A 72,089-nucleotide genomic window follows, 5' to 3' on the forward strand; every position below is an offset into this window, starting at 1 on the left:
TAAGAAAGAGGTTTTGACTAGGGAAGTGGATGGGTGGAGGGTGATGTGGGAAATGTGCAAGCAAGCTCAAATATCAAGGCCCACACACAAAATACATAAATTCCTCACTACATCTCTCAAAAATATAAAAACAGATAATTCCAAAAGTTAAACTTTAAGATTTAACACTCCCCCTTAAAGTGAACTTTTGGAAACAAGCCCAAGTTTGGCTCGAAGATTTTCAAACGGTCCTTTTGAGAGTGACTTTGTGAAGATATCAGCAACATTTTCTTTGCTCCGCACCTCCAATACATCAATGGACCCATCAAGCACCTTCTCGCAAATAAAATGATGCTCGATCTCAATATGTTTGGTTCTTGCGTGACACACTGGATTAGTAGCAAGTTTGATGGCTCTTTGATTGTCACCAAGAATAACAGTAGATTTGTGAATGGGTGCATAAACATCTTCGATGAGCCGACGAAGCCAAATACATTCTTGGGCAGCAAGTGTGGATGCCTTATACTCCGCTTCCGTAGTAGAAAGAGAAATTGAATCTTGCTTTTTGCTGCACCATGAAACACATCCTGAGCTGCAAGAGAACACATACCCAGAAGTAGATCTTCGATCATCTAATTCACCACCAAAATCAGCATCTATAAACCCAAGTAGAGAAAAAACAGTTCCTTTGTTATAAAGGATTCCCATGTCACAAGTGGTGTTCACATACTTCAAAATTCGCTTCGCCGCATCCAAATGTGGTTTCCATGGTTCTTGCATATAGCGACTAACCAACCCAACGGAAAAGGCAATATCCGGTCTTGTAATAGTCAAGTAGATGAGACTACCAACAAGAGCGCGATAATGATGGGGATCAGGAAGAAGCTTACCTTCCTTACGCCTAATCTTTATGTTGGCATCAAGAGGAGTAGAGCACAGCTTGCTTGAATTAATCCCAAATCTTTCAAAAAGCTTTTTGGCATATCCCTTTTGAGATCGAAAAATGCCATCATTCACCTTTTCTACTTCCAAGCCAAGGAAATGATTTAGTTCACCCAAATCTTTCATTTTAAACCGAATAGAGAGTTCAGCCCTAAGCTTTGCAACCTCCCCTTCATCATGGCCGGTAACAATCATATCATCCACATACAATAAGACAATCATGTGTAGTGATTCCTGCTTCTTAACAAAAAGACTAGAATCTGAGTTAGAAGCAAAATATCCACAAAAATGTAAGTACTCAGCAATCTTTCCACACCAAGCCCTTGGAGCCTGCTTTAACCCATAAAGAGCTTTTTTGAGTTTGCAGACATGATTAGGATGAGAAATGGAAACATACCCAGGTAGCTGGTCCATGTAAATGTCCTTTTCAATTTCACCATATAAGAAAGCATTTTTTACATCAAATTGCCATAGCTTCCATCCAAGAGATGCCGCCAAGGAGATCACAACTCGAACAGAAGTCATCTTTGCTACCGGACTGAAGGTTTCCTCATAATCTTCTCCATATCTTTGAGAAAAACCCCTTGCCACAAGTCTTGCTTTGAACCGATCAACACTTCCATCCAACTTCCTTTTTATTTTGAACACCCATTTACAAATAACGGGTTTCACGTCCTTGGGCTTTGGCACTAGGTCCCAAGTTTCATTTTTCATGAGAGCTTGCATTTCTTCATTCATTGCAACCACCCATTCTTGAACACCTTTTGCTTCATCAAAAGAAGAAGGTTCATTTTCATAAATAGGTCCAGCAAATAAACACTCAATAGTACTTACCAAGTTGCCATCCCGATATCTGATCGGCTTCACAACTTGCCTTCCAGACCTTGTGACTTTTGGAGCATTTGCTACCTCCATAGTAGCATCCTCCTCTTCTTGTGCAGCATGAAAATTATTTTCACTCCCCCTATCTTCATGCTCTCCTATAGCTGAAGAAGAAGAACTTCTAGTCATCACTGGTGATGATGATTGACTAGACACTGTAGGACCTGAGGATGTGATTGGCAAGCTAATTGCCATTTCTTGGTTGGTCTCCATTGTTACTGAAGCACCACAATTACCAAGGGCAGCACCACCTGGGCTATAATAAGAAGAGATTTCATCAAAGATTACATCACAAGAAACTTTAAATTTGTGAGTTTCTGGATCCATGCATTTCCACCCTTTTCTTCTTTCATCATAACCGATGAAGATACATTTTTTCGGCTTGGCATCCAATTTATACCTTTGTGAATCTGGAATGTGAATATAACAAATCGAACCAAAGACCTTAAAGTCTTTCACATTAGGCTTTTCCTTATACATCATCTCATATGGAGACTTCATCTTAATTGGGCTAAGAGGAACCCGATTGATAACATAAGTTGCACATGCCATACCTTCTGCCCATAAGGCTTTGGGTAAATTTTTGCCATATAGCCAGCTCTTGCATGTCTCCGAAATGTGCCGAATCTTCCTCTCGACCACGCCATTTTGCTGAGATGTGTTGGTACATGTGAATTGCCTTTGAATACCATGTTTACTACAAAAGAGCTCAAACTCATCAGAGGTAAACTCTCCCCCATTATCGGTCCTCAATCGATTGATTTTTCTATCAAGCTCACCTTCAACTTTTTCTTTAAACTCCTTGAACCTGGAGAAAATATCTGATTTTTCTTTAACAAAGTATACCCATGTGAACCGGGTCAAATCATCAACAAAAATTAACATATAGCGGAAGCCCGAAAAAGTAGGTGTGCGTGAAGGACCCATCAAATCACTATGAATAAGATCCAATGGTGATTTAAATCTAGTGAGAGACCTATCAAAAGGTAGGCGATGTGCCTTACCAAATTGACATCCCTCACAAACTACTCCATTACCGAAGGTGGTAAGGTGAGGTAACCCATCAACTAGATTTTTATTCACCATGACTTTTAATTTATCTATACTTAGATGCACCAATCTAGCATGCCAAAGTGAAGTATTATCATTTGTGCTCATCTTATCAACATAAGAAGTAAAGGCTGATAATACAAATAAATCTTTTACTCTCTTACCGGTATGAACAACGTCCGCCTCAAGTTGGGAGATATTTTGAAGAAACTTGACGTCTTTAGGCCCGAACAAGACATAGTAGCCGGAATCCACTGCATTAGTCACTGAGAACAAATTCTTTTTCATCCTTGGTACATGGTACACACTTTTCAGTGTGATTGGATCATGATCAACACCTTTGAAGTTGATAGTGCCTTCTTTCTTCACCGGATGAATGGTGTTGTCCTCAGTGACAACAGCATCATTACCTTCATAGTGTTGAAGGCTAGAGAAGTTGGAGTCGTCGCCGGTTAGATGATGACCACAACCGGAGTCCACGATCCAATCAGTCTTGTAATTGATAGTGGCACAAGCATCAATTGAGGTAGTTTCTGCTACAAAGCAACTACCCCAATCTTCTTCAGATTTGTCTTTCTTTTCAGCTACATGGCCACCCTTTAATTTCACTCTCCAGTTCTTCTTTATATGTCCAAGCTTACCACACTGGTAACATTTGAAAATTTTTTTGTTTGAATTCCCTTTGCTTGAGGATTCTCCATCATCTCCTTCTTTTTTCTTCTCTTTTTCATTCTTGCAATTTTTCTTACTTCCCGAGAATAATACATCACCTTCTTGACTAGAAATTGAACAACCCACCATTTGTTGAGCTAGAGACTCTTGAGAAGAAAGAAGATTCTCTAACTCTACCAAGGATGGCTCTTGAGCCCACCCTTGAATAGATGTAATGAACGGGATACATTCCTTCTTTAAACCACGAATGATAAATTGGTTCTTCCGGATCGAGAGAGAAAATTTCAGAACAAAGGTTCTTAATCTTTAAGAAAAATTGAGAGATGGAAAGATTACCTTGAGAACTATTGGCCAACTCATTCCCCAATAATTGTAACCGAGCAACATTCTTTTTATTGAACAACCCATTGAGGGTGTTCCATATATCAGATGCCGTCCTACACCCAATGATATAATCAAACAAATCATGAGCAATAGACCTCTTCAAAATGAACTCGGCCTTTGCATTAGAAATCTTCCATTTCTTCAATGCATCGGCATTTTCTTCCGTGGCTTCTGGTGCCACTCTAGTATCACCACCAACAACCTCCCACAAGTCTTCACCAAGAAGGTAAGACTCCATGCATGACCGCCATACCTTGTAATTGGATTGATTGAGAGCCTCAATACCAAGCCCGACAACCCTTCCACTTGAATCCATTTTGGAGCAGCAATTGAGCTTCTTCACCAAGAGAATCTTGAAGACACCAAGCTACCACTCTTGTAGCTCTGATACCATGTGAAGAAAGACGAATTCCAATTACCGAAACCCGCTTCTACAAATAGTGAAAATAAAATTTCCACTAGCCCAAGACTCACAACCAAAAAATTGAAGAAGAACAATAATATTACTCCAATAGGATAAGAGAAGATAAACTTTTTCAGATACAGAGATGTTGGGCAATGAGGACAAGCTTGCACACAAGGTAATATGGTTGATTGATTGATTCGATTGAATGGAGAAATGGGGTTCTTTATAGGTAAGTGAAAGGAGAAGATCAAGGCAATTGACCAACTTCCAAGATTGAAGTTATGTGAACCGAGAGATATGAATGGAGAAGGTGGAACTTGGAAATGATGATAGGATGGGAAAGGGTCACTCAATGGAATGGATGCTCACATGGGAAAGGAAGGCATACGTTGGGAAATAGGGACATAAGAAAGAGGTTTTGACTAGGGAAGTGGATGGGTGGAGGGTGATGTGGGAAATGTGCAAGCAAGCTCAAATATCAAGGCCCACACACAAAATACATAAATTCCTCACTACATCTCTCAAAAATAAAAAAACAGATAATTCCAAAGGTTAAACTTTAAGATTTAACAAATACATCTACCCAAAAGCTCTTCAAAGAATCAACCTCTCCCTTCAACTCTGCAATTGTAGCTTACGTGGCTTCATGTTGCTGCCTTGCCTCTATATTCTTCTCTGTAAGGCCAAGTCTACTCGGCTTTATGCCTAGGCCTGCACTGCACACTCGGCCACATGAATCAGGGCCCAGAACTTCTACACATATGTTGTCTTGGACAGCTTTCTTATAATCCGGGGGCAAATCATCCAATTTCTTGTCCAACTTGTCCTACAAACCAATGTAAAACAGGTTAACGAACATCTATGAATAACAATAGCATAATTAACTCTATACAACATAGGGGACAAACACAATCTCTACATGGAGTTCTGTGAATGTGAATAACATATATATGTAGGCACTTCTGACACAAACACTTACTGTGGTTTGTCTTGAAGCCTGATCTATGATGCTGCCATCCCTCCTTCTGTGGGTTTCCTTAAATAGTTCCACCTTGGAAGGTTCTGCACAGTTAGGATTTTTCGGATGCTGAACAAGCAGATATGAGAGTTAGATCAAATAATTTCACACGCATTATTAATGACATTACCAATTGTTCGTAAATTGTGCATAAGAAACTTACCATCTCTTTTGCCACCTGTGCAAAGCTCTTTCGACCAGCTGTATGGAACATATTCTGTTGTTCCCTCCTACTTTTATTTTTATAGATTTAACCTATAATACATCAAACCCATCGTTAACAAAATTACTATCTTAGGGAATCAAGTAAAAGGAAACCTCGCAATTCATTGTTTCAAAAAAATTATATTACCTTCCATTCTTCAGATGTCCACCTCTAGGTACTCCCACTGACTTGCTGGAATGTCTATTGGATCTGTAGAGCGAGGGGAATCGTATATATTAGAATATCTCTTCTTTGTCTGTTCGACCTTGTAATCCCGCCACATGTGGCCCAATCTCATAAAAATACCACGTTGGGTCACATCACTAATATTAATTTTTTCTTGTTATACAGGTTGAATTAGTAGAAAATTCAACTCATCAATAAATCACATAAGCATGAAACTGTATCCTTTATATCTTGAAGAGTAGTTGGGACATCACCAACAACAACAACTCAGCCTTATCCCAACTAAATGAGGTCAGCTATAGATCCTTGCCCTCTAATCAAGCTCTGTTCAAGGTCATACTTGATACAAGGCCTAAGCTATGAATGTCTTTCCTCACTTCTCCTAAAGTCATTTTAGGTCTGCCCCTGGCTCTTTTAGTTCCTTCAATCTGAATCAAATCACTCCTCAATATTGGAGCATCCAAAGACCTCTATTGAACATGACCATGCCACCTCAAACGACATTCTGGTAGCTTATCATGTATCAGAGCTACTCCCAAACCAGCTCTGATATGATCGTTCCTTACTTTACCCTTCCTAGTTTTGCCACTCATCCATCTCAACATCCTCATCTCTGCAACACTGAGTTTATCTATATGATGCTTCTTAACTGCCCATACCCGCTACACCGAGTAGTTGGGATATCACCATACCTTAATATTATTCCAAGCATCTTGTTTATGATGGAGTGAAACCTTTTTCCAATCAGCATAGTCCAGTATGTGGCACACTCTCCAGCGTAGGGGCCAATAACCTGGTCGTACAGATTTAGCTACAGACCTCTCTTGTCTGTACTTGGCCTATTTCTCACTCAGAGGGCTCTTGTACACCATCTTTTACATGTGGGACCTATAACAAAAAATTGTCCAAGGTATTAGTCACTAGCATGGTGCCCATTTAATGTAATCAACCTATTAATTAAGGATTCAAAACTAAAGACTGAAGGTTATACCTGTAGCTAATGCTGATGTGCTAGGGTCCTCAGTATCCTAATGCCCATCCATCAGCTAAACCTACATTGGAACAAGATCACAGTCACAGGAAGTATATGTGTTTGCCAATTGTGAACTTAAAATAAAGAAAGAAAAGTTCTGCACAATAAACACCTTGCCATGAAAACATGTAATAGTATAAGAAGATCAACAATTCAAAAATTTGTAACCTTACTATAAGATCAGTTAGTTGCATCAACTGTTGTTCAATCTAAGTCTGTTCTTTCCCAAGTAAGATCAACATTAAAAGAGTACAATATCAAAACTATGTCCAATATTAGGTATATAAATAGATACTAAACAAACCTAATGGACATGTACAGTTTCTTCATCCAAATTAAAAAACCCTCAATCTATGTCATAACTACAAATTAAATAAACATTAAATTCCATACATAACAGTATACTTTACTCAATTGTTATATATATACAAGAAAAGCACTTATTGCAAGTACCATTTCCTATAATACTAATTCCAAAAATACGCGCAAGAACCAAAGGTAAACATTGGAAGGAGAAAAGAATAAGGAAGAAACTAAAATTTAAAGAAAAAGAAACACTAGTTGTTGTTCCTAGGTAAACACTAGAGGGGGCTGAATCAGTGTACTCAAAAACTTTTTCCCTCAACAAGTTCACCTTTCAATTCACCTATTGATGTCCCCAATACTAAACACAACCACTAAATTGTCCCTCAAATGCATAGACACACAACCACAATTACAACTCCTGCTGCCAAGAGCTGCTATGCCAATTTCTGGAAGTCCTTCACTCAAATACACAATCTCAATCACTACTGGAGGTCCTTACTGATAGCACATAAAATCACACACAGTCATGTACACACCCCAGTCTGACTGTCAAAGGCTCTACCAGGTGTGTACACCCATCCTGCAACAAAACACTCCAATATCCAAATGCATACACAAATAATAGGCATCTACAACACAAATATATACGTGCTTTGGCAAGTTGCCTACATGCATGGAGTAATCCCCAAACTTGGGCTCAACATCTAGTCACTACTGGTCTTCAGCTGCAATCAACAATCTAGGTCCTACACCTGCTTCAACCCTTGATAATCAAAGGCAAGGGCAAGCTACCCCAGTGGTGTTTCAATCACAACTGTGACTCAGGACACCTTGCCTGCTTAAGCCCTTAATGCAAAAAGGCAAGAGTGTTACCCCCAATAGCTTCCCAGCACCAACTGGTAACCCAAATACAGAATTGGGCCTATAACAATGCCCTACAATGAAACCACATCTAGCATAGATCTATGGTAGTAATTAAACCTATTTAGCATACAAAGTGAATACACAGAAGCCATGGTAAGTGAACAATCCCTTGCACACTGACGTCAATGGTAAAGATGCTAAGTTAATGATGTCTAGTATCCTAAGAAGCTCAGTGATGAAAATCTGGCTTCGGAGATGGTTCTATGGCAATGGTGAACCTTCAAAGGGATCTCCTGGTGTTTGTAACCAAACACCTTGAGTGCACACACACACATTTTCCCTTCTTTCTTCTTCTTCCTCCCTTGTCTTTTTCTTTCCTTCTTCCTCCTTTCTCATTTCCTTCTTCCTCCCCTTTCTTTTTCTTCTGTATTCTTGCATTATCCACTCAGAAAAATAGCTATAATGCAACCTATCTTGCTAAGATCATTAATGGAACTCCATGGATGCAAGCAATAGGGTAGGTGATGGATTGAATGCACATAACCAAGGGGAAAAGGGTTTTCTTCAATTTCTAAACAAATGGAGGCTACTACCCCTCTATTTTCTCACTTCCAGTATGTAGATCTCGGAGAGACGAGCATTCTACAACTTGGTTCGTCCCAAAAGGAACTGTAATGAAGTTATGGTTGTTTGAAGTTTGGCCAATCGAAGGCCTTGGCAATGGAATCTCAGGGCACTATTCATCGCATGCGCGCAATAGTGAAAACAGGGACCACAGGTTGCACACCATTGAATTATGTGTGGACCATTAGTTGGCAACCAAATGGCGTGGTAGAGTTAAAGCCCATCAGACACAAAAGGTGGGGACCAATAAAATAGGCTAAAGAGGAATCTCAAAGAGGGGAGCACCACACGCGCGCTACATAGGAGCAATGACCAAAAAATGATTCAAAAAGGAAAAATATACTTTTTGATCTATGCGTTCAACGTACAACTCAAAATGCACTCAATCCTTTATCTTGTCTCCGATGGCAGGAAGAGATGTGAACCTTTAGATCGGAATCTTGAATTTCTTCCTTTCATTTCAGCAAACCAAAGGTTGCCAACTCAACCAGAAGGTTGCCTGTACAGGGTCGAAGCCTTTACAATAGAGAGCCCTCTCTTTAGGATCATTCCATCTTCCCTTATCGAATACCCAAAAAAAAGGAGAGTTTGTCCCATTACTAGAGGACAAGGAAGGAGAAGAAAAAGAAGCAAAAAAGAAAAAGCTTCACTGTATTCTACCTTGCAACTGCAGTTCACAACTCAAAGATGAATACTGACGAGGGAGGGCTAAACAAGTTTTTGGGCAAAGAAAAATACCTTTCACTGATGCAACTGATTCAACTTCAAGTGCAACCTACACTTGCCCTCCTCATGGTACAAGATCTCGGCTAAAAACTCACTTTCGCCAGGTCTCGAGACGAGGCTACTGGAGATACATAAAAAGCACAAAATCTCGTGTGAGATCTCGGCAATAATCTCGGTCTTAGTTCGACTAGGTAGAACCAGACCATCTTTAACTCACTTGAACACATAGTTATGGCGAGATTTTGACCCAATCTCACAAATCTAGCCTGTTGTGAAGAGAAAACCCATCTTTGAAGCTTTGTTTTTGGCAAAAATCTCACCTCCAACTTGCTCCAAGTGAAGATTAAAGCTTCTAGATTCAACATTGAAGCTTCAACATCTCTCTTAGGTAACAATTCCTTCTCAAAAACAATATTTTTAATAGAAACATGATCTAGCCTTGTTTGTTGACTATGAAATTATTATACGTGATACAATATCCACAGACCTATGGATTAACAGAGGCGGAATTTTTTTCTATTCCTAAATTATTTATTAATTTTTCTGTAAAATAAAATGATTTTCTTGTATTTGTTTAACCTATGTCTCTTTCCAAGCTTCTAACAATTATTAACAAACCGTCCAACCATCACCATGTATGATTATGAAATATGAATATGATGGCTAGTGCTTAAATGGTTTATGGTTTGATGTATTTTAATTCCTAATGATTATTTAAGTTGTTTTACACCTCTACTTTATTTGTTTTAGGGGTCATAGATTGTCATCTCCATGTTCTCACACATACACATACAAAAAGAGAGAGAGTATAAAATTGAATTGAAAACCCATTAATTGCATAAGAAAAAAAAGGCAGATCTTTTAACATCTCTGGTAAATCAATGATCTGATTTGTGAACAAATCCTCTTTCAAAAATAGGTGTTTACAATGGACAGATCATGAGCAACTGCAAAATCCAAAACTGAGATACTAATCTAATCCTACTCTTTTGGAATAGCTTCTTAACCAGCACATGACTACAGTACTAGAGCCCTTGAATACTTGTCACCACATAAGGGCTCCAATGCGGTGTTGCTGACAGGGGATGCCTAACATAAGGACGCAAGGGCTCAAATGCAGTGCGCCACTCACAGGTGACACTCTAACATAAGGATGTAAAGTAGCTGACAAATCATCTAAATGGTAATAAAACATTCAAGAAAGGATCCATGCAAAAGATGATTGGTCAAGCGCAACCTACCCAAAATAAAATATAAAAGAGAGAGTGCAGACTGTATGAATTTCAAATTATTCATATCCATACTACTTTAAAATGTTGATTACACGTTTGAGTTAATCACAAGTGCCAAGTAATGTAGTCCTAGATTGATAGAAGATCAACTAGGAGCCAGTAAACCAGGATCTGATATGATCTGGTGGTCCTATTAGGTCAAAATTAGGGTTAGGGTTTGAGGTGTTGGTTATGCTAGGTTGGCCTAGGGGAGTCTATCAGTGAAGGCCCTAAGATGTTTTGATGCGGGGAAGTGTGTAAACTTGGATGGGCAGCAAGTTATGGTTAGGGTTTTGGGTTTTGGAAAGGAAGAAAAGATGGATTTCTAGGGTTTGGCAGGACAGAAGTTAACAAAACTTGAATGGTTTTCTTAGGAGGGTATGAGGGATAATTGGTCAGATTTGTAGACTGTTTTGACGGTTGGTTTGGGCTGGGCAGAAATTAGGGTTTTGGGTTTTGACTTGAGATGGGGGAAATTAGGGTTTCAGTGGTTGGTATGGGCAGCAAGGGAGATCGAGTTCTCCTTATAGGCCCGGTGTTGCTGGTTAGGTCTATGGGGAATTTAGGTTATGGGAAAACTGAAAATAACAAAGAGGAAAACAAGGGTTAGGATTGTAGAGGATTAGGAGGAGGATGGGGATAGGGATGTCTCAAACTTACTGTAGTAGCAGATTACTCTTGGCAACAGCTTGTTTGAGGATGAAACTTGAATAAAAATTGAAGCTTGGACAGAAAACTTGAATAAAAATCAGATCTTGAACTTGAACTTGAATAAAAAACAGATCTTGAACATGAACTTGAAAGTAGAACTTGAGAGGAACCACTCAAGCTTCACACTGTGGAGTGTCGATTGGATCAAACACCAATCCCACCAACGAACCACCCGGGCTTCACACCACAGGGTGTCGATTGGATCGCACACCAATCCCACCAGCTTTGATCACGCACACAAAGCAAATATTCAATAGAAGAAAGGTTGCAGTAGCTTGCAAGAACAGATTCCATTAAACAGTGAAGTAAAGAGGAGCCCCACGGTTGTTATTTATTTATATTGGCCAAAGGCCTAAAAACCCTATGCAGCCTAGGAATAGGAAATCCCAAGCTGAGTCTAAATACAAAACACTCCCTCTCTAACATTCATGCAGAGGTGTGGACCTTAAAATATAATTTAAGTTAAAAAGATTCTATTCTAAAATCACTTAAATTGGACCAGTGGTTCAACCGATTCAATTTAAAACACTAAAACATGAAAATAAACTAAGAATAGACCTAATCCCGTATGCAACCTAAGTACCCCTACTTTAGGTCCATAAAAGTGATCTATTACAGTGAAAATCCATGGGATCAAAGGCCCAACATGTATATAACCCAGTCCTAGACTTATTCCTAATAAAACAAGCTTATTTCAGTGATGAATCTGCATCACCATGGCAAGCTCCTCTCTGGTGTAAGTAGGTTGTAAACAATCCTAACCCCCATAAGATAATCCCCATTAGCAGATCCAAACAACCAGCAGAGAAACATCGATTAACAGCCCAACAAAATCATAATTAGAAGGTTAAGCGTAGGGCTTAAACCAGCAGCACAATGGACCTCTAACCTGGATCGAATGGAGCTTTCAAGAAGAAGAATAAACCCCTTGAATATGAGACTGATCAGAATTGAGTTTGCAGCAGAGAAAACCCTAGACCAGTGAGCAGATATGACTCCCAGGAGGAAATTCCAGATCTAAAAGATTTGTGTTCAATAGGTAAGTGCTGCTTGAATGGGGGCAGGAACAGCCTCCAAATCTCAGTCCTATTAGCAGTAAGATAGCTGAGATATGGATCTTTGAATTTTCAATAGAAAATACAAACAACTATGGCCAGCAGATCTGATTTGCTTCCGGCTATGGCTTCCTTTTAGATCAATAATTGAACCAGTGTTGTTGTTTGACTCTTGGATCTCAAAACCTTGTTACAGAACTGCAGAACACACTCTTGATTGCTTGATTTTAGGTTTAAAAATCAAAACAGAAAATAGAAGAAGAGAAGAGATCGAATAGGGAAGAAGAAGGGGGAAAAGGGAAGGCTATCTCAGCCAGGGTTGTAAGAAATTTTCAACTCATTGTGGGCTTAATTAATTATTTGGACCGGTCAATTGATGGGGATCCTACTACTGCAGCTGGTTTAAGCATGTCACCCGATTTTAATTGGGATGGGCCAGCCCTAGCCCATTGTGGAAGTGGGTTAGGGTTTTGGGACAGTATTTTTATAAATACTAATCAGGAGGGTCCCTGTAGTCACGTTACTTCACTTCCCTATTTCTCCCACAAGAGAAGGGTGTTCACAGTAAGAACGGGAGACTGCAAAAGGTCCCTTCAAGTTTATTGGTCTAAGGCTGCAGATTAAAGGAGGAGATTTCTATTGGGTATTCTATTATTATTCTTCGACAACATACGAAGGTGAAAGGTACAATTCCTCCCCTTCTATTTTCATCACTATTGTATTTTAAGGTTTCATATGGGCATGATAGTGATAGGATTTATCACTGTATATCTATGAAATAACAAGTGGCATCAGAGCCATCCCATATGTTTTAGAATCAACTATGGAATTTTATATCAACATACGTTTCCGCTACCCAATTGGGATTTGTTTATTTGATTGAAAATAAAGAAAGAATGGAAGCCAACACAAACCAGATTTGTCGTCTATTTTAATAATTAAAAGGATTAAAAGGTAAAGTCATTTTGATTTCTTTTGGCAAGTAATAGAAGGGTTTTTTGAAAAAATGGAAGAACAAATCGGGATCGGGTACGGTGGTTTTGGCCAGGAAAATCATCTTTGGTTATATCCTAGTCGTCGCCGCTGCAAAGGCTTGCAGATCTTAGAACCCATTATGATGGGTTCTAACGATTTCTGTTCAAAGTTAAAAAAAAAAAAAAAAACCAACAACTTGTTCTCCGTGTTCTCAACCAGTTGGAGATGTTTGCAAGACTATTGAATAGCCAGAGGTGGTCGCCGGAATACGGGGATACTTGCTTGAGTGGCTACACTAACTATGGCGGTAACCAAAAAATTTTGAGTAAAGCCAAGTTTATCGGCTGAATTCTGGGCACGTAATGTTTATGCCTTTTGATCAAAGGTTGAAGATAAGGATTGGGAGTTGGGACGTCTTTATCTATTTTGTATTGGACCAATAAGTCCATTAGGTTCGTAATGGGGTTTTGATTGAGGTTGTTACCTTTCCAATTAAAAAAAAAAAAAATTCAAAAGTTTGAAAACCGTTTTTAAGATTTGAAAAGGTAAAGCTGAAAAGATAAAAGTAACTTTTTTTTAGAAAAGTAACGTTTTGAATATTCCAATGGAATATTCCTAGTCCAAGCAATTTTGACCCGAACCGATTTAGCTTTGAACTGGATTGATTTGGTTAATCCGGTTCGATTTGGTTTGAACCAAAATTGAACCACAGTTTGACCAAAGAGAGTGCAATCACTCTCCAACTTTGACCGGCTCGTGTGAGCTCATGCCAACTCCGTTTTGGCTGTTTTTGGATTCTATGGCTTTGTTTTTGCAAGGCTTACGTCGTGGTGTCTGCTATTGATCAAAACAGTAACATTAAGGACACGGTTTTTTTTTGAGGTTTTGTGTCCCTCCCTTTGTGGGGATATATTTGAATTAAAGTTTTTGAATTTTGGCATTATGCTTGGCTAAACTTGTCAAAATTTCTATTTGTGCATGACAACATTATACATTTACACTAATTATGTTGTTAGAAAGATGTAAATGCACATTCTTCCACTTTTTGGCTGCATGTTTTTTCTTTATGGGAATTGTAGAGAAATAAGATGTTGACCACCAAAGTGGCACATCGAGTTTCTCTGCAATTCTGTAATGACAGCAAAGTTGGTAGTAAATGCCCAAAGGTGATGCTACCCAAGTTTAAAGAAAAACATATATGCACATAAACTCTTGGGAAGGAATGATAATTTAAGGGTTCTATATGCCCAAAGGTGATGGAATTCCTTAATTAACATTTCTTTCACGGTAAATGTGGTATTATGAGAGGACCAGTACATCTTATGCCCCAAAGGGAAAAGATGTAGGGCGGTTGTGACTCTCATTTGGATGATATTGCTAGTTTTTTATATTGTCTCTCATACTAGTTGATTTGATTATTTTGGTGTGTTTATAACATACCTTAGTTATGCTCCAAAGATTTAGTGTGTATATTTATCTGGCCTGTACTGTCTCCAGGGTAGTCTATTTTATACTGTTCCTATCTTATCTGAAGATAATTATAAGAAATGGAAAGAAGACCTGGATGTAGCACTGTGTCTGATGGAGTTGGACTTAGCTCTTAGAGAACCTAAGCCCATAGTTATAGCCACTAGCACGACTGAGGAGAAATAGAAATTAGAAAAATGGAAAACTGCTAACAGAAAGTGTGTCACCTTGATGAAAAGATCAATCCCTGAGAATATGAATGCTAGTGTAGAAAAGATGGACACTGCAACTGAATATTTGGCTGCCATCAAAGAAGTTTTTAAGGTTTCCCAAAGTGCTGAGAAAGCGAAATTGATGAATCAAATCCTCTCAGCCAAGTTTGATGGTAATGGAAGTGTCAAGGAGCATATTCTGGAGATATCTTCCATGGCACAAAAGTTAAAAGATCTAGATACCAACCTGGATGATGATTTTCTAGTCTCTCTTACACTGAAATCTCTCCCAGAGCAGTATGAGACTTTGAAGACCACCTATGCGACCTTAAGTGTAAAATGGGCCATGAAAGAATTGATCTCTATTTGCGTACAAGAAGAGCAGAACAAGAAAAATAAGAAGAAAATTGAGAGTGCAAATGTCACCACTTCTAAGGGTGGTGTTGGACCTTACAGGAACAAGAAGAGGTTTAGCAAGAAAGGCAGGTTTAGGCCATATGATAGGTCTAACAGGGACAGAGCACCTTAGTGCGATCAGTCTCAAGCAGGCAAGAAAGATATGGGCGGTCTGAAGTGTTTTTGGTGTCATAAGAAGGGGCATATGAAGAAGGACTGCAGGGCTAGGCAGTCCTGGTGGGCAAAGAAGAAGGATTCTGGTACTCACTTGTCCCTTGTTTGCTTTGAATCCTTTAATGTTAATGCCCCTATGGATTCATGGTGGATTGATTCTGGATCCTCTATTCATGTCACTCATTTCTTGCAGGGGTTCATCAAAAGGAGGACACCAAGCAAGGATGAAGTGGCGGTGTTTGTCGAAAATGGAGTAGAGGTTGCTGTTGAAGCCATTGGAGTAGTTAGAATTTTATTATCTGGTGGTTTATTTTTGAATTTAGAAGACATTGTGTATGTTCCCTCCATAAGGAGAAATTTGATTTCTGTTTCAAAACTTTCAAGAATGGGATATTTTTTCAATTTTAATAAAGATGGCTTCAATTTATTACATAACTCTATTGTGGTTGGCAATGGTAGTCTTGTTGATGGGCTTTACAAATTAAACTGTGATTCTCCAGTAGTTCTAAATGTTGGTTCCAAGCACTCTATGTTAGATGAGCGATCTTCCATGTTGTGGCATAGGCGTCTGGGTCATATATCTGTGCAGAGGATGGAGAGACTAGCCAGAGATAAGATTCTTAGACTTTTAGACTTCCATAATCTACATGATTGTGTGGATTGTATGAAGGGGAAGATGACTAAAACAAGGAGGATGAAGGCAGCTTATAGTAATAGTTTACTAGAGCTAATACATACAGATATTAGTGGCCCATTTCCTATTCCTTCACTGGGTGGTCAGCGATACTTCATTACCTTTATTGATGATTTCTCACGTTATGGGTACCTCTATCTCATTTCTAAGAAGTCAAATTCTTTGGATGCCTTCATGATCTACAAAGCTGAAGTGAAAAATTTCCATTCAAGGAGAATTAAGACAGTGAGGTCTGACAGAGGAGGAGAGTATTATGGCAGGCATGGAGATTCTACCCAACTACTTGGTCCCTTTGCCAAGTACTTACAGGAGCAAGGCATTATTGTCCAGTATTCTATGCCAGGCACACCACAGCAGAATGGAGTGGCAGAAAGAAGGAACCGTACACTGAAAGACATGATGAGAAGCATGCTTAGTAACACCAGTCTTCCAGAGTCCCTTTGGGGGGAAGCAATCAAGACAGCTGTATATATTCTAAACAGAGTGCCTAGTAAATCAGTTCCAAAGACGCCTTTTGAACTTTGGACTAGAAGAAAGCCTAGCCTCAATCACTTGCATGTCTGGGGTTGTAGAGCTGAAGCGAGGTTATTTAATCCACATAAAAGGGTATTGGACTCTAGGACGGTCAGCTGCTTCTTTGTGGGATATCCTGAGAGGTCCAAAGGTTACAGATTCTACTGGCCTAATTCAGTTAACAGGATTGTGGAAACCAGTCATGCCAAGTTCATTGAGGATGGTGGTGGATTTCCTATGCCAAGGAATCTTGTTTTTGATGAAGAGGACACTGTTTCTTTTGATGTTGTACCTAGTACTAGTCTCCAACTTCCTATTATTGTTGATCAGGCTGCACCTGAACCTGCTGGAGAGGTGATGGTTGAGCCAATGGCACCTGTTGAACCAGTGGTAGCAGCTGATCCCATTGATCCCATTCAGCCAGAGAGGTTTTGAGAAGGTCTGCTAGACCTCGTAGATCTACTATCGGATCCGATTACATGTTGTACCTGACAGAGGGTGATTTTGACATTGGACAAGAAGAGGATCTGACCAGTTATAAGCAAGCTGTCAGTAGTGCAAATTCTCAGAAGTGTTTACAGGCTATGCAGGATGAGTTATTGTTAATGGATAACAATAAGGTTTGGGAATTAGTTGATCTTCCAGAAGGTTGTGCACCTATAGGCTCCAAATGGGTGTACAAAACTAAGACTGATACTCGTGGTAGAGTTGAGCGCTACAAGGCCAGGTTGGTAGCAAAAGGATTCACACAGAAGGAAGGTGTAGACTTCCATGAGACCTTTTCCCCAGTGTCAACAAAAGATTCTTTCAGAATTATGATGGCACTTGTAGCTCATTATGACCTAGAGTTACACCAGATGGATGTTAAAACGGCATTCCTGAATGGAGATCTTGCAGAGGATGTTTACATGGTTCAGCCAGAAGGTTTTGAGATTGCAGGGAATGAGAGGAAAGTTTGCAAGCTGAAGAAGTCTCTATATGGTTTGAAATAAGCCTCAAGACAGTGGTACCTCAAATTTCATGAGGTGGTAGTCTCTTTTGGGTTTTCTGAAAACCCTGTAGATCATTGTATCTACCTAAAGGTCAGTGGGAGTAAGTTCATCATTCCGGTGCTGTATGTTGATGATATCTTACTGGCATATAGTGACATTACGTTGTTACTTGAGACAAAGAGTTTTCTGTCGGCAAGTTTTGAAATGAAGGACATGGGTGAGGCCAGTTTTGTCCTTGGTGTTGAGATCAAGCGTGACAGGAAGCGGGGTTTTTTAGGGCTGTCTCAAAAGGCTTATATTGAGAGGGTTCTCAAAAGGTTTAATATGTCTACTTGTTCAACTGGTGATGTGCCAATCAGCAAGGGAGACAGACTGAACAAGCAGCAGTGCTCTAGAAATGACATTGAGAGGAGTTCCATGGCTGACAAACCCTACGCTTCTGCAGTAGGGAGTCTAATGTATGCGCAGGTTTGTACGCGCCCGGATATAACCTTTGCAGTTAGTGTTTTAGGGCGATTCCTGTCTGGTCCTGGTTTAGCACATTGGACGGAAGCAAAGAAGGTCATGAGGTACTTGCAGAAGACCAAGGATCATATGCTAGTCTAGAGCAGGGGTGACACTCTAGAGGTTGTGGGGTTTTTTGATGCTGACTATGGAGGTTACACTGATGACTTGAAATCTACTTCTGGTTACATCTTCAAGATGGCAGGTGGTGCCATCTCTTGGAAGAGTGCCAAGCAGTCCATCTTGGCATCCTCTACTATGTAGGCAAAGTTCATTGCTCTTTTCGAAGCTACAAAGCAAGTTATCTGGCTCAGGGGCTTCATCTCAGAGTTGAGGGTCGTAGATTCCATAGCTAGACCCACGATATTGTATTGTGACAACACCTCAGCAGTTTGCTTCTCCAAGAACAACAAGAAGTCTACAGGTTCTAAGCACATTGAGATAAAATATCTCATGGTGAGAGAAAAAGTCAATGAGAGGCAGATTATTGTGGAGCACATTGTGACTGACAACATGTTGGCAGATCCTTTGACAGAGGCGTTGCCAGTGGGAGTGTTCAGGAAACATATTTCTTATATGGGTGTTGTTGAGTCTTTTGACATGGTTATCTAGTGGGAGTCCTGTATTGGTTTGTCCTTACTTTTGTCTTTTAGACGTCTATATGAGCATGGTTATTTATTTTATATATGTGTTATCTTGCTCATTTGCACATGTGTGACTTATTTTGATTCATTAATCTAATATATCAGTTATAGGCGGTTTGCCAAAGTTATAGGCGGTTTGCCAAAGTTACAGGCGGTTTGCCAAAGTTCGATATTAACCTAAGGTTATGGCGGTTTGCCCAAGTATTGGTTAATATCAAAGTATGTGCCTACAAGGTTGTTCAAGGCACTCTGATTTTGTAGTCAGATATAGGACCTAAATGAAGTTTCAGCTTCATGGTTACACATCTCAAAGCGGTTTATTTGACAAATATGCCATGTTCGTGATGACAAAAAGTTGTATACCGTATATTGAGGTATATCTTCTGCTGTTATTCAACATGGTATGTTGTTGAGTAAATCAACATTGTGACATATAAAGGTAGAGGGATTCCATGGCCACATCTATTGATATGGTCGCAGTAATTAATCTAGCCCAAGTGGGAGATTGTAAGAAATTTCCAACTCATTGTGTGCTTAATTAATTATTTGGACCGGTTAATTGATGGGGATCCTACTACTGCAGCTGGTTCAAGCATGTCACCCGGTTTTAATTGGGATGGGCTAGCCCTAGCCCATTGTGGAAGTGGGTTAGGGTTTTGGAATAGTATTTTTATAAATACTAATAAGGAGGGTCCCTGTAGTCACGTTACTTCACTTCTCTATTTCTCCCACAAGAGAAGGGTGTTCACAGTAAGAACGGGAGACTGCAGAAGAACCCTTCAAGTTTATTGGTCTAAGGTTGCAGATTAAAGGAGGAGATTTCTATTGGGTATTCTATTATTATTCTTCGACGACATACGAAGGTGAAAGGTACAATTCCTCCCCTTCTATTTCCATCACTGTTGTATTTTAAGGTTTCATATGGGCATGATAGTGATAGGATTTATCACTATATATCTATGAAATAACAAGGGTCTCTCACCCTACACCTACGGCTGGTTTTGTACAGCCGCTTTACATCATCTCTCTAGTAGTTTGAGTGTTTGCTTGCATTTCTGCTCACAAGCCAGTATAGAAAAGTATTACTTACGCACTACATAATCTATTGAGAAATCACACCTTGTGAGGTCCCAGCACTTGAATTTTCTGTAGTTGCTTTATTTTCGTTGTAGTCATATTTCTAAATTATCTTTTGCCAATTGCAAGTAATTAGAATAAGCCTTTATTGTTTATGTTTTTCTTTTTTTCATAAACTTTAAATATTCAAATAACCTAACTTAAATCTTAATCCAACAAAAACAGTCACACAAAAAAAAAAATACTACTATAGTAGAACATGGATTAATAAAAATAAATGATTTGGGGTAGACCCATACACTAAAACAAGAATCAGCCACTGAATGAATAAATATGATGTGACCATCATGATCCATTTTTGTTAGATTTTGATTTTACTTCTTGAGTTTGAGGCACCAAGTGGGGAGAAATCTTGTTTTACAAGGTGGAAAGGACTTCCAACTGTCTCCAAAAGATCCTCAAACGCATTGCTCAAAGCTTTCTTATTTCATCAAAGGAGAGTAAAAAGAGTATGAAGGGCCTACAACTCTGGATCAGACATGAATGGCAACTTGCTATCGTCCATCTATCTGAATGTGATGGAGATCCTTTTGGTGAGCACACCCAGAACACAATGTTTAGCTACTTCAGCACCATTCTCATTTAAGATTAGTACTAATCTGACAAGCATAGCTATGAAAATTTGATCAGAAAATACTACAAAACCCTCAATCAATAAGTTTGAACCGAACTATATGTTGCATTCAGTTAGGAAAGATCCAGTACAGAAAGGCCTGAAAAAATCATAGTGATCAATGTGAAGAGGGATGCCGTGCCCTTTGTCGTTCATATTAATGCTGCAACTATTCGGAACTCATGTCAGGGGCAAGACATGTCATCTGAGCTATCTCTTGACTATGGTCTCAATTTCATCTCAGAGAATTCCCTTTTTAGTCAACTGCATAATTATAACAACCAAATTAAATTGTCACTCACCTTTTACCACGCATCCACTTCTTCGTCTCTAAGTACGTAGTGCTTTAAGTTAACCCTAATGTACTAGACGTTATAACATATAAACATAGTCAATTATCTTCTTTTGTTCCAACTCATTAAAAGCCACTGTATGAAGCTCAAGCCCCCCCTCCTTACTATATTTATTGGCCTCTCATTAATGCTCTCTATATGTACAAAAATTTTCTTTCGACTAGCTTGTGAAATGTCATTGAATTCAATACCAACTAATGCTTCTTATTCATCAATGAATGTTACTGACTATTTATTGATGTTGGCGAAGAATCAGAATAACCACCAAGGAATAAGAATATCTCATCTGGTGCCTCACAGAAGATACGGGCTCTGGATATTTTAGATGTTTAGTGTCTCCATTTCGTAATTCTACAAGTTGTCTTGCTGAACACCATACTTTAACAATTAGAAACCATGCCACATTTAGAAGTAATAGTATAAAAAAAAAAATTCCAAATATATCTAAACAGTTTTGTATTGCCAGAAAAAGATATTGTCACCAAAACAATATATTTACATATATATATATATAAAGAATAAAATAAAGAAAAAAGTTTGGTGCAATAGCACAAACTGAAAACAATTACACTATCCACTCCATTTTTGTGCAATCCACTTTACCCAATACCCAAATATCCATCCTGGATTCCAACGACCAATGTCGCTTTTCCTCTCCCAGCCCCAGGTCCCATGTGCCAACAGAAAGAAAACTCTCAGAAAGAGGCCAAATACCCAAACACAGCATAGCAAAAAAAAACAAGCCTATTGAAGCCCCAATCCCCACTATGACTGTGGTCCAACAAGGGCAGATTACCAAGTCCCATTGTAACTTTGGTCAACCAGGGACATATCACTGAAGTCGGGGTTCAATGATCTTTGACAATGCCACACTTTGGTTCAAATCTTGCGTCATCGCAGGCTTGGCCGCATAACACGCCACTACTTTCCAGGCTTGCCAATGTCCTGATTCTTATCCTCCACCAAAAACTAGAATACATCATAACCAAAGTCTTAATTCGTCGAGCCTAACTAAACAAATATAGAAAAGAAAAACTACATATGATCGCCAGCTATGCACTAAGGCACATACTAATAAACTTCATTTCATGTTGATTTGTGATGCAATCAGCTATGCACAAAGACACATACCAGTGATTCAATGGGCACAGGGTACTCGATGAAAAGAGAATTCTCTTTCCAGGTTTCGAGCAGTGCCTGCCAATGTCCTGATTCTTATCCTCCACCAAAAACTAGAATACAACATAACCAAAGTCTTAATTCGTCGAGCCTAACTAAACAAATCTAGAAAAGAAAAACTACATATGACCCCCAGCTATGCACTAAGGCACATACTAATAAACTTGATTTCATTGTTGATTTATGATGCAATCAGATGTGCACAAAGACACATACCAGTGATTCAATGGGCACAGGGTACTCGATGACAAGAGAATTCTCTCGTTCAACCATCCACAATCAAGATTAGATTCAGATGCAATAAAGCATGTTAAAATTGTCCATCTAAACAGACAAAAGAACTCTGGTTTTGTGTACAAACATGTGCATGAATGTCCTAACGTTTAGCAAGGTATCATTCAAAACAGTACAATAACACATTCTTCAATATAATGTCTTCTATGGATAGATCATACAGCAACCCTTATGGCCATGGCTCAATTACAACGTTGAATTTAAAAAACATGGACATGATATTGTCAACATATGCAGTATCAATCCATCAAAAGAAACATGTATATGATCCATCCCTTTTCACAAGTCTAGTTATGCAAGTGGAGCCTAAAAACCCCTTTTTCAATGATCCACCCCCGAAAAGAAATATAGGTATAGTTGCACAATCATAACCATAGTTGTCACGGCATCTAGGCAACCCAAGGTGTTAAAGAGGGCCCAAAATCAAGGTGACCAAGGTGTCCAAAGCCGCATAGTTGACCAAGGTGCCTGGACGCCTTGGCGACACCATGACAACTATGATCATAATACCTTGATGCTGAGGAAATATTTTCCATGTACCCCTACAATCTCAGTAGACTTTAATAAAAAGGTTTAAAAAAAAGCCAGACTCAGATCTTACAATAACCTTGATAGAGTTTTTATGGAGAAGCATCCTGGAAAAGATCCCATGTTATCACAATTCCTCATTTGAAAAAAAAATAATAATAATAAAGGAAAAAGAAACCAGGATTGCTGAAGGAGATGCTAGGTGTTCTTGAACTCAAATGGTACTGTAGTAATGGAGGTAATAACTAATTGGGCAAGAGATCGCTGCCTAGTCACGCAGACCATGCACCAATGCGGGGGCACCAACATGGGTGGATTTTTTTTTCACTCGGGGTGAGGCGGTAATTTCTCGCACTCTTGTGTATGGGCACAGGGGTTGGTAGCGTTCTTTTTCCTCTAATTTTAAGATTCATAGTTTTTAAACATAGTAAAGTGAAGGGACCTGTATTCTGGCATGTTAAAGCCTATTTAGATTAATAAGAGAACTTTTAACATATCTAGATTGATATCATATGCATTCCTAAGGACTTAATATATATGTATTATAAATTTATAATAACCTCACAAAGGCTGGTCACCAATCTCTATAATTATTAACATAAAGGCTTGTCCAGCCAATATTGTTTCAAACATCCAACACACTCCTAAGACTGCTGACAGGTTCAATTCACTTTTTGTAGCATCCAAGAATACTTGGAAAAGAGATTTGATGCAGTAGATGATGCAGTTAATTTCAACAAAATTGACTAAGCTGGAGATATTAATAAACTATTAAAGGGCATATGAGGTTGTTACCGCTCGTCAATCCCATGCTGGTTCCTTTTAGTATGTGGAGAATGGCTTTGCGCTTATCTGTGCTGATGATGAATGAGCCAAGAGGTGAAGAGATAAACAGAGAGGGCAGGATAGTGAAAGACCACGAATGATCAGGGACAGGAAATATGATATTTAGACAGTATGATGATGTGGAAGGGAAATATACGAGTGATTGTGAGAGGGAGGGATGTCCCATTTAATAAAAGGGGGTCTTTTAGTGGAAAACAAATATGTGTCAGAGAGTAAAGGTGTCAAACAGATAACTACAAAAGTGCTTCTTTTCTGGAAATATAGAGAGAGGGTGAGAGAATCATTTGGCAGTGGGTCTCTGATGCGTATGTGACAATTCGAGTGAACTGGATCTGTCAATCCGATAGTGAAAGAGGAAGCAGAGGTATACATATATACATATATATAGAGAGAGAGGAATTGATCACGAGATGGAGTTGCAAGATATCCTTTGGGATCAAAACCCCTATCTAGCAGTTTAGGCCACCAACAGAAAACTATAGAAGATTCTCCGATGCATTTAGAAATCTGAGTTTGGCAAGTTCTTACTGCTTTTATAGACTACTGGGATATTTTGATAACAATGAACAAAAAAAATTACAGGCCATGTGAATTACTTTAAAGGAGGGTATTTTTTTCCACTTAAGAAGTTTCACAACTTTGATTACCTTCCACTATTACGTCCCACAATGAAATAGAATGAGATATGTCAAATGGGCCTAGTAATATCAGTAAAACCATATACTAGAAAACTAAACAAAACACTATGTTAACCAAAAAAAAACATGAAAAGTTCATGTAATACCTTCACATTGGAGTGATGTAGCATTACTTCAACAATCTTAAGACATGTTGCATCATCATCCACAGCCAAAACCCGCATACCAGCACTAAATAAATAAAATATTAGTTTTTTATTAGGTAATAAAATATTAGTTTTTTATTAGTTAATAAAATATTAGAATATATATTTAACAAGTAGAGAATATTAATTAATAAAATTTGATATTTTTTTATTTAGTAGATAATATTCATTAATGAAATATTAATATTTTATTTAATAAAATATTAAAAGAGAGAGGAAGTAATCGAAAGATGGAGTGGCAAGATATCCATTGGGATCAAAACCCCTATCTAGCAATTTACGCCGCCAACAGATAACTACAGACTCAAATGCATTTACAAATCTTTGAGTTTGGCAAGTTCTTAGTAATCTTAGAATACTGGGAAATTTTGATACCAATTTACAAAAATAATTACAAGCCATGTGAATCACTTCAAAGGAGAGTATTTTTATCCACTTAAGAAGTTTCACACCTTTAAGTACCTTCCACTATTATGTCCCACAATGAAGTAGAAAGAGATATGTCGAATGGGCCTAGTACTATCTGTAAAACCATATACCAAAAAAACTAAACAAAACACTATGTTAGCAAAAAAAAAAAAAAGCATGAAAACTGCATGGAATACCTTCATATTGGAGTACTTGTAGCATTACTTCAACCATCTTAAGACATGTTGCATCATCATCCACAGCCAAAACCCGCATACCAGCAATAAATAAATAAATTATTAGTTTTTTATTAGTTAATAAAATATTAGAATTCATATTTAATAAAGAGGCAATATTAATTAACAAAATTTAATATTGTTTACTAAGTAGACAATATTCATTAATAAAATATTAATATTTTATTTAATATTAAAAGAGAGGAAGTAATCCAAAGATGGAGTGGCAAGATATCAATTGGGATCAAAACCCCAATCCAGCAATTTAGGCCACCAACAAATAACTGCAGAAGATTCTCCGATGCATTTACAAACCTTTAAGTTTGGAAAGTTCTTAGGGCTCTTATAGACTACTGGGATATTTTGATAACAATGAACAAAAATAATTACAGGCCATGCTAGGAAAAAAAAAACATCAAAACTTCAATGAATACCTTCATATTGGAGTGCTTGTAGCATTAATTCAACAATCTTAAGACATGTTGCATCATCATCCATTGCCAAAACCAGTATACCAGCACTAAATAAATAAAATATTAGAATATAGATTTAATAAATAGATAATATTAATTAATAAAATTTAGTATTTTTTTACTAAGTAGACAATATTCATTAATTAAATATTAATATTTTATTTAATATTAAAAGAGAGGAAGTAATCGAAAGATCGAGTGGCAAGATATCAATTGGGATTAAAACCCTTATCTAGCAATTTAGGCCGCCAACAGATAACTACAGAAGATTCTCCGATGCATTTATAAATCTTTGAGTTCGGCAAGTTCTTAGAAATCTTATAGACGACTGGGATATTTTGAAAACAATGAACAAAAATAATTATAGGCCATGTGAATCAATTATAGGGAAGGTATTTTTATCCACTTAAGAAGTTTCACAGCTTTGATTACCTTCCACTACTATGTCCTACAATGAAATAGAAAGAGAGATGTCAAATAGGCCTAGTATTATCTGTATAACCATATACCAAAAAACTAAACAAAATACTATGTTAGCAAAAAAAAAATATATGAAAACTTCATAGAACACCTTTATATTGGAGTGCTTGTAGCATTACTTCAACAATCTTAAGACATGTTGTATCATCATCCACAGCCAAAACTCACGTAGCAACACTAAATAAATAAAATATTAGATTTTTATCAGTTCATAAAATATTAGAATATATATTTAATAAACAGACAATATTAATTAATAAAATTCAGTATTTTTTTACAAAGTAGATATTATTCATTAATAAATATTAATATTTTATTTGATATTAAAAGAGAGAGGAAGTAATCGAAAGATGGAGTTTCAAGATATCCATTGTGTTCAAAACCCCTATCTAGGAATTTAGGCCGCCAACAGATAACTACAGAAGATTCTCCGATGCATGTACAAATCTTTGAGATTGGCAAGTTCTTAGTGCTCTTATAGACTACTAGGATATTTTGATAACAATGAACAAAAATAATTATAAGCCATGTGAATCAATTAAAGAGACGGTATTTTTATCCATTTAAGAAGTTTCACTGCTTTGATTACCTTCCACTGTTATGTCCCACAATGAAATAGAAAGAGAAATGTCAAATGGGCCTAGTACTATCTGTATAACCATATACCAAAAAATTAAACAAAACACTATGTTAGCCAAAAAAAACATGAAAACTTCATAGAATACCTTCATATTGGAGTGCTTGTAGCATTACTTCAACAATCCTAAGACATGTTGTATCATCATCCACAGCCAAAACCTACGTACAGACACTAAATAAATAAAATGTTAGTTTTTTATTAGTTAATAAAATATTAGAATATATATTTAATAAACAGACAATATGAATTAATAAAATTCAGTATTTTTTTACTAAGTAGACATAATTCATTAATAAAATATTAATATTTTATTTAATATTAAAAGAGATGAAGTAATCGAAAGATGGAGTGGCAAGATATCCATTGGGATCAAAACCCCTATCTAGCAATTTAGGACGCCAATAGATAACTACAGAAGAGTCTCCGATGCATTTACAAATTTATGATCACTCTATTGTTCACACACATACGCCATGAACCGTCTTACTTGGGAGTAAATAAAGCTGATATAGCACATGGTAATATAGTCCTAGATAGATGATAAATCTACTAGGAGCCAATAACCAGGACTTTCCTACAACAGTTGGTCGATTGGGGCAGATTTACGGAAATTAGGTCAAAACTAGGGTTAGACATAGGGTAATGGGGTGGGATCTTATTTAGTAAAGCTAGGCAGATTTTTAGAAGCCTAGTGATGTAGGTTGGGTGAGGTTTGAGTGAAGATTTAAAAATCAAAAAATTAGGGTTAGGTTTTCGGGTTTTGGGAAATAAGAAAATAGATGAAATTAGGGTTTAGGATGGGAGTTCAGGGAGGAGCTTCTGGCCAAGTGTTCTATGCAGTAGAGGAATGGTCCTGCTGGAATATGAGCAGGTTCTGTTGGTTGGATATGATTAAATAGGATTTTAGGGTTTTGAGGTTTTGTAGAGATAAGGGGGATTAGCGTTTGAGTTAGGAAGGGGGGCCGAGCTTAGGATCGAGTGTAAGGGGTGAGGAGAGGGAGCTATGATCCAATTCTGGTGGAGTTCTAATGAGGGAATGGTGTTGGACAGATTTAAGATCAATTCAGGTTTATGGAACTCAAATAAAATAAAAGGGGGTGTTAGGGTTGGCTGTAGAGTGTTAGGAGAAGAAGGGGATGACTGAAACTATTAATCAACTTACTGGATTGAGCAAATCTTCAATGGCAGCTTGAAGAAGACACTTTGAAGAATGACCGACCTCCCAATCTACAAGATGCAAGGAATCGATCGGAGTCCACCAATCCCTTCCATCTTGATATGACTCACAAGGTCTCCTTGATCTTACCCACAAGGAACACTCTCAAAGAGCAAAGCAGCATCATGTATGGCAGTAAGCAGAGAAAATGATTTTTTTTTGAGTCTGAATAATGTAGGGGAGCCTTCCCACGATTCTATTAATATAATAGGCTTAAGGCCTGATTCCTAGATCTATTACAATTCTTCCATCTTCATAAATCGTGGAGGGGTACAACTTAAAACAATTTAAAATACTTAAAACAGCTGAAATTAAAGAGATTCCTAAATAACCAATAGGATATAAGAGCCTATCAGCCAATAGGATCATTTCACTTAAATTGAACCAAGTACGAACCGGTTCAATTTAAGTTTACAATTGAATTGAAAAAAAAACTAGGTATAGAATGCAGAAAATAAACTAAGGCTAAAATAACTAAGTGTGAAACTAGACTAAGGCTCCAACACTAAGGCCCATGATTTGGGGTGCTTGTTCAGCTGGTGGATGATTGGATCTGCATCACATGGGCTTAAGCACTCTACAATGAACCCCTTGTGTAATAGCTCATCAACTTATCGTTTGAGCTCAACGTGCTTTATAGGACTGAGGCTGTAAAAGTGAAGATTTTGGTGGTACAGAACCAGGTACCAAATCAATAGCATGCTAAATATCCCTCATGGGAGGTAACGCATCAAATAATTCTTCAGGTACTAGATCAGAAAAATTGGACAGCAACTCTATGATGGGCTGTGTGAAGTGTACTTCCTGTTGTGTGGTGACTTCTCTAGTAACCAAAGCTAATATCATACTTGACTCTTAGCTGGTGTGTTCAAACTCCTTCTGTGGAATAGCTAATACCTTCTTCTCAGAGTCTGTACCCTTTTTGTAAATTCGCAAGGACCTTCTTTGGCGCATTTCAACTGGTATGTTGACGGGATGAAAAAAAGTATGTTGTCCCTTGTGTTGGAATACACACTTATACTTCTCACCACCAACCATAACATCATTGTCATTCATCCAAGGCCTCCCGAGTAACACATCAGTGAGCTTCATAGGTATAACATCACTCCAAACATCTTCAAAGTAACGATGAAGCTATAAAGGAACTGAGCAATGCTGATTTACTTTTAAAGTATTACCTTTCAGCATTGATACCTTATACATAGGGATGTAAATGGATATTCATAAATCCGTATTCGATCCGCATTCGTATCCGTTTAGGAGAATCTGAATCCGTCCAAAACTAATCGGATACGAATATGATAATCCCCCTATCCGATCTATTATTATCTGATTCGTTTAACAGTCCGACGGTAATACAATATCTGAAATACAACTCTGTGTTTGTCTATCCTTTTAAGTTACCTCATTGGATTTTGTTATCTTATTTTTATAAATTTATAAGTTAAGATAATGTGATTCTTTTTCTAGATTTGCTATTGATTTATATATATTGTTTTATGCAATGTGATACATGGAATTACATATCTATTAAAAAATCAAAAGTAAAAAACGTAAGAGAATAAAAGACTAAGAAGAGTAGAAGAAAGGGTAATTACTGAACTCTTAAGTCTCAACCCTAACCCTCATCATAAAAACGGTAAATATGTCAATGGATAGTCAAAAAATCGTATTCAATCCGTATTCATATCCATTTAGGAGAACCTATATTCAAAAAATCACTATCTGGAAATTATCCGAATCCGTTCGAAAACCGATAGGATATTATCCGAATCCGTCCGAATATAATCGGATACGAATATGATAATGCCACTATCCAACCGAATTCAATCCGTTTACATCCCTACTTATACAGTTTTGGATGCTTCTCAATCTTCAACCCTGCTTTCTTCACAAAAGCTTCTGAAGTTACATTGACACAGCTGCCACTATCCACAATACCTGTATAGTGTGATCTTTAGAGCGCATACGGGTGTAGAATATACAACTGCGCCTCCAATCTCCGCCTTTGGTTTCAGCCACTAAAAGTCGAGTAACCATATTAATATCATATGTATACTCTTCATGAGCTTCATCATCATATTCATCAGCCTTAAAATCACCAACATCAAATGGGTAGGGAAATAGATCAGGGTTTTCACCTTCAGTTGTCTCTTCTTTTTCAGAAACAGCAGCAATCTTCCTATGAACTGGACAATTCTTTGCATAGTGTCCAATCTCTTGACAATGATAACAGTTCACCCTATAGGTACTAGGCATAGGGTGTTTTACCTTTGTAGTCTGATCATATAGAAGCTGCAGAACGTGAAGGACCAACGGTATAAGATTTGGGAGTAGAGAATTTTTTTTGTTCTCAACAGCTAGAGTACCAAACCGTCTACCAATAAATGCCAATAATTCTTCTGCACCAAGAGCCTTCTCAAAACAGTCCCTAACATTAGATACATCAGCAACACCAATAGTCCTATTAATGTCACCTCTCAATCCTAGTAGAAATCGAGATAACACCTGGATGTCATTCTCTTCAAAGCCAGTACAAGAAGAGAGTGACTCAAACTGTTGCATACACTCAGCCACAGATAAATTTCCTTGGAGAAGAGTGTTTTAACTTGTCCTGTAATTGTGCCTTATAATGCCTTGGTAAAAGAGTGTTTTAACTTGTCCTGTAATTGTGCCTTAAAATGCCTTGGTAAATATTTCTTACTCAGATCTTCTTTCATCTCTTCCCAATTAATGGGTTCCCTACCTTCATCTTCAAGATCTCTCAATGGTTCTCCACCATTCACAGGCTGATCCTACTAGATTAGTATGTGCTAGTTTCATATTCCTAGATTCAGATAAATCATACCAATCAAAATAACCATCCAAAGCAGCAACTAACCAATCGTAAAATGTATGTGGATCATGCCTGTCATTGTATTCCTTCAACTCAAGCTTGACCTTTTGTTTATCAAAGCGACAATGAGGAGTACCAGTATCATTACTGAAATAAGATCTCACATGCTCTTCAAATGTAGGCCGAATTGTAGGAGCTCTAGATGATTCTCTTTCTTCCCTATACCTTCGATTATTTCAATACACATGAGACTGTACCTGGTATTTGTCATCTTCTGGTGGTACATTACTATCCCTTACTGAAGTAACTTGACATCCCTCAAGTTGTTGCAGTCTTTACTAATAGTTTTCTTTTCAGCTGCTAACTGCTAAAACATCTCATTGACCTTTGCCGTAAGATCAAGTGGTGGTGGTAGTAATATCGAATCTTCACCTCAACCATATCTCTGATACCAATTTAATGTAATTCTAAATTGAATGTAATCCAACCAAAAACCAAAACCAGAATCTATTCTTCAAAGGGTCACTCAGTTAGGGTTAAACTAATGGAAAAAGGTTAATTTTAAAGTTAGGGTTTAGTGGAGTTTAGGGTTTGAGGTTAGGGTTAAGGTTAGACGATGTATGGGAGTCTTCCAGTGAAGGTTTCATTCGGAAAAAAAAAACAAAAAAATAAAAATAAAACAGAGACTACTTTACAGAATCGGCAGCAAGGTTGAAAGGGAATGGTTTGAATTAGGGTTAGATTATGGGATGGGGGTAGGCAGGTTGAAGGGGTTAGGCTGGGGGCACTGAACCAAAACTGGATCAAGCCCTCTATGAGTCTATGAGGGCTGAGGAGCACTAGGTCAAGATTTGGGACAATTTCCACAGCTGGAATGGTCTGGACAAAATGTAGGTCTGGAGAAAAAAAAATTAGAAAAGGAGGAATCTAGGGTTAGGGACTGTTAGCACTTGTTGATGAACAGACTTGAAATCAGATTTGTGTTGATGTAGAATGTTGCTTGAAAGCAGAACTTAAATGTAAATAGCAATGAGAAAGACAAGTAACCAATTCGAACCACCTGGGCTTCCCACCGCGAGGTGTCAATCAGATCCAACACCGATTTCGTCAGCCTAGATCAAATACAAGACAATTCTTCTTTAAAAAGACAAGCTGCATTAGCAGCTTAAAAGTTGAGATTTTCAAAACTGTGAGGTAAAGAGGAGCCCCATGAATTTAGTTTATCTATAAGGGCCAAAAGGCCAAAAACCTATTCAGCTTAGGAGTTGAAGACCCCTAGCCAACTGGCATACAAAACACATCCTCCCAATGAAAACCGTGGGGAGGAGTGGATGACTTAAAAGTCATGTGATTGCTTAAAAGTGTCACATGACCACTAAACCAAAATAAACTAAAAACTACTTATTCACTTAAATTGAACCACTGATTCACATCAGTTCAATTTATTACATCAAAATAAAACTAAGTATGGAAATCTACTAACTACTAACAACTACTTGGACTGCTTGGACTTCTTCTTTCAAACATAAGTCATGTGATTGCTTAAAAGTGTCACATGACCACTAAACCAAAATAAACTAAAAACTACTTATTCACTTAAATTGAACCACAGGTTCAAATCGCTTCAATTTATTACATCAAAATAAAACTAAGTATGGAAATCTTTAGATCGCTCAGCACAAGTTGGAGGCACACCCCCAAATCCCTATCTGCCTCGCTTTCCCCAGGTAAGGGAATCAACTACCTAAACCCCCTCTCCATTCTCCCCCCAGAAATCACGATTTCCACGCGACCAGAACCTGCGTGATCACGATTCCACCCCTCCTACTTACCCGCCCATGATCTACACCCGATTCCACCCAACCTGCCACTGACATTGATCTTGCTTTTTCCTACACTCTCTACCTGCCTCTAATTTTCACACTGACCATGATCTTCGTTTTCACCCCACCGACCCTGGTCTCACTTCATCAAAGAAATCCTCCCTTATCTGACTTTCATCCCTCCATCTTCGATTTCACCCCTTTACCCACGCCTGATTTCCACACAACACCACCCCAATATTCAATCTCACCTCTTTACCTGCTCCTGATTTCCACCAACCCTGATTCTCGTCTCATCTAAGAAACCCTTTCCCTAACCAGGACTACTCCAGTAGGGCAAGGTTCTGTAGCTACCTGCATCCTCATTCGATCTATCCTGGGCCACGGTCTTTCAGTCATTGTGTACATATTGGTTTATTCTATTTAATTTTGAGCTTGCTTGAGTACTATTTTACTACACTTGATTATTGTTCTTCTTGCTTATTGTGTTATTACACTAGTTTATCCATTTTACTACACTTAATTTCGTGCTTGCTTGATTTATGTTTTACTACACTTGATTACTACATTTTGTATTGCACATTACTAATTGGTGTAGTAGTGGTGGTTATTATTTCACTGCTAGCTACTTTGTTAGGGCTCTACCTCTACTAGTTGAGTATCCACTGCTTATTGTTTTTAATACACTGCCCCACCCCTGTAGAGCATCATCTCTACTTGTTTAATTTTTATTATGGTATTATATCTCTGTATTGCATTATCCTTACATTGCATTATCCCTACTTGCTTAAGTTTTTAATATAGTATCATACCTCTGTATTGCTTTACCTCTTCTTGTTCTAATACACTAAGCCACACCTCTGTATAGTGTGTTTATTGTGAAGTAACCTGGTCTATCCTAACCAGACCTTAGTTAAATCTTGTGTATCTGCCTTGTTATATCATTTTGTTCTGCATTATTATTTTTTGTTTGGATGAGATTGTCTGTATAATGTACTAAGTAACCTCTTTTAACCATACCTTTCATATTACATCTATGTATTTTATAGTATTTACCATATTTTGGTGTGTCAAGTAGGCAGCCGGCACTAATTATACCCAACCAAACTCTTTTGCATGGATCCGCTTATTTTGTTTTGACTATTTTTATATTTTGCTTTGATTAACCCTTACCTTTCCGTTTATCATGTCCTGTAATACTAATCTTGTTTGTAAACATAGGATTAGATTTGCATCCTGGAACATTGGATTATTGACAGGTAAGAGTTTAGAGCAGATAGATGTTATGAGAAGAAGAAGGATCAATGCTGCATGTATTCAAGAAACAAGATGGAAAGGTCAAAAAGCCAAGGCATTAGATAACTTCAAACTATGGTACTTGGGAGATGAAAGCGGGAGAGGTGGAGTGAGTATAGTTGTGGACAAAGACCTGAAGAACGCTGTTGCAGACGTTAAAAGATTTGGGGATAGGATCCTATCTATCAAGTTGGTGCTAGACAACGAGGTTATCAACATAGTTAGCGTGTATGCGCCCCAGACAGGATTAGATGACAGTGTTAAATTACATTTCTGGGAACACATGGATGGTTTAGCACAATGTTTTGGTCAAGGTGAGAAATTTATTATCGGAAGTGACCTTAACGAACATGTGGGCAAAGATCGTAGAGTCTATGATGAGGTTCACGGAGGATGTGGAGTTGGGGAGAGGAATGAAGAAGGGATCTCAATGCTAGACTTTGCGATAGCGTTTGATCTGTATATTGCAAATACCTTTTTTAAAAAGAAAGATGAACATTTATTTACCTACAAGATTGGACAACATGCAAGCCAAATAGATTTCTTCCTTACTAGAAGATCTGACAGACTATCATGTAAGGATTCTAAGGATATTCTTGGAGAGAGCTTAAACGCCCAACATAGACTGGTGGACTTGGATAAGTACCTTGGTACGAGGCAACATAAGAAGGCGAAACAAGTTTGTCCTAGGATAAGATGGGGGCGAATTGTAAGGAGCTCTCCTAAAGTCATTTACTGATAAAATGGCTTTACAAGGAAGGTGGGATTTTGAGGGCGATACCAATAAGATGTGGGTTGAGAGGACAATGTGTATTAAGAAGGTTGCTATGGAAGTTCTAGGAGTTTCCAAGGGTATGCATATGGGTCCTAGAGAGAGTTGGTGGTGGGATGATGAGGTCCAAGCAACCATTAGAACTAAGAAAGTTTGTTTTAAGCCTTGGCAAAGGACTAACGAGGCGGAGGAAAAAATGAGATATTATGCGGCCAGAAAAGAAGCTCGGAAGATTGTGAGAAAAGCAAGAGCGAAGAAATACGATGACCTTTATGAAAAACTTAATACAAAGGAAGGGGAAAATGTGATCTATCGAATAGCTAAATTAAGAGAAAGGAAAAGTAGAGGTCTAGACCATATTAGATGCATTAAGAGCGAAGATGGTAGAGTACTAAAATGAGAAGCGGATATTTTGGAGAGATGGGGTGAATATTTTTACAATCTACTAAATGGAGCAACCTTGACTGATAGGATGGAGTCGGAAGTGGAGAGAAATAGTTTTGAAGCCAACACGGGTCATAGACATCTACAACAGGTTGGTGAGGCCAAAGTTAAAGAGGCCCTCCGAAAGATGAGAGTAAGCAAAACCCCAGCACTGAATGAGATCCCAATTGAAGTGTGGAATAGCTTAGGAGTATGAGGGATATCTTGACTAACCAAGCTGTTTAACAAGATTTTGAGTACAAAGAAAATGCCAGATGATTGGAGGAGAAGCATTGTAGTTCCAATTTATAAGAACAAAGGTGATATCCAAAACTGTAATAACTATAGAGGCATTAAACTAATGAGTCATACCATAAAATTATGGGAGAAAATCATTGAAGCTCACCTAAGAAAAAAAAATGATATCTCGGAGAACCAATTCGGTTTTATGCTAGAGAGATCCATGACAGAAGCTATTTACCTTCTAAGGAGGCTTATGGAAATTTTTAGAGCTTACAAAAAGAACCTCTATATGATCTTTATCGACCTCGAAAAGGCCTATAATAGAGTTCCTGGAGAGCTTATTTGGCAAATACTAGGGAAGAGAAGGAGCTCAAGTAACTATGTGGTTATAGTTAAGGACATGTACAAGGGTATGGTGATGAGTGTCAAAACTGCAGAGGGCCAAAGTAGTGAATTCCCAATTACAATTGAGTTACACTAAGGATCAACTCTAAGCCCTTATTTGTTTTCGCCCATCATGGATGATTTAACCAGACATATCTAAGATGAGGTCCCTTGGTGTATGCTTTTAGCTGATGATATTGTTTTGATAGACGAGACAGTGGAAGGGATTAACGCGAAGCTAGAGTTATGGAGATTATGCTTGGAATCAAGAGGTTTTAAGTTAAGAAGTACAAAAATAGAATATAAACTTCAGTCAAACTAGGAGAAGTGATGAAGTGGTGAAACTTGAAAGCAAGAGATACCACCAAGCATTGTATTAAATCTCGCGAAATCTCGGTCGAGATCTCAAATATTTTGAGTATCTCGACCTGACAGAAACGAAACACAAGCTCAAATAAAAAAAATGCAAAAACTCGATCGAAATTTTGACCATCTCACGATATCTAGAGACAAAATAAAAATCTCGCAAGATATTGAGATTCCTTTTTCAAAAGTAGCTTTATAAATACCAAAACTCGTTAGTCTTGATCAAAATTTCAACCGAGACTTAACAAGCTCTGGTTTTTTTGGGTTTTTTTCTCCTCATTAGTCTTGGTCGTTTCTTCTCCCATACTATGATGTGGCATTCATTTGTCCTACAGTCGGAGAACAATGCACATCGGCTCCATCGGACTATGAGTAGGGTTGATCCTGGATGTCGAAATAATTATTATTAGAATATTTGTAAACATTTGAGTCACTAGATGACTACTTGACTTGTATTGGGCTATTGGGGATATTGTCATATTGATATCATCTTCTTAACTTGTTATTTACTTATTGTACTTAATATTATGACTTAAGTTATGACTTATGAGTCATTCACTTTATGTTTGCAACTTCAAAGTTAATTTACTTGTTTAAATTGCTTATTAATCATTAATATATTATGTCCTCTAGTACTTAAAGTCTTAAACAATGTGTATGTGTAATTAACTAAGTTATACATTAGGATTCGACCGTACATTGCCAATCAATGGTGCAAATCCAAAACACCACTTTGGGTGACTATTTTTGCAATTCGAACATTAAAATGTGTTTATATAACCTAATATAGGGTTTCCATGAAGTTTCAGGCCTTAACTTGGCCTAAAACCCACCGAAATGACCTACCTAAACATAACGGAAAAATGCAAAATTTTGACCGAAATATCCGAAATTATCAACCCGAAACACCGAAACGAAACGAGTTTTCTAACTATGCCACCAAGTGAATACTTTAAATACCTAGGATCAACAATTAACAAAGAGGGGGATATAGAGGATGATGTTTCCCATAGAATTAAAATAGGATGGATGAAGTGGAGAGGTGCATCAGGAGTTTTATGCGATAAACGCATGCCTATTAAGCTTAAAGGAAAATTCTACATGGCAGTAATAAGATCACCGATGATATATGGGGCGGAATGTTGGGCCGTTAAGAAGAGTAATATAGATAAGATGAGTGTAGCAGAGATGAGGATATTGAGGAGGATATGCAGCAAGACCAGGAGAGATAAAGTAAGGAATGATTGTATTAGAACCGAATTGGAAGTTGCACCAATCCAGGACAAGCTCCGTGAGAGCCGCTTGAGGTGGTATTGTCATGTCCAGCGAAGATACATGGATGCACCAGTAAGGAGGAATGACCAGATTGTAAGAAAGGATATGCATTTAGCGGGGCTCGACCCTAGTATGACCGCGGATAGAGTTGTTTGGACGACAAGGACCTGTGTAGCCGACCCCTTATAGGGGATGTTTCTGGAATAATGCTTTGACTACTGCTAAGACTTTTTTCCTTTAGTGACTGTATTTTATCTTTTTACTTCCTTTTACTCCTCTTCACTTTTTACTCTCTTCTACTTCTCTTGTTTCTATTACTATCACAGCCTCTTCGGATCCAATGTAGCCACCCCATTTAGTTGGGACATGGTTATGGTTGTTGTTGTTGTTGTTGTTGTTGTATTTTAGTATATGAGTTTTCGTGGCAGTAATAAAATACCATTACTAAATTGGGTCTCTAGAAGTAGTAATATTGATCCATTTTTAACTGGGATATATTTTCAGAGGCGGTACTACCTTACCACAGCTTAAACTCATATTCAGCAGTGGTAAGCTTCAAACACCATTAAAGTATCTTATTAAAGGGAATTTATAGGCGGTTAAGAGAAAACTGCCGCAAAAGACTTCGTATTAGCGATGGTATGTATTTACCGCCGCTAAGAACTCCTCAAATATGCAGCATATAGACCATTTTTCTTGTCCTCTCTCCTAAAGAGGAAATAGAAATTTCAGGTCCTAGACCGTGATCTAAGAGGCAACTCAAAAATCCAGATCCCCTCTCTCCCAAAAGAAAAGGAAAACAAAGAGGAGACAACCCCAAACGCCTCCGATGCTTGCGACCACAAATACCAAATCTACATACAAGCTGTTTCAAAGGAATTGATCTAATGTTGATCATGTATGCGGGAGGAGGCAAATGGAAGTTTTAGATAAATTAAAGTGGGCTTATGCCTTTTTGATATATAATTATTCTAAAAGATTTCTGCCTATGGGAGGAGGCAAATAGAAGGCTCCAAAGTGGCAAGAGATACAAGCAAATACATCATATGAGAAGCTTTGTCAAAAATCTTAGGATCTTAATTTGGATGATGAGGTTGTATATTCCAATACTCTTCAACTGGTGTGAAAGTTTATGCCAAGCCTCCATTGAATGTGGATTGGACTCTTAACCATGTTTTTTGGATAGTAGAGTGCTTTGGATCTCTTTTCATCATTTCTCTTATTAGTTGCTAAAAGATATGGTGTTTCTATCGCTCATTTGGTTGCTAAGTTTACCAGACATTTCCCTAATGATTTTTTTGAGATAGATTATACAATTTTAAAAGCACATAATTGCTTTCTTTTGTTTTTTAATGAAATTTTCATTCTACCAAAGAGAGAGAAAGAGGGAAATAAGCCATATTTTATAGATCTGCCTCCTGAGACACAAAAAGTGATTTCTTAGTGGAAATTAAGTTTAGAATTTATTAGATGTAAGAAATCTTGTATTTCATGCTGACTGTTTTTCCTTCGAGTTACAAATGCATTATTGTTTTTTGCTTCAAGGGTTATAGAATGTCATTTCCATGTTTCACACACACACAAAGAGAGATAATGAAAATATAAAATCTAATTGAAAAACCATTAATTGCATAAGAAAATAAGACAAACCTTATAATCATCTCTAGTAAATCATTGATCCGATTTGTGCACGTATCCTCTATATCGTTGATTAACTAAGATGGAAAGATCATTATCACTTCCATGCATGAAACTATTTAACAATTAGATTGAGCAATGATTTAGGAGGGGTTAAATGAGAACAGCCAATACCTTGAAATCATAAGGCATGAGAGATGACCGTTCTATAGAACCTCCACATCAGAGATAACTACGATGCACCAATTAATAGAATGGTTGGTCCCCATAGCAATTGGGCTGTACATTATCTGCATGACAACAATTACAGAGTATGTGGGTAACTCAATTCTAGAAAATAAGATCTGAATTTTCCATCATCTGCAGTTGATCCCACATTCAATTCAGTGGGCACACTAAACGTAGAAGGCCAATGTAGTTTCCATCTTGGCAACCTCAATTGTAGCGTAAAGGTATATTCGAATGAAAATACATAAAACACAAACCAGTCTGTGAGGATGAACTGTTGAGCTTAAGCGTGGATTTCACTTTACGGAAGATTTGCCCCTTTTTTTCCTCCTAGAACTGACAGCAGCACGCTCTTTTATCGGGTAATGGAATCGTTTAGGATTAATCCCAACTTATAATATCAAGGGTAGAAGAGAAACATGGGAAAGACAACGTAAAGAGGAAAAGGAAATAGAAAGAAATGATTCAACATTCCCGTCTCAATTCTCTCTGTTCCTCTCCAAGCCAAGATGCAAACTCAATTTCAACCATTAAGGACACCATGTTTCCTAAATAAATCCAATTGCAGTGCTCTAAATGGCCCAGATAGATAAATACATACGATTAGAAGCTGTAAATCTAGTCCAATTAGCCAATAGGCAATGTCAATTCCTTTCTGATTTTCATTCTCAGGAAATTATATGGTTTAGCAAAAAAGGAAAAGGTTGCTCCAAAGTCACATGGAAGAAAGAAGGAAGGGGGAAGGGAGGGAGGGAGGGGGGGAAGAGGAAGAATTAAACTAAGGAGATGGATTATCAATGATTAAGATAAATATATCGATTTTACAATCCCAACCAAGACCTCAAGAGTTTTCTTATGTTTAGAATCGGGAAGGAGAGAGAACATTCATATCTTTGACGGTGCTAGCTTGAGTATGGAGAAGATCGAAGAAGAATAATCAGACTCAAAACCTAAAAAGAATGGAGGCACAGAGAGCATCCTCCTGGTAAAACAAAGACGGTAGGGCCGTCATAGCAAATGAAGATCTTCCCCCTCACGGCCTCACCCCTAAACCTCATTATATAGGTTAGGGTAAGCGTATGTCCTTCCCTCACCCCTTAGTCCGAAACAACAATATGTGTAAGCCAATGTTACAGAAGTCAGTACGGCTGCTTTACCGGGCCGAGCCATTCCTACTCGAGGGTGTGATTAACTAGTTATTAATAATAAATAAATTGCAACAAAGAATGCTACCTAAGGATATGCGATGCCCCTTCACCACACACAGGGGTGTGCGAAATGATCATCGTGCCCTTGAAAAGGTGGAAATTCGTAAGGGTGTGACAGTCATTTCATGCACGGGGGAGGGGGGGAAGAGGCAGAATTAAACTAAGGAGATGGATTATCAATGATTAAGATAAATATATCGATTTTACAATCCCAACCAAGACCTCAAGAGTTTTCTTATGTTTAGAATCAGGAAGGAGAGAGAGAATCTAACATTCATACCTTTGACGGTGCTAGCTTGAGTATGGAGAAGATCGAAGAAGAATAATTAGACTCAAAACCTAAAAAGAAGGGAGGCGCAAAGAGCATCCTCCTAGTAAAACAAAGACGGTAGGGCCGTCATAGCAAATGAAGATCTTCCCCCTCACGGCCTCACCCCTAAACCTCATTATATAGGTTAGGGTAAGTGTATGCCCTTCCCTCACCCCTTAGTCCGAAACAACAATATGTGTAAGCCAATGTTACAGAAGTCAGTATGGCTGCTTAACCGGGCCGAGCCAGTCCTACTCTAGGGTGTGATTAACTAGTTATTAATAATAAATAAATTGGAATAAAGAATGCTACCTAGGGGTATGCGATGCCCCTACACCACACAGGGGTGTGCGAAATGATCATCATGCCCTTGAAAAGGTGGAAATTCGTAGGGGTGTGACAGTCATTTCATGCGCCCTTGTGTCTGGGGGCAGGAGTAGCGCGTCGCGTGCTGTCCAGCCAACATTCTCTTCCCCTGAATAATTATAAAAAAAAAAACAACAACATAACTCACATGATAGATTGGTGAATAAAAATGCTAATCATATCTTTGTTGGGAATGTTACTTTCCTTCAAGGCTGCGTTTGGTATGCATTTTCAGAACGTTGTTCTGAGTCTAGAATGCATTCTGAAATGACATAAATGTTGTTTGGTACACATTCTCATTCTAAATTCCTAGAATGGGACCAAGAACGGACCTCATTCTAGAATGGGAAAAAACACATTCCACTTTCTCGTTTTGGCTTATCAGTGTTTCAACTCCCAACTTCGCACAAGAAGACGACCAATTGAGGATAATTATGGAAGCGAAGCAACTCTTTGATCTTCGTCCATCCCAGGTCACTACGTTCTCTTCTAGGAACTCAAAGCCAATAGAGGCATATAGGAACACTAATCGGCAATCGTTCAAGGACAAGAAGTTCTGGTTGGCATCCTTCCTCATTGCTTGGGTTGCAGCTCTTCAGGTAATATAAAGTTTTTGTAATGTCAACCATGACTCATCCACTTGCCTCTGCAATTCTCTTTTGTTCATTCTTCCATGATCAACCCTAGTGTTGTCTTTGGAAAATTTCTCTACAAGGGCATATGATGTGATTACAGAAGCAGGACTCCTTCAAGCAGAAGGTCGGTATTCTCAATGAGAATGAAAATGGACAAGACTGATTTCCAATCTCTCTTACTGTGACCCACACGATTCAAATTCAAATTTCGACTTGGTATCTTTCGATTGCTTTAAGCTTCCTCACTTCTCCGGGCTTCAATCCCTAATTATGGATATTTTTGAGTGGGATGGCATCGGCGACGGTGAAGGAGACCCTAGCGGATCTGTTGTTATGCTACTATACTTTTGTGTAAGATATGTAACAGTTTTGTATCCAAAATTTGCTTTTTTGATTTGAAACTTATGAGTAGCTTATATCCGTGCTTACTTTGCTTCCAGGCTGAAATTGTCTTTTACCATATACAGTAAAGCTCTTTTTGACCTAAGTTTCTGATACTTGCAGTCCCTCATGAATTGAACTGCCAATCCATCTTCCTATATGCATAAGATCTAAGGAACATGAAAGCAAACAAATCGCTTTGTCTGCTTTGTTTTATTGTTCATTTTCAATATATGTTAGTAGCCCATGAAGTGTTCAATGAAATGCTTAACGATTCTGGAAAAAAATGCCTTTTAACAAAACATGTACCCAAACAGTGGTCATATTCTTAACTAAGAATGCATTGTATGTTTTGAGAATGCAAATGCATACCAAACATAACCCAAGTCTACCGGACTAGTCTGTGGGTATATGAAGTGATCGATAGTTTATCCAAGATCAACTTCATCAATCCTTTTTCAATGTACATAATAAGATGCATATCCATGTGTTTGTCAAGATGCCACCTCCCATAGCAAGATTAGATGCATACTATATGGTGAGATCATGCATGGTGATCAATCGTGATTGAACTAACCCAAATCCATTCCTTGGTCATGGCTCAAGAAATAACTTTAGATCTACAAAATTCATAGAATGGGATCAAGTGTCATAATGTCTTCTGTATTTTCTGGGGGGAGAACGTTCTCTGTGGGGGAGCGTAAGTGCCATGCGAACGCGGCAGCCAATGAGAGCGCATTTTGGCATCTCGAGGGGCAAAAATTCCACCTTTCATGGGGGCGGGGTGGTCATTTCGTCTGACCACCCCCCAGAGAACATTTTCCCTTTTTTTGGCTAGCTAAGGGAACATTCGTCTAGACAGGAAGACAGAACAATTCCCTTAAGAACTATACATTTAATCAAATAGTCCTTTTTTATAATTATTAATCCCACTGATTATGAAATAGGGAATTGGGACCTATCCTCGTAGTACGTTTCTACCCAAGTCCATTCCTTGGTCATGACTCGTGAAATAACTTTAGATCTACAAAAAATTCAAAGAATGGGATTAGGTGTCATAATGTCTTTTGTATTTTTTGGAGGGGGAGAACGTTCTCTATGGGGGAGCGCAAGTGCCATTGGAACGCGTCAGCCAATGAGAGCGCACGTTGGCATCTCGAGGGGCAAAAATTCTACCTTTCATGGGGCGGGGCAGTTATTTCGCCCCCAGAGAACATTTTCCCTTTTTTTGGTTAGCTAAGGGAACATTCGTCTAGAGAGGAAGACAGAACAATTCTTTTAAAAACTATAATTTAATTAAATAGTCCTTTTTATAATTATTAATCCCACTTAATGTAAAATAGGGAATTGGGACCTATCCCCATAGTACGTTTCTCCTAAATTAATTGAATCTGTTGCGTCAAGAAACCATAGGGTCGCTCCTCTGAGGCGTACCTGCACAGAGGAATGGGTAATCAAGGGAGAGTCGGTCTTCTCTGGTAAGGGACTCTCAGATGCCTAAGTTAGGCTTCTTCGCAGTTGATAATTCGAGAGCTTAGAGTAGGAAAGAAAAAAGAGTTCCCTCGTTTTAGACCATACCTCAGTATTTATAGCATTAGCTTGGTCGATTGTGATAGTTATGGAGTGTCCCAGTTTGGTAGATACTTTACTCTAAGTAGGAGATCTCGTTGTAGAGTCCTTCCCAAAAAGAGCTTTCTTGTTTTGGAAAGAGTCCTTCTTTGTTCAGAATACGACGTGGGGCCGCTAACTTGTCGAGCATGCGATTAGATTCGCTAAGCTAGAGTGACGGGTATCTCGGTATAGGATTATCTAGTAGGAGGCCAACAATCAGGTTGGCCTGTGTTACGATGCCGACCCCTGAGTCGGCCTTGTTATGGCTCTTGGGCCGGCTCCTCGAGGTCGATGTGTCTCCATGGCATCTTGGCTGGTTACTCGCTCCAACCCTAGAGCTTAGCTTCGATAATCAACGGAATCCATGTTGAGTGGCTGACCCGTGAGGTCGGTTCGTTGTGCATTGCCCCCTTCTTGGTCAAAGTTTACGCCTTGGCGCATGACGATCTTCACAACCATATGTCTCAACCCGACGTGTGAGGTATGGTAGTTGGCCACACACTTGGTTCACTAGATGCGGTGGCTTTGTTATTCCGGATCAGTTCAGGTCGACTGTTTCGGATCAACTCGGACTTGATCTTAGTGGCCACGTGTCCTTCCCTGATAGGAGGATAAAATCTTGGCTCATCACATGCGCCCTACTCATCCAGGGTGTCATGGCGGCAGCTTAATCTGTTTGTCCTTTAGGAGCTGATCAAAGATCAATTCGGCCTTTGATATATCAAAGGAATACTTTACCCCGGCGTCGAAAGTCCGCTGAGGGGCTGTTTTGGGCTGTTCGGGTTGTCGATCGGTTCTGGCCTATTTTGCTAAGGCCTTACAAACGTAGGATTTCCCCTCGGTAATTTTTGTCGCGTCGACCTCACAGTCCAAAAAGCCAACTATTTTATGCTCTCCTGCCCTTAGGAGCGGATAGCTGCCTGTGGTGGTATCCTTATACTAGGTCCCGATGGAGGATGCTTTCCGCTATTCTTCCTCTTTCAGTAACGCTTCATAAGGTGCTACCTGGACCACCAGCTGGCCAAGTTCGGTGAAGTTCTGGCCAACAAACCATTTCCTAAGCTTGAGGCTTAGTCCGCCAAGGGCCATCTTTGTGTACTCGCCCTCATGTAGGAGAGTAGGGCATTTATACTTGGCCAACTTGAAATGGTTGACAAACTTGTCCACCGTCTCCCCTTGGTTCTTGGCGCATGCGGGCCAGATCCCTGATGGTAGTTTCGGGCTCAGTCCTATAGAACTGTGCGTGGAATAGCTCTTCCATTTCCTGCTAATTCTGCATTGAATTAGCTGGCAGGTGAAAGTACCACGTAAAGGCCAAGCCTATCAACGATTTGGGAAAGAGTCTAAGTTTAATTGCATCATTTGCCCTTAAGTTCCCACACTGGACAGTGAACCAGGCAATATGCTCGATAGTGGAAATTATCTTTGCCTGAGAACTTGGTGAATTCCAGTATCTTCCAATTTCTCCCAAGATCAATATTGTCCAAGTAATCCGGATAGGGTTTCCGGTAGACCGGCCATGTGACCGATCTATAAGTAGGGCCTATGCTATTCTGTATCAACCGTGTTAGCTCCTCGTAGTCAAGTGCCAGCCTATTTCCAATAGGTAACTCTGGGTTTACGACCGGGCAGGGCCCTAGTGCCCATGGTCCTGTGGAAGGCCACGTCACTTCACATCCTACCCCCTTTCGGTCTGGGTTAGGAATCCCGGCCAAATTTTGGCTTCAGTATCCCCCCAAGGGAATGGCGTTTACCCCTGTTGCCAGGGGAGTCAGTCGTGCATTTGCCCCTGATGGACCGGCATCAGTTCTAAGGACTTACTATGCTCTTACCATCCCAACGGGGTCCGCGGCTGCTTGGGGAGCCTTATTGGTCACTGGGCTAATGACGGTCGTTGGCTAATAGGCTGGGTTTGCCCTTGGCAAGGCCATGTAAGCCGATCCGGATTGGATCCCATTTGCAGTCGTGGGATTTGCGAATGAAAAGGCGGGGCCTGTGGTAGTCCCAATCCCTGCCTGGTAGAGTGGATTCTCGTAGATTGTTGGTTGGTCACTTGGCACCGGGGCCTGGCTAGAACTTCCAACAAACACGGATTGTTGTCTGCGGCCTGCCTGACCTATGTCTGGATCGGGTCCAATAGTCTAAGAAGCCGCGGCCTCTGGAAGGGCAAACCCTAAAGGCTAGACCAAACTTGGCGGGGCCATCTGTCTCTGGGTCGTTAGGACCATGATGAGCTGGTCGAGATGGGAGTCTTGACTGCTAATGAAGCGATCAAAACGAGCCTGCTGATTTTTAGCGGCCTGGTTCTGTGTCTGAATCAAATTGCGGATATCCTTTGCAACCGGTCTGATGGCGGTCACCAGGTGCCTTATATCTTCGGTCATAGGCTCGAGGGCATTATACATGGTAGTGGCAAACTACTGTGATAATTCCTCGCTACTGCCCGTGTCCTGAGAATCAGAACCTTCGGTCTCTTGGTCGTCTCTTGCAGCTAGAGGGTTGACCATGTCGTCAACCATCTCTCTCCTGTTGTGGGTCTTTGTTGCTTTCTTCTTTGGTCCCATTGTGTTACCTAAGTCTATGAGGGTCCCACCGGGTGTGCCAAAATGTGTTGGTGGAAAAGATATCCAACACTCTCACAAAATGGCGGGGGTTAGAATGGGTGTAGGGCGTGCCAGAACCTTTGACGCAGGCTCAAACGGACTGGGGTTGCTACCTATCTGACTGTCAATCAGGGAATGTAGGGTTCCCTCGTGCCTGAGTTAACTCTAAGGACCTTTGGGTTAGACTTTGAAGGTAACGGTCTCAACGGGATTTATCAAAAGCATGCAAGATTGAACGAGAAAGAGATAAAGTCAAATGCAAGTTAAATAACTAAATGAACAATGAGAAAGTATACCAACCGATTACAAATCAGACCAAACCGCTGGAGATGGATGAATTCCCTGATCCTCTCTCTCATTGGCTGACCTACTAATGGCGAGCACACCTCCCCATATGGAGACTCAGAAAACTAAAGCAGAAAACTAACAAAAGCTAACAAATGGAAAGCTAGTAAATAAGTAAATGCCAAGAGTTATGATTATAGTGTGTCCTTCTGTGCGATAGTCCTTGGCTTTTTATAGTAGCCCTTATCCAATTAGTGGCAGCTGCATCCTTCATAGCGACCTCCAAACCCTACGTCCCTACTCTCCATGTGGCCCACTATTGCGGCATTTTCTGTTTTCCCTTGGGCCTACGCTGATGTGGGGTGGTGGCCCCTAACTCTCCTTCCTTGGAAGTAGGGGATGCTACCTCGTGGGAGAAATTCTCTCAACCACTTCTGACGGGGTCAACCCACGTCCCCCTTCAGGCTGCTGACGTGGCATCCATCGTAAAATGGCTCCAATAGGAAGAGCCCCGAAACAAGGAAACAAGAAAAAAAATGGGAAAATTGGAGCTCTGGGGGTGCCCCCTCTCCCACCAACTTCAATCTTTTAAATTAGGGGGGGTGACCCCCTTTTTATAGGCAAGTTTTGGGTTTGGAGGTGCTGCAAAAATGGGTCACGCAAGCAAAAATGGGAAAAAAATTCCGGATTTGGGTGCCCGCGGCGTGGCACCGCACAGTAGGTCGCGCAAGCTTCGGCGTCGTGCAGCAGTGCCGTGCAATCTACGACGCCACACGGTGCCATGTAGTGCAGGGCACTGCCATGCAGGGTCGTGACCATGATGCTGCCCTACGGGGTTATGCGGGCTGCCTGGGGGGTTGTGGGCCCGGTTGTACGCTTTACTGGATGAGTGGAGATGTTTACAGTGTTTGGTTTTCGGAAACATTGCCAGTCATCTGCGCTCGATCGTCGTCATCGCTGGCGGTGACAAAATTCAGCGTCTACCGTTTACCCCTCTTTGTCCGAGGCCTATGCCAATAGCCAAAGGGCAAAGACAAAAGACCACTTCATTTTGTTACCAGGAGCATGCATCATTGCCACTTTGCTCATAGGTGATAGAGTTGAATGATAAAACCGTGTTTCGATAAAACCATTTAGTGAGCGAAATCTGCCATCACTTTGCTCATGGGCGACGACGGCCTATGACAATACTAGAAGGAATGTCATTGAAACTCTAAACACCAAGATTATTATGGGCTCGACTAAGTTCCAAGTCGAGTTCTAAGTCATTGACATTCCTTCATCTTTAAACATGCTCCTTAGAAGGCCATAGCTTCATGCAGCCGGGGCAGTATCATCTTCTCTCCACCAGAGGCTCAAGTTCATAATCAATGATATAGTTGTCACCATTCTGGCCGATCTTGAAGTGGTAAGCATGTTGGACAATGTAGAGACTATCAAGGAATTAGACTCCTAGCTAGCCGATTTTTAGTTCGACACAGTGTGTGGTACATACCTGGCATGACCCTCGAAGGAAAAGCTTCCCCTTACCTATCTGAACAGCCACAATACAATAGTCCCAAACATGCTCAAGAAAATGGGGTATTTTCTAGGTATGGGCCTTGGAAAGTCTCACCAAGGAATGGCAGAATTCATATTGCCCTCTCATAACAAAGAGTATTATGGTCTAGGTTACACCCTGACCAAAGAGGATCTATTCAAACGGGTTCGGAAGGAGGAACAGAAGAAGAGCTAAGCTTATATGAAGAAGCTATACAAAGAGAACCCCAAGAAGTATGAGAGGGTGAAGAAGTCAAAGAACCTAAAAGCTGAGGTAAACATTGTAACACCTTACCTCGTGACTCTTAACGGATTTTTCATCAAAGAAGGGGATACCATCCATTATTTTGGATTTAATGAACCATGGTACGATGAAATTTCCTAACAACTAATGTCAGGTCTTGAAATCTTCTTTACAGATCACACGGACTGGTTGGAGATCCTTCAAGAAGATCGTGTGGACTCCAACACAGACTGGTAAGATGAAGCAGCTTCTTTCCAACTTGAAGACCTATTCGAAGGAGTGATTGCTACACTAGGAGACCCTAAAGACCGAAATCCAAACCCGCAAGCAATGATCTACCCAGCTGAAGGAGCTATACCCAATTAGACCCAGTTTTCAGAGTTCCACTTCTACGAAGGCATCGACAGTTCTAGTTGATGAGCACATTTATGTGTGAAATCTTAGGGCATAAAGCATACATTTTACTACATTGGACAGAGTTACTTGGTGCTTTCTTATGCTTTTCAGGTTTTTGGGTTATTTATTGCTATTCTAGACTATCGGGGGTTGTATGTCAAAATTTACACGTAAAGCTGCCCAAAGTTTTTGCATGGTTGTGTTCAGAGCTAAATTTTGAATAAGGTGGACATGACGGAATTCAGTTATGCATTCGTTTAGGCCTCCATGCAATCGATTATTCTTTTCAGCCCAAGAAAGAATAATGGGTCAGAAATGAGCTATAATGCAAGCCCATAGCCATTCTGCCACTTCCCAAGGGTACTTTTGACATTAAAGAAGACATTTCTAATTAATGGTGGAGATCTACTACAAGTACAGGACCGTTTCAGCAATTTTTCAATCTTGAAGAAAGAGAAGAGCTACCATCCACATGGAGGGACCCACACTGCCACATGATTCCACAATTTTTAAAGGCCCACAAGGAGTCCACGATTTTTAGAGGGATTGTTATGGCCTGGTGTATTTTGATCCGAACCCTAATCCGAAACTGAATGTAGATCCAGAACCCGAAGTCGTGGCATCGTGTGCGTTATGGAGTATTGATTTATGTTCGAACAAGTAGAAGATGAAGAAGAAATTCAGGTGGTAACCCGCTGCTCATCGGCAAAATGACAGATACCTCCCCCCGTGCGGTTGTGGGATCCACACACAGATGTACAACTCGTGGTAAGAGATCCTAACCGCGTATTAGGTATTTTTGGTATTATAAGTATGTCTGTGTGGGTTCGTATGCGAAATGCATCGACTATTGGGTGTTCTGACACGAAGATAACGAAGACAACAATCTCAGGTTGATGTGTTGGTCGATTACTGCATCGACCAGAGAATTCTGCCACCACAGATTTTGCCCCTAGTGATGCAGGACCTAGTGTTTTAAGTCGGGGATCTCATCGTCGCATCCTGATTAATGGCATGGAAATGTTTCCCCAACATTTTTGGACTCATGGGACCCACAAAGTCCAAATACCTGTGCAGGGGTCGGCTTAAAACATAAACAAATAAAACCCACCACTAAATGATAAACTTTACAATTAGTATTATGGTCGGTTTAGTTAAGATATAAGGATTTAATTAATAAAAAGAAGAAGAAGAAAATCTATCTAAACTTAAAGAACCGACTTATGTTGGGATTGATTAAAAAATTTGAAGATTTAAATAATCAAAACTTTATCTAAATTCAAAAACCGACTCATGTTTTGTTTAATAAAAAAATTAAAACCTATCTAATTCAATATTCTACTTTATTCTAACTGTTTGAAAAACAAAGAGAAGAGAAAGGAAAAGAAGAGAAACGAAAAGAAGAGAAGGGGAAGAAGAAGAGGAGGAAGAAAGGCCAAAGGAGATCCCTACCTTGATCGAGCCCTCATCCTTAGGTAAGCTTCCTACTTCCATCACCTCAAACCACTATAGATTGTCTTCTTAAGTCCAATCCTTTACTGAATCAAAGGAGAAATTCTTTAATTTTCATTTCCTACTGATGAATCCCATGATTGGATTCATTCTCTATCCATGTAGATGCCAAACCCTATGAAATACTTGATTTTCTGACTCATTCTTTTACATATGTTCAATCGGTTTCTAAAATTAAAGTCTAGATATAGTTTCCCTACCAATTTCCATAGCCAATTAATTTAAAAATTTATGAAATTGATTATGTTCAAATTCTAGAACCCTATTCTCCCTTGTAATTGGATCGTAAGATGGGACCACATCATGGCAATAGACATGTGGACAATATCCACTGATCAATTGAACAAAAATCTGACCCAAAACCCCATTAAAATTCTATTTTCCTACGATTTTTGGGGTGTTGTGTATCTCTGGTCGATGTCCTAGTCGACTGGGTCATCAACCAAAGAATGTTACTTCAGTTTTACACCTATTGATAACTCTGGTTGATGTCCCAGTTGATTGGACCATCAACCAGAGAATACTGCCTTTTACACCTGTTATATCTCAGATTGGTGTTCCAGTTGACTGGTTCATCAACCAGAGAATAACTGTTTCAATTTTTAGCTGCTGCCATCTCAGGTTGATGTCCCGATTGATTGCCTCATTAACCTGAGATGCTGTTTTACTCGTGAACACGTCCTAGACCTTGTCCAACCTTACCACGAGGTAACCCTAGGAATTCACACAAGTTTTTTAAACTTTCTAACACCGGGTATGATTAAACATTTGTAGGACTTTACCTTTATCTCATCAAATCATGTAGACCACCGACACGGAACATAACCCGACATCACCATCGCAATCATAACAAGAAAGTGGGGGTAGGCTTTGATTTCTTTTAAGAGTATTTATTTCATTCTTAGATGTATTTGCCAGGAATCATTTGCATATTTAAATTCATGTTTTATTTATGATATTTATTGATTTCATTGTTTATAACTTATGGTTGTGAATGATATGATGTGGAATGGTTGGCAATATAAAATCTTGTGATAGATTAGATGCCGCAATCGGATTGAAAATGAGAGGTATGGTGTGCCATAGTATGGGATGCGGGGGCACTATACATCTCGTACTATGCCATTTAGACTGTATATGGCTAAGAATGTCATTCCTTGATGCTACAACCCTTACCAGCAGGGGTTCAGGTGTTGGGTGATCATAGCTCCCTGTTACTGAGGAGTATGACGTACGTTGGGATGGGGTCCTGGTTATGATTATCGGGGTCTACCCACGGGAAGGTATATAATACCAACGATCGCTGTGGGCTCCATACAACAGTTGAGGTTACGTCTCGGGGTGGTTAAGAAGGAATCGAGAATGTTTTCCGAGTTGTTGTCGTAGCACAGACCCGACTTAGGCATTTGTTTGTTAGGTGGAGTTAATATTAAAATTGAACCCATGTACTTAGAATTCATGCTTGTGTGTGTGTGGTCTATCCTTTACTTGCTGGGCATAGTGGAGCTCACCCCTGTGGAATATTTTCATTTAGGTTATCCTACAGATGAATGCGTTATGGCAGAAAGGATTACTTGGAGAACATGGACTGATGATGTGGCGTTAACGTTTTATTTTCTTTTATTTAATACTATCCTTTTTGGTGAAAGAGTTTTCATGGTATGTATTTTAGAATAGTTGTGTGTGGGACCGATGGTTGTAAACCTAGGATATCGGGCTGTTGAGACTATCACTGTAAATAATATGTATAAAACTTATAGGACTTTACTTTCCCTACACTCTGATTAATCTAACACGTGTTATCTTGAAATTATGTTGTGCTTGTGACGTGTATTTACTGCATCTGGATCCTGGAGGTGTCTGAATACTTTGGGTATTCTGGTCAGCCTTCGGAATCCTCCCAGGGGGTGGTTCCGGGGTGTGATAGGGAGCACACAAGGCTCCACGATTTTTCTAGAGGATAGCTTGGGTATTTGATTAATTAATTTTTTTTAGTGGAATCCTAGTCATCATCATAACTCTCTCTCTCCTCCAACTTTCTGAGGGCACTTTTGGGATTTGACTATGGATGGATTTCTTTTGAAAAATATTCTCTTATCCATGGAAGGTTGAAAAGTCAAAGATGCCTTGATCACATGACTTGGAGAAGACTCTTGCATGGGAAAGGAAGCACAAGAATAGAATTAGAAAGTCACTTTTTAGAAAATAGAAGGTTTTTGTAACTAAGATTTTTATCTCTCCCTCTTTCTATTTTTTCTCTTTTTTTCTTGGGATTCAAGCTATGTAAAGGAGGAAGGAGAAGAGAATCTTCTCTTATTTTTGGATCCTCTCTCTCTCTCTCTCTCCCCTCCACGGTTTTAGAAGGAGAGGAGCTCCCAAAACCGTGGAGTCCCTCCCCCTCTTCTCCCTTCTCCCTCCTTCCCCTATAAATACCCTATGGGTTTAGGCTTGTAACTTGTTCAATTGCTTAGTAAAAAATTCTTCTTCTTCTCCTTCTAATTTATGATTTTTGGCTTTCTAATTCTTAGTTTTGATTTTATGAGCTTAGTTCATGGTTGTAATAGGTTTAATTCATGCTTTAATTTCAATTTATGTCTTCAATATGGTTGTAATCCTTTAATTCTAGTTTAGTTTTAAAGCTTTCTAGTCTAGGCTTCTAATCCTTGTGAGAAGAATTGGAGACTTGGAAGAGGAAGCCATGCAAGGATTATTCAAGTATGCAAGCTTCTTCAACTACATTCATACAAGGCCTAATTAATTCATGCACTTTCAACTTTGGTAGAAGGGAGTATTAGTTCTTAATTTTATTTTTAGTTTCTTCTTCTTCTTCTTAATCTCTTAATTTTATTTTTAGTTCTTCTTCTTCTTCTTAACCTTCTAATTCCTCCATTATATTTATTTCAATCACACTCTCACCACCTCTATTCTATCCATTCTAGTAGGACTCTCATTTTCCATCCTCCACCTCTCTAATTCAATCATGCTTTTAGGATTTTATTATTTATTCACTATTATAATTATACATTATGTTAGGATTTTAATTTAATTATTTTAATTTTAATTTCAAATTTGGTAGCGTCATTTCAAGTGTGAGAAGCAAGCAATTTCAATCCGGTTCAAGCCTCTTCGGATTTTACATCTCTAATCTCTTAGTCTCATTCTCCCTCTCTAATCTCTTTCTTTTGTTTTTTTTTTATGTGGTTGTGCGGTGTGTGGTTGCTGCAAATTATTCCCAATCCGCGTTAGTATTGATAGGCTAGATGCTTGTGAGTTAGGATGCATTAATTTAATTTTCAGTAGTTCAATCCAATACTTTAATTTGGTTCACTTTGCATTGCTTTTAAGTGAGTAAGATAGAGTGGCATACATCTCCTTGAGTTCGACCCGTAGCTACGATTGATCCATACCCTTGTGGTTATTATTTTGTGAAAACACTAGTCTTAGTCCTAGTTTACATTTCAGTTCTTCTAGTTCCAGTTTTGAGTCCGAGTCCAAGTCAAGTTCTTCTTCTAGTTCTTCTGAGTCCATGTTTGAGTCCAATGTAGACCTTGAGTTTGATTTTAATGAATTACTTTCTTCTAGTTACATTGTGCATCTTTTTGCTTACATCAATGAGGACGAAATGTTCAATGATCCTCCACTTGATCTCCTAAAAATAATTCAAAATGAAGAGAAAAGAGCTCAACCAATTCTTGAAAACTTTAAAACCATCAATTTAGGATCGTCAGAATTGCCAAGAGAAATAAAAATCAGCTCAACTTTGAATGAATAAGAGGTCTAACCTCTGATTGAACTCTTAAAGGAATACATGGAAGTCTTCGCATGGTCATACGATGACATGCCCAGAATTGACACCAACATTGTCATTCACCGTCTACCTTTATACCTTGGGATGAAACCAGTAAAGCAAAAACTTTGACGGATGAGACCCGAATGGATCTTGAAGATCAAGGAGGAAGTCACTAAACAACTCAAAGCTGGATTCTTAGAAGTGACGGAATACCCTGAATGGTTGGCCAACATTGTGCCAGTACCCAAGAAAGTTGGACTAGTTCGAATGTGTGTAGACTTTAGGGACTTGAACAAAATAAGCCCAAAGGATGACTTCCCTTTACCACACATTGACATACTCATAGACAATATAGCCAAACACACCCTTCTATCTTTCATGGACGGGTTCTCGGGGTATAACCAAATCAAGATGGCACTTGAAGACATGCAAAAGACATCCTTCACAACTCAGTGGGGAACAGACTGTTATAAAGTAATGCCATTCGGACTTAAGAATACCAGGGCAACCTATCAAAGGGCGGCAACCACCATTCTACAAGACCTAATGCACAAAGAGGCCGAGGTCTATGTTGATGGCTGCTATCCTTGTTGTGCACTTGTGAAAGCTAGTCTGAGTTGAAAGCAAGGCTCTAACCCTTGCTTGCCACGTAAGTCAAAACAGCTTGAAAGGACCAATTTTAGGCTCTAGGGGAAGCCTTGAGAAATTTTTTTGAAAGAATCAAGACATACAAACTAAGGTTGAACCCCCAGAAGTGTGTATTTGGAAGCACGGCTGGAAAACTTTTAGGATTTATAGTCAGCCACAGGGGCATCAAAATGGACCCCAACAACATTAAGGTAATTTTGGACATGCCACCACCCAAAACCGAGAAAAAATCAGGGGTTTTCTCAGAAGAATATAATATACTAGTCGATTCATTTCTCGGTTAACCATGGTGTGCGAACCAATCTTCAAGATACACAAGAAGAATATGCCAAAGGAATGGAATGAGCAATGTCAGGCTGCATTCGATACAATCAAAGAATACTTGGCCAACTGTTTGAGTTAAAATAATACCGCAAGCGTACGGGTCAATCGTAGCTACGGGTCGAACACGAGGAGATATACGCTACTCTATTTAATTAACTTAAAAGTAATGCAAAGTGAACCAAATTAAAGTGTTAAATTAAACTAATTAAACTAATGAAAATTAATGCATCCTAACTCATAAGCATCTAACAAAATTAAGGGATTAAATTGGCGTCCTGACACATGAGCATCTAACCTATCAAACTAAAGCGAATTGAAAGGAATAACAAAATCGCAGCCACACTTCATAATCACATAAAAAGAAATAAGGGAATAAAAGTGCATCCACATACCACAACCATATAAAAAAAATAAAAGAAATAGAGGGAGAAGAAGAAGAAGATAGAGAGAGATAGAGGAAAGGGAGAATGAGATTAAGGGTTTAGAGAATGAGATACCTTGATGTGCTTGAATACTTGAATAAACTCACCATGGCTTCCTCTTCTAAATCTCCATGTCTTGTCATCAACATAGGAACTTAGACTAGGAAGCTTTAAACTAAAATTATTACAACCATTAAACTAGACTTATGAAATCAAAACTAAGAACTGGAAATCAAAACTAAGAACTTAAGCCAAAAATAGGAAAAGAAGAGAAAATTTCACTAAGTGAATGAAATAAAAATTACACTAAAAAACTGAATTAAAATTGAACTAGAAACTAACTAAAAACTGAACTAAAAAACTACTTCTTACAACCCAAAGGGCAAGGGGTATTTATAGGGGGAAGAGAAGAGAAGGGAGAAGAGGGAAGTGTAGGAGAAATATTCCCTAAGAAAAGAGAATATTCTCTTCTCCTTCCTCTTTTACAATGCCTTGAATCCTAAGAAAAAAGAAAAAAATAGAAAGAAGAAGAAGAGAAGATTGTTTACATAGCACCTTCATTTCAGAAAAGTAAACTTCCAATTCTAACAAGTGCTTCCTTTTCTTTGTAGATATCTTCTCCAAGCCATAAAATCAAATCATCTTTGATTTTTCAACTTTCCATAGGTGAGAATGTCTTTCAAAATAAGTCTATCCCAAGTAGAATTCCAGAAGTGCCCTTGAGAAGTTGGAGGAGAGAGAGAGTAAGGGTGATGACTAGGATTCCTTCAAGAATAAATAAAATATCCATTCTGTCCTTCAGAAAACGTGGAGCATGGGATGCTTATATAGGTCTCACCATTGTGTTCCTTGCGAAAAATCACACAAAATAGACCCAAATTTCATCCAATTCGGAGTTGGGGAGCCCAAGATATCTCAAGTTGAAGTTGGACTGTCCAGAGCCTTCCAAATGGAATCTTTCGGGTACAGTAAAGTAACTTTTGATAATTGCATTAAGGCTCCTAAAATCCGAACTTCCGCTTCACTTTGTCCCCATCCGACTGTCAATAATTATAAATAAACCCCTGCAGACCATTTTCACGCTGCGTTACTTAAAACGACCATAACTTCTTCGCTTCAACTAGGAATTAAGTGCCGTTTGAACCATTGCGAAGCTGAGTCGATGGGCTATGCATCCATTTACACTTCTAAAAAGCTTAAAAACATCTCCTTAGCATCATCTCCTTCATTTTTACAAGAATTCACCTAAACCCTGAAAAGCATAAGAAAGCACCGAGTAACTCTGTTCAATGTGGTAAAATGTATAATTTATGCCCTAAAATTTCACACATAAATGTGCTCATCAGATTCTCCCACACTTGAACGTTACTTGTCCTCAAGTAAAGCAAAAACAAAAACTAACCTAGAATGCAGAAAATCCTAACTCACTTTCGTAGGAATCACGGTTGCACTTAGCATGTGCAACAAGCCTTTAAACCCCTAGGTTACCCTTAGTGGACGAGTTGTGTCTCGTGAGTGTTTGCAGTGAATATACACCCAAAATTCAATTGTAAATGAATGATGTAAATTTTAATCATGGCATAAGTAGGACAGTGCACATAATCCAAAAAAGTGCTCAATTAAAGATCAAGGAGCCCAAGGTTCCCCCACACTTGAATTTTATCACCCAACATCAATTCAAGTAACAAGTATGCATCAAGTTCAAGGGATCTCCTCATATTTTCTGAACACTACTCACCTTCAAGTAAACCCCCCATAGCATCGATGGAACCAAAGACTTAGGCATTGAGTATTGTTGACCATACTTTTTTTTTTTTTAGGCATTAAGGCAAAAGTTTTTTTCTTTCTCAACCACAAACTCTATTTCTACTCCACTACTGTTCTCTGAATGACATGGTGGAGCATACACCAGACACCCAAATACTTGATAGCTTCGCTTTTTGCATATATCCATAAGACATTGAGACATTGATGCAAGAGTTTTTTTTTTTTTTTTTTTTAGTTTCTTTCCAAAGAATTTCGATCAAGTCACCCTGCTTCATGAGGCACAGTGCCCTGTCTAGTCCCAAGGAATTCCACTTGCTTTTCTGTTTCTTGCTTCTTCTTTTTTCTCATTCACTTCCACTTTCATGCCTTGCCTTGCCACAAACAAATTGGTCTCAACTACTAGCCAAAAGATCAAAGGATCCATAAAACACATAGAGGAATCTAGCCATCAAATGAAATAACGCTCATATTTTTCAATTCAATCCCTCTCACCGGATACAAACCAATTACCATCCTTGAAAAGGGATTTTTTATTATTTCGCATGCTAGGACACCTAATTCCCTCTTTCTCTCGCTTTGCAATCAAAGAGACATATGCACAAAACCAAACTATTGCCACAATCAAAATTCACCAATTAAGCCCAACATCCCCCCCACACTTAATTCATGCAGTGTCCTCAATGCATGCATAAAAGAAAAAACATAAGGACAAGGGAGGAGATGAAGGTGCTTACCGGATATAATCAACAACGAGGATCATGAAGAGTCATGAGCTCTATAAAAAGTGCTAAGAGCAGCAACAGAAATCTCAATCCATGGCCAGTAAATGGAGAAATAGCTTCAGACCCAGAAAACACTCGACCATGAATTTTAGTAAAGCGAGAAATAATATGGAAGTTAAGCACAACTGAGAAATATCCAATAGAAAAATCTATCCTCATGGGACAGTGGAAAATGAAGGCATTAAAACTCAGGCCATAAATTCTTCCCTTCTCTCCCATTTGCAATGTAGAACACCTATCATTCTTTGAAAAATCAATCAAAAACGGATCACAATAAGCATAAAAAGGATTATGAATAACCTCATCTAAATAATCATCAAAAATTGGAGGCTTACTCAAATCAATCCTAGCAATACAACTATCCGCTCTTTGCATAACTTGGTTTGCCAAATAAGGATCATGGAAATATGCTTGAAAGGCATTATGACTAACATTGTCCTCCTCAATAAAATCGTCAAACCTAGGAGGTTTGGACAAATCAACATGTGAGACAATGGAATCCTCAAAATGACAATTATCTAAGTTTTCCAAAGAGAGAGGGGGAGATCGAATTTCCTGGCTTTCTATGTTATCATGAAAATCTGATTCTAAATCAATAAATTGACTAGGCTCACTAAAATCAGAAATTTCAGGCAAAAGGTGGACTTCCCCAGGTAGCTCATCAAACCTCGCTTCACTAATATCTTGAGGAGACTCAATCTCAACAAATAAATCACCATGAAAAGCAGCTTGTTGGGAATGACGCTCATTAACCTCAAACTGGGGTGGTGGACTTTCAATATCATTAAACTGGGGATGGGGCGGTTCAGGCTGACTAGGTAATATACCCGTTTCCTCCTCTTGCACCATGGTTATCAGTTGAGAGAGTTGCTTCTCCATGGTATTTTGGCTTGTTGTGAGAAGGTCTATGTATTTCTCAAGCTCATTCAATCTGGCCTCCTCACCCATGTTTTGAAACTCAAGGGGTTGGTGATATGGTTTAAGGAGAGGTGGCACATTGAGATTTAATGGAGGGTTGGGCATTGGAGGATCAAACTGACCATGATATTGAAAATTGGGTGGTCCAGCTTGGTTATTCCATTGATCCCACAAAAAATCGGGATGATCACTCCACCCCCGATTGTAAGTGCCAAAAGAATTGTATTGAAATTGAGAACTCACATTCTCATTACCATAGCTACTCCCATAAAGATTAGGGCATCCTTCCATAACATGGATTGTCTGGGGAAGTGACCAATCAAAATTTCTCGAAAGCCCATAGTTGGGTTGGGGAGCAAAATTGTACTGGGGTGGTGCAAAATTGTTCTCTCTCTCACTACTTTTGGCTTCCCTAACCTGTTTAAACATTTCCTCCAAAATCATGGTTGCCTTAGCATAGGTCCATCTTTCCCCCAAAGTCTTATTTGGAAGTGTATCTCCCATTATTCTAAATTAACCACCTATCCCAAATTGAGGTCTCCCATAAAAAAAAATTTAAAGAAAAATAAAAGACTAGAAAAAAAAAAATACTAAAAACAAGAGGGAGCCCAAGGTAGATAGTGCATCTATCCCTCAGAAATCGAAACAATGGTTCCAAAGCTGTAAGGTTGCCATATAGGTTGACAGCAAGGGAACCCGTATAGTCTTCACGAGCCACCTACGGGCGACTCCAAATGGATTCTGATGTAGGGTGGAGGACTACTATACGTTTATGTTTCCAACGCTCTCACTATGTCGCTTTCCTGTTATCAAGAGTGGTCACCTCCAAAGATAAGTCACATGCCAATCCAAACCACCCAACGAATCAAGGGCCACCAAGATTGGCTGAGTTTGGGCATATGAAGGACTTTAGATTGGGCACACACTATTGAAACAGAAAAGAAACAAGAGGAGGTTTTTAAAATTTTTTTTTTTTTTTTAAAAAGAAAGAGGAGAAAGAGAAGAAACTAAAGCACTTCGAATTACTTAAAAATCAAAAAAATAAAGTGGTCAATAATCTCCCCGGCAACGGCGCCAAAAACTTGTTTGAGTTAAAATAATACCGCAAGCGTACGAGTCAATCGTAGCTACGGGTCGAACACGAGGAGATATACGCTACTCTATTTAATTAACTTAAAAGTAATGCAAAGTGAACCAAATTAAAGTGTTAAATTAAACTAATTAAACTAATGAAAATTAATGCATCCTAACTCATAAGCATCTAACAAAATTAAGGGATTAAATTGGCGTCCTGACACATGAGCATCTAACCTATCAAACTAAAGCGAATTGAAAGGAATAACAAAATCGCAACCACACTTCATAATCACATAAAAAGAAATAAGGGAATAAAAGTGCATCCACATACCACAACCATATAAAAAAAATAAAAGAAATAGAGGGAGAAGAAGAAGAAGATAGAGAGAGATAGAGGAAAGGGAGAATGAGATTAAGGGTTTAGAGAATGAGATACCTTGATGTGCTTGAATACTTGAATAAACTCACCATGGCTTCCTCTTCTAAATCTCCATGTCTTGTCATCAACATAGGAACTTAGACTAGGAAGCTTTAAACTAAAATTATTACAACCATTAAACTAGACTTATGAAATCAAAACTAAGAACTGGAAATCAAAACTAAGAACTTAAGCCAAAAATAGGAAAAGAAGAGAAAATTTCACTAAGTGAATGAAATAAAAATTACACTAAAAAACTGAATTAAAATTGAACTAGAAACTAACTAAAAACTGAACTAAAAACTACTTCTTACAACCCAAAGGGCAAGGGGTATTTATAGGGGAAGAGAAGAGAAGGGAGAAGAGGGAAGTGTAGGAGAAATATTCCCTAAGAAAGAGAATATTCTCTTCTCCTTCCTCTTTACAATGCCTTGAATCCTAAGAAAAAGAAAAAAATAGAAAGAAGAAGAAGAGAAGATTGTTTACATAGACCTTCTATTTCTAGAAAAGTAAACTTCCAATTCTAACAAGTGCTTCCTTTTCTTTGTAGATATCTTCTCCAAGCCATAAAATCAAATCATCTTTGATTTTTCAACTTTCCATAGGTGAGAATGTCTTTCAAAATAAGTCTATCCCAAGTAGAATTCCAGAAGTGCCCTTGAGAAGTTGGAGGAGAGAGAGAGTAAGGGTGATGACTAGGATTCCTTCAAGAATAAATAAAATATCCATTCTGTCCTTCAGAAAACGTGGAGCATGGGGTGCTTATATAGATCTCACCATTGTGTTCCTTGCGAAAAATCACACAAAATAGACCCAAATTTCATCCAATTCGGAGTTGGGGAGCCCAAGATATCTCAAGTTGAAGTTGGACTGTCCAGAGCCTTCCAAATGGAATCTTTCGGGTACAGTAAAGTAACTTTTGATAATTGCATTAAGGCTCCTAAAATCCGAACTTCCGCTTCACTTTGTCCCCATCCGACTGTCAATAATTATAAATAAACCCCTGCAGACCATTTTCACGCGTCGTTACGAAAACGACCATAACTTCTTCGTTTCAACTAGGAATTAAGTGCCGTTTGAACCATTGCGAAGCTGAGTCGATGGGCTATGCATCCATTTACACTTCTAAAAAGCTTAAAAACATCTCCTTAGCATCATCTCCTTCATTTTCACAAGAATTCACCTAAACCCTGAAAAGCATAAGAAAGCACCGAGTAACTCTGTTCAATGTGGTAAAATGTATAATTTATGCCCTAAAATTTCACACATAAATGTGCTCATCACCAACCTACCCGTGTTGGCACCCCCAATATCTGGCAAGCCCCTACTATTGTACCTATCCATAACAGACACAGCCATGGGAGCAATGCTAGCACAACCCCATGATGACGGTAAGACAGAACAGGCCATATACTACTTGAGCAAGAAATTTGTGGACTATGAGACTAGATATACACCATTAGAAAAAGTCTGCACGGGTCTGATCTGGGCCATAAGGTGGTTGAGGCATTACATGATTGCCCACCAAGTATTTCCAATCTCGAGGATGGATCCAATCCAGTACCTATTTGAGAAACCTGCTTTAACTGGGAGATTAGCACGATGGTTGCTCTTATTATTGGAGTTTGACGTTAAACATGTGACATAAAAGTCTGTCAAAGGATGAGCGATCACTGATTATTTATTAGCACACCCACCCTTGAAACCAGACCATTGGAAGATGTATTTTTGGACAAGGACATTGCACAATTGGAACCATGAAAAGCTGACACGGTCTGACAATTGCAATTTGATGGAGCAGCGAATCACAAGGGTTATGGAGCCGGCATACTACTAATCACTCTTGATGGCACCCATATGCCCTGGGCGTTTAAGTTAAACTTTGAGTTTACCAACAACATGGATGAATACGAAGCTTGTGCCATAGGACTTGAGACCGCTTTATCCATACAGCTCAAGAGATTAAAAGTCTATGGGGATTCTTCATTGGTCATCTGTTAAATTCAAGGAAAGTGGAAAACTAAATATGAGAAGGTAATTTCCTACCAAGGACATGTGGAAACACTATCTAGGGAATTCGAAGAGATTACTTTCTCGTACCTGCCAAGGGATAACAATCAGTTCGCCAATGCATTAGCTGCACTAGAATCCATGGTTAAGATGGAATCCAAAACAATGGTACATCCATTCTCAATCAACCAAAGATATCAACCAGCATACGCCAATCACATCTATACGTTGACGGTTGATGGAAGACCATGGTATGCAAGCATAGTAGATTTCATTAGAGAAGGGTGACACCCTAAGGATGCTACAACCAAAGAAAAACGTTTCTTAAGGAGATACGCTACACAATTCATTCTATTAGAAGACATCCTATACAAAAGGTCATATGACGGAGTATAATTGTTTTGTGTTGATGAAGAATAAGCAAGGCTGTTCATGGATCAAATTCACCAAGACATATGAGGGCCTCACATGAATGCAAGGATGATGGCCAAAAAGATCCTCTGACTAGGGTATTACTAGAATACCATGGAAGCTGATTGTGCACAATATGTGAAGAAATGTCACAAATGCCAGATATTTGAAAATCTGATACATACACCATCTTCAGAATTGCACACTTTAAGTTCTCCCTGGCCATTCGCCACTTGGGGCATAGAAATCATTGGCCAAGTGGTCCCCAAATCTTCCAATGGCCATGAATACATTTTGGTAGTCATCGATTACTTCATTAAGTGGGTAGAAGCACAGTCTTATGCCAAACTAACAATAGCCAATGTTACATTTGTACCCGAACCCTAACCTGAACTCTGAATGTAGGTTGAGAACCCGGAGAATCCAAGGTCATATCCACTAGCAACTTGTGGTGCATTAATCGGGTAATCATTTGAGAGGAAGGATGTCCAGTGGTAACATCTTATATACCAACTAGGAGGCAGACACCACCCTCATGTAGCTATTATGTGCGTCAACTAATGCACAGCCCAAGGTAAACTCCTCACTTTAGATGAAATGAGGTTATAAATGTTTGAACACTGTGAGTGGCTGAACAACCATGTGTGGTAAGTGTCCAAGCCATGGCATGGGCCTCTGTGGGGTTTAAATGCAAAAAAAGGAGAATTTCACCCACTGGTCCATTGCCACTGGTCGATTGGATCAACCAGTGCTGCTATCATGTGTAAATGTAACTTTTGGTGTTTGGGGCCCAGTGTTTCGCACCCCGAATCACCTTCCTATGCCTAAACTAACCCGTGGAAATATTGCCTAGGCAATATGACCATGTGGGGCCCACCTAAGGGCTTAGGTAGATTAGAATAGGTTATAAAATGCATTTTCAGCCTAAATGACCTTAGGCAGACAAACCTTAATGCCAGCCCCTATATAAACCATGTTAGTCTTCAGAAATCAGCCCTATTCATTTTGTGAGAGGAGAAAGAGAGAAAGACAAGAGAGAAGAGGAAGGAGAAGCTTGGGCTCACTCCTTGTGCTTGGGCTGCTCAGGTAAACACTCTCAACTTATGATTATCTCTGTTCATAGCTACTCCTAGGCTCTAAAACCTGATCATCTTCCAACTCCTATGGTATACCTATGATCTACCATGTTAGCTTGGTGTATGCCATGAGTCCTTGGTGTAGGAGTCTAGATCTTTGCATGCATGTAAGAATCTGCACTTACTCATCTCTGTTCTACATTCTTATAAGTTCAAATTTGCGTGCTACCATTCTAGCCTAGAGATGACCTATTGTCATGCCATATAGTATGCCTAGATCATGGATATAGGTGTAGGACATGCTTACCTTGAATGCAGGTTGAGTTCATAACAAAAATCTTGCATCAGTACTGAGTTAGAGTTAATCAGACTCCACTGTAACTAAAATCTACAGATTCATGTGTATAAGGCCATGCATGTTGGCCATGTGGGCCATAGATCCCAAAACCCCATGCATGTTTGATTTTTCCTCTTAAATATGTTGGTTATCATGGATGGAACCTACCTATGCTTCTTGATCATCCATGCTAGTCATAGATCAATAGAACCAAGCCCAAATAGTACAGGCTTTTAAATTTTTTGAGCTGATCATGCACTGGTCGATTGCTATTGGTTGATTGAATGGACCATTACCAATCGACCACTACAAAAAACCTTAACCAAATGCAAACCTGGTCAGCCCATGGCCTGTCACATCTTGTGGAAGGCCTTTTATGTTGAAACCCATGCCATCCCAACCCTATACCTACTTGTTAGAAAACAGTTTGACTCCTGAGAATGGTGATTGGCCAACCAACCTAAGTTGGGGATAATACCCTGGCTCAAACCTTGTTGGGGCCACTAATCTATCACCCTGGAGCCCTGTGGTGTGAAACTATGCCCATTCCCCTCAAGCCCTTTCCAGTTTTGTAGCTATAGCCCTACTGGTCGATTGCCACTGGTCCATTGGAAGGACCAGAACCAATCGACCACTACTAGAAACTCAAACTAGATCTGAGTCTACTCAGTCCTATGGCATGAAACACCATATGGGAGGCCATTTATGTGAACCAAATAAGAAACCATGCCCTGATGCTACCTTTGAGCAATGGGTTGATTCACTCGTGTTGATTGGATTAACAAGTTCAAATCCTTGATTAAAACTTGACCAAACCATGAGGAATACTTGAAGTATCACCCTCGGACCCTGTGGTGAGAAGCCATGCCCTTTTCCCTGATTTCTTTTCAGTTTTGCTACTATCAGCCCTACTGGTCGATTATCACTTATCTATTGGATGGACCAGTACCAATCGACCACTGCTACTGTCTTTCCAGTTTTGGATCTGGCCTTGGTTTGGAACCTAACCAAGGGTACCCCTGATCTCCTTAAGTAATTTTATACTTACTAATGTGAAATCCTGATTTAATTACCTTAGGCTATACCAATGTGTTTGGTGATGCATGTTGGAGTGCTTTTGAGAGCTGGGAACCTTTCGAGCAAGTAGACCTTAGCTAAGGTGAGTAGATATGAATCATTCTTGTGGGTGTAATGCTGCTATACATTGTAAAGATAATTAAATGCTCTTCTTTCTTTTAAATTGCTTTGGAATTATGAAATCAATGATGTAAATGTGGAAATGATCATGTTATGATTAAATTGCTGCATTACAATGAATTGCATGATATTGAACTGTTAGACTAGATGCCGTAGTCGGCTTGGAAATGAATGGTATAGTGAGCCATAGTATGGGCTACGAGAGCACTGTACACTTCATACCTGGAAATAAGGAGTGTGGTAGCCCGTAGAATGGGATACAGTTGATACCACTCAACTCATACTTACCATGTAAATCATATGATTAGGTTGAACATACCTATATGCTACAGCCTTTACCAACAGGGGTGCATGTGTTGGGTGATCATGGCCTCCTGAAAGCCAAGGAGGGCAGAATTCTGGGTAGGTTATCATGGTTATCTTTGGGTCTGCCAAGGGAGGGAGTCAGTGCTCCCAGACCAGCGCCAGTTCCATTCGCAATGATTGATGCCATAACCAAAGTGATGATAAGAAGAAGCAGAGGTTGTTGCCAAAATCATTGCAAGTAGCATATACCTAGTGATTTAGTTGTGTTGCTAGGTGGATTAGTGTAATAAAATTGAATCCAAGCTTATAGATTCATGATGTTGTTTTATATCTGCATGTATGATTTATTATTTATTTGCTGGGCTAAATGGAGGTCATCCCTCTGGAAATATATCTTTTAGATGATTTTGCAAGTGGATGTCTCCCTAAATAGGAGAATCATTTTGGACAGGATGGTGTTGGTGATTGTGACTTTTCGGGTGTGGACCCCAAAGGAGGTGATCCCTCTGATGCGGGTGTACAGAGTTAGCTTAGAGGAGTTGATCTAAGGAGCGGCTGTTCTTATTTTGATGTTTCTTAGAGCATTCTTTTTGTGGATAGCCAGATGACATTCCTTTTTGTAAAGCTTATAGATGCATCTTTTGTTTACTTATAACCTTGATGTAAAGCTTGGTAAATGTCATACATGTATGTAAAGAACTGTGGGTTTGTGGGCCAATTTTGAATAATGTAACTGGTGGCTCTTATATATAAATCTTGAGCTTTCCATTGCAATATGATTTTACAATGCTTTATTAGGAATGCTTGTGTGTGTTTGTGAGCGGTGTTTGCTTCTAGATCCTGGAGATTTAGCGGATGTGGTTTGACATCCAGGTCACCTGCTCAATCCTCCTAGGGATAGGTTTGGGGTGTGATAGAGTTTGATATCAGAGCGAGAAGCTCTTTAAACTCACAAACAATGGGAATAGGATAACAAACAAATTAGAAGCAAAAGAAATAAACCTTTGAGTGAATAAACAACAAGAAAGTAGATGGATATAATAGGGAACTAATTAGATTCAAAAAGAGTGAACTTCATAACATAGAAGAGAGGGCTTATAGCCATTACAACCAAAAAAAATTTAAATTGGAAGCACTACTTCCTGAAATACATCACAAGAAAATAAGAAAAATACAACTAGCAAGTATGAAGAATAGAAACAAACAGAAAGCAGAGTCCTAGACCCCTAGTAAGGTTAAAGTAAAGCTACTCCTGTGTTGGATCATGAGGTGGCTGGGGTGGATGCGAGTCAACATGAGCACAAGCATCCTAGAAGTCCAGTCTCTGGTCCATCATGCTCATCCTACCACCCTGAGAAGAAAAACCCTACTACACCGAAGTGGAAAACCCTGTAAGCTGGCTACTCATATCACGAAGTTGCAACATCATATCCCTCATGTTGTAGGTTTTTGGAGAAGGAGGTGCTACTTGTGAAGTCAAAGCTGCAAACTAACCCACACCGGGAAGATCTCCTGACTGTGAACCAGCCTCTCCTAGATTGCCTCCTTGAACCACTCACTCCCTGGGATATCCAGCAGCCCCATCTTCTTGATAGTGATCTTACCAATGGGTACCTTCACCCTCTTCAATCTCAACAGCAAAACTGACCCCAAAGTGTCTAAACACCTGAGAGAGAAGCTTGCCATAAGGCAAGTTGCCATTCGACGGGTGTTTGGCATGATACAACATCACCTCCATAAGCAGATAGGGCAAGTAAATCTCTGGACCTCCTGTGCCTGCTCTATATAGACAATAAGTGATGAAGCCTCGCTGCATAGATATGCCTTGCCTATTCCCTCCTTTTGGGCAGATGTTATATTGAACACACCTACTTAATATCCAGGTTGATAGTTTGAATTCAACCCCTGATTCGGGAATCACATCCCTACCAGTAAGTGCCCGAAACATCTGACCCCGTGACTCCAAAGAAAAGACCCATGAGGTATCAGCCCTCGGTCTGCGGTAGAACCTCTCACCCCTATTTGCTACCTATAACAGGTCAGCCAGGTCTGCACAACTAAACACAATTTTAACCCCCTTCACCTAACTTGCAAGGCCATAGCCTTGGTACTCATCACTACTAGCAGGCCTAAGATTACAGTAAAAATGCCCAACAAGGTTTGGGTAGCAGAGAAGCTCTGGGTTCAGCATTAGTGCCCAACCCATGGCATTAAACCTTTCATAAACTTTGAATCTTGGAAAATCCTCTACTTTTATTACCTTCCCACTCTCGATTCTTGTCTCTGAAATCCCTCCAATCCCGAGCATGCTAGTATCAGGAAAACCAATGCTCATCATACTCTCCCTCCTCAGATGATGAGTCATGTGCAGAACATTCATCCTCAAACCCTGGAGATGGTGGATTAGACAAAGAAGACTTGGTCTCTACCCGAGCACGCTTGCTGGCCGTCGAATCCCCTGCTCTGCTACGAATTTGGCTTGAAGGCATCTATATAGATAGGAATACAAGTTAAAAGGAGGCAACAACCATTAGACTTTACATAGGTTAGCATTTAAAATGAAGAAAACAAAATTGGAGATGCAAAAAATCCTAGGTTATTTGGAAGAAACAAAGAGAAAACAAAAACAGTTAAAAAAAATTTGGTGAAAAACCTAGGTTTTCATGTAAATTCACCTTGATCCTTGTGTTAGATGCAATAATCCTTGGAAAACACATTGGGATGATAGGGGAAGATGATTTCAAGTCCCTTTGGTTGTTCGTGGTATACTCCCTCAGCCAAAACAGAAGTTGGAAGTGAGGGAATGTGAATCACCGGTTTAATTTAAAGCTGTCCCGATCCACTGGTCGATTGCCACAGGTCAATTGGATCGACCAGTAGCAGTCTACTAGCAGATTTTTATTGGGTTTTAATTTTCTTCTCTTTTTGCGAGACATTAATGTATGGAAAAGAGTAGAACCCTTGTACAATATTCAAATTTATGCATGTTTGGGTACACTCCCAAAATTTTTAAAAAAGAGGAATAATAATGATATATATATATATATATATATATATATATATATATATCAAAGTACGTTCTCCTCCTTTTTTGTCAAAATTTTCAGGTACCCAAAATGCCCCTGAAATCTAGGGGTGTCAATGGGTCGGGTTGGGCCGGGCCTGCCTAAACCCTGACCCTGACCCTAGAGGCTTTAACCTAAACCCTGACCCTGACCCAACCCTGGCAGGGCCAAGAAATCCTCAACCCTGACCCGACCCTGCCAGGGTTTTTCCTAACCCGGCCCGGCCCGACCCGACCCTGATAGGGTCGGGCAGGGTCGGGTTGGCCCTGATTGACCCTGTCCCTGAACTGACTTGACTTTAATTTATTTTTATTTTTTTAAATGGTTGTTATGCCTGTAATTTTTACTATGCCAAAGTTGATCAGATTGTAAGATTTTAAAATTGTCTGCACGCACTGCGATTGTCATATTCCACCTCTTGCAAGTAAAATATTTTAACTTAATTTAAAGCAGTAAAAATGAAAAGATTATAAACAGTGCACTCAATGAATCTCGTATTCTCGTTAGCTTGAGATCTGAAATTTCTCTCCATTCTGCTCCTTTCTAAGCTTAATTATGTACAAATGCAACAGGGAAAGAAAAACCGTGAAAATCAAAAGATAGAAGATGGATTACAAGAAGAAAAATAAGAGCAGTACTACAAGTCCTCAGTAATAAAATCAAACATGTTCATACCATCACACTAACCCGAAAGTCGGGTTCCTAAAAGCCACACAAAAAATATTCAATAATCCAAAATAAATTTAAGAAAGAAAATTATCTAAGAAAAGACCTGGATTTGGTATGTATCCGTTTCCATCCATTAATTCAAAAGTTCAAGAGATCTCTGTTTTACATTCTACACCTCCATGCCTTTGGCCTCTCGCCACGAGAGCTGTAAAAATTTATCTACAACAGCCCCATCTCCCCAACCCCCTTCGATTCCAACAAGTAACAACCTATTCTCCTTTTATTACCCTTTGTAAGCCTATAACAATGAACAAACAAACAAGCAAACAAAAACCCTGGACTTCCATAGCAAAACACTCCTCCCTTCGACTCTCATTCCCATCTAATTACTTGACCCCAAACCGGATAACCTCTTAAATTTTCGAAAATCACCACACCCATTTGACTTTAAAAAAAAAACCACTTGTCGATTCCCAGTAAAACGCCCACCACGGCACCACCCCTTTTTTTCCTCTAAAACTTCGATTAAACCCTTCTAGGGTTCAACCCAACGAAAAGAAAAAAAAAAGGAGAAATAGCAAAGAGAAGAGAGCGAGGGACAAAACCAAGAGAAAATACACAAGAAGAAGAACAATCGGACATACCTAATTGGTCCAAACTCGCCTTGCAGTTCTCCTCCTCAGCCTTCTCCTCCAAAGTCCAAACGAGAACGATAGATGAAGCTAATCCAAGATTCCGTATATCCGGACATCACAAAGGGTTCAACAACTTCCCTTCCAGCGTCACCTTCGAAGCTGCAGATGTTCAACTCCTTCAGGTTCAACGATTCTTCCCTATTATTTTTCGATGTGGGGATAATTTGCAGAAATCGCACAATGGGAAGATGGAAGGCCGAAGGGAAAGAGAAGGGGGAAAGAGAAAAGAAAGAAAAGCGAAAGAGAAGGGGGAAAGAGAAGAGAAACAGAAGGGAAAGAGAACGGATTTAGCCATTTAGGCTGTTTCGTTTGAAGAAGATTTGGAGAAGATTGCAGAAACGGCGAAGGAACAGAGATGGGGTGAGTGAAATGTGATAGGGATTTGAGGGTTTTGAGTGTTTTTTTATTATTTTTTATTTCTTTAGTGTTAGGATAAAGAAAAAGTATAATATAAATAAATATAAATATCTATATAAGTATATATTGTATATATAAAAAAATATAAACATGCTTATAAACAATACAGGGTCGGGTCGGGCCGGGCCGGGCTTAAACCCGATCCCGACCCGACCCTGCCAGGGTCAAGCAATTTTTAAACCCTGACCCGCCCTTCGGGCTGAAAAATCAGGGTCGGGTCCGGGCCGGGCTCAGGGCGGGTTCGGGCGGGTTCGGGCCGAGCGGGCTTTATTGACACCCCTACTGAAATCCACCCACTCAAAGACCAAAATACCCCAACTTAGAGAATGTCAAGAGGTGGCTCTTTGAAACGTTGCCACCAACAGGCCGGATGAGAGAATCTAGGAACCGTTAATACCCAAACTCCCGTCATCTAATAAAATTTTTTTTTTTTAATTTATAAAATTTATCTTTTTTGTGGAAAGAAGAAAAGGAAAGGTGAGAGAAAAAATGCCAAGAGGTGGCTCTTTGGAACGTTCCCACCAACAGACCGGATGAGAGAATGTAGGAACCGTAAATACCCCAACTCAGAAAATGCCAATAGTGAGCCCAATAAAACGTTGCCACCATGATAACCACCCACTCAAAGTAATCTAATAAATTTATTTAATTTCTAAAATTTATCATTTTTGTGGAAAAAGAAAAAGAGGGGAAAAAAAAAAAGAGGTGAGAACCCTTTAAAATTCTGTTTCAAAACACAACCGAATCCCCCTTTCAAGCCCTCTTTCCCACGCGAACCGACACAGCCAGACTCTTCCCACTACCCCTCTCAAACGCAGAAATCAAACCCCACAACTGGCCTCCTCCTTCCATCAACTCAACCGTCGTTGTCCTTCATGCTGAAAGGTCATCTCTCTACACTGGTTGTATCCTCGTACATTTTGACCACGGGTAGACTAAGGGTGTCAATTTGGGATCGGAATCGAGAACCGTCCCAATACCGTTCCACTAAAATCCAGTACCGTACCGTTCCATTTACTAATGGGACGGTACTGGTATCTGATTTTGGTACCGAATGATAAATGGGACGGGACGGTTCTGGGATGGGATTCCCAACGGTACCAGTACCGAAATACCAATAAAGTACCGGAATGGTACCGGACATACTAATACCGTTTAAAAAGGAAAAAATATATAAGATCTTTTTTTTTTGGAGAGAAAAAATAGGGTATAAGAATTATATTTATGATGCATTAGGGTTTCATTAATTACGTT

The 72,089-nt window shown here is 39.2% G+C and overlaps 2 protein-coding genes across 2 annotated transcripts; both read left to right on the forward strand.

Annotated features, from left to right (window-relative positions):
- Window positions 1-15,011: 15,011 nt before the first annotated feature.
- On the forward strand, window positions 15,012-15,497 carry LOC122665400. Its single transcript, XM_043861548.1, has one exon. The coding sequence runs from the start codon at window positions 15,012-15,014 to the stop codon at window positions 15,495-15,497; it is 486 nt and encodes a 161-aa protein (XP_043717483.1).
- Window positions 15,498-33,977: 18,480 nt separating this feature from the next.
- Window positions 33,978-34,826, forward strand: LOC122665401. The gene has a single exon (XM_043861549.1). The coding sequence runs from the start codon at window positions 33,978-33,980 to the stop codon at window positions 34,824-34,826; it is 849 nt and encodes a 282-aa protein (XP_043717484.1).
- Window positions 34,827-72,089: the final 37,263 nt, after the last annotated feature.

Source organism: Telopea speciosissima, chromosome 6 (assembly GCF_018873765.1).
Source record: "Telopea speciosissima isolate NSW1024214 ecotype Mountain lineage chromosome 6, Tspe_v1, whole genome shotgun sequence".
Taxonomy (NCBI): Eukaryota; Viridiplantae; Streptophyta; class Magnoliopsida; order Proteales; family Proteaceae; genus Telopea; species Telopea speciosissima.

Coding starts and splice junctions, on each gene's coding strand:
- LOC122665400 (XM_043861548.1), top strand. CDS start 15,012: ATGAATGCTAGTGTAGAAAAGATGGACACTGCAACTGAATATTTGGCT.
- LOC122665401 (XM_043861549.1), top strand. CDS start 33,978: ATGTCCTGTAATACTAATCTTGTTTGTAAACATAGGATTAGATTTGCA.